The following is a 71,690-nucleotide window of genomic DNA, read 5'->3' on the forward strand; positions in this document are numbered from 1 at the left end:
TGTGAGCTTGGAAGTAGGGTCGGAGCCTCCGAGCTGAGATGACCAAAGCATAGGCGGTCTTCTCAAGCTTGGAGTATCGGGTCTCAGCATCCCTTAAGACCCGGCTGGTGTAATACACCGGTTTCTGAAGTTTCCCCTCCTCTCGGACCAGGACCGAGCTTACTGCTACAGGGGAGACAGCTAAATACAAGTAGGGGAGCTCACCCTGTTGAGGCTTCGTGAGTAGGGGAGGGGAAGCCAGCAGGTGCTTGAGCTCTTCAAAAGATTGCTGGCACTCGTCCGACCACAAAAAGTTCTTCGGCTTCTTGAGGGCTGCAAAGAATGGAAGGCAGCGCTCGGCCGAGCGGGAGATAAACCTCCCGAGGGCTGCCACTCGGCCCGTGAGCCGCTGTACCTCCTTGACCGTCCTGGGAGGCGTCATCCTTTGGAGGGCTCGGATCTTCTCTGGATTGGCCTCGATTCCTCGTTGTGTAATGATGAAGCCGAGGAATTTGCCGGAGGTGACCCCGAATGCACATTTAGCTGGGTTGAGCTTCATCTGGTACTTTCGGAGTGTGGAGAATGCTTCATTGAGGTCGGCTATGTGGTCTTGCGCCGCCTTGCTTTTCACCAGCATGTCATCCACGTAGACCTCCATGTTTCGGCCTATTTGGTCTTTGAAGATCCGGCTGACCAGCCTTTGATAAGTCGCCCCGGCATTTTTTAGACCGAATGGCATCACTTTGTAGCAGTAGGTTCCCCCGTCGGTGATGAAGGCTGTTTTTTCCTCGTCTTCTGGCGCCATGCGGATCTGGTTATATCCGAAAAAGGCGTCCATGAATGCCAGCAGCTCGTGACCCGAGGTGGAGTCCACGAGCTGGTCTATGCTGGGAAGTGGAAAGCTGTCCTTCGGGCAGGCTTTATTCAGGTCCGTGTAGTCCACGCACATACGCCACTTTCCGCTAGCTTTTTTGACGAGGACCACATTGGCGAGCCATTCCGGGTAGGATATCTCCCGGATGAAGCCGGCTTCAAGGAGCTTACCGACCTCCTCGGCTGCTGCTCGTTGTCGTTCAGGGGCGGCGCCTCGCTTCTTTTGTCGCACGGGCTTGCAGGTCGGCTTTACCTGAAGCCGGTGGACCATGACCTCCGGGTTTATTCCCGGCATGTCTATAGGCGACCAGGCGAAGACATCCATATTGTCCCGTAGGAAGTTGACGAGGCGACTCCTCCCGTTTTCGCCAAGGCCAGAGCCGATCTGCACGGTTAGCTCGGGAAAGTTCTCTCGCAAGGGAACTTGAATTAACAACTCACCAGGCTCTACCCGCTCTTTCTGGGGGTTGACCCGTGCCTCCATAGCTTCAGTTGAAGGCTGGTCAGTCGTTGGGGCGGGCACCTCGGCTGGTCGTCTTGCCTCGTAGGTCGCTAGGTAGCATCGCCTTGCCACCATTTGGTCCCCTCGGACCTCACCGACTCCCTGGCTGGTGGGGAATCGCATCAGCAGGTGGTGAGTTGAGACCGCTGCTCGGAGGGCGTTGAGTCCTGGCCTTCCAAGGATGGCGTTGTAAACCGAGGGCAGGCGTATCACAAGGAAGCTCATACCCATGGTACTTTCGCGAGGGGCGAGCCCGGCTGTGACCAGAAGGTCGATCTCGCCCTCTACTGGGACTGAATCCCCAGTGAATCCAACTAGCGGAGCATTCATCCTCCGTAGCTGTTCTTTTGTCATCCCCATTTTACAATAAGCATCAAAATACAAAACATTCGCCGAGCTTCCATTATCAACCAGGATGCGTTTTACATCAAATTTATTTATGATCATGGAGATGACCATGGCATCATCATGGGGAGTTTCGACTCCTTCTAGATCGTCACCTGAGAAGGAGATAGCTTCAGATGTGCGCGGGCGCTTCGAGGAGGCTCCTTCCCCTGAGGCTTCTCCAGCCGAGGTCCCTCCTCGGATAGTGTTGATGACGCCGGCGATGGGCCTGTTGGCATTGGAACCTTCAGGCTGTGCTGCTCCTTCGGCTGGCTTCTTCCCTTCGCGCCGGCCTTGCACAAACCGATCGAGCACCCCTCGGCGAATGAGTGCTTCGATCTCATTTCGGAGCTGATAACAATCCTCGGTATCATGGCCGTGATCCCGGTGAAAACGGCAATACTTCCGGAGATCACGCCGGATTCTGGTGTCTGACTTTGGAGGGGGGAGCCGGATGCAATCCCGATTCTCAATCTCCATGAGGATTTCAGCCCGAGGAGCATTAAGGGGAGTATACTTTTCATACCTCCCTTCAGGTGCACGGGCCTGCAGTGGGAACCTCGGGCGGAGTGACCTCTGCTGCGGCGGTCCTCTCAACCGGGGTGGACTCTTCGGGCGGGGCGGATTCTTAGCTCGTCGTGGAGACGAGCTTCTGGGTCGGCCGCGTTCCTCGCGGCGCCTCTTCTTGGGATTCTGCTCGGTCCCGCCCCGCTTGACGGCCACGGCTTCCTCAGCCTTGGCGTACTTCCGGGCCCGAGCGAACATTTCTGTAAGGTCCGCTGGGAAATTCTTCTCAATCGAGAAGAGGAATCTGTAGGACCGGGCTCCAGTCTTCAGCGCCGACATGGCGATTGACTGGTCAAGCTCCCGGACTTCCCATGTTGCGGCGGTGAACCGGTCCAGATATTCCCTTAAGGACTCTCCCTCCTTTTGTTTGATGTCGAGGAGGGAGTCGGATGTCCGCCGCTGAGGCTGGCTAGCGGCGAAGTTGCCGGCAAACTGTCTGCCGAGCTGCTCAAAGGAGGAGACAGTACTTGGCTTCAGCCCGGTGAACCAAAGCCGGGCTGGTCCTCGGAGTGTCGCCGGGAAAGCCTTGCACATCATGGCTTCCGAGGCTCCTTGTAGGGCCATTAAGACCCGGTAACTCTCTAGGTGGTCAAAGGGATCTGCCTTGCCGTTGTAAGGCTCCACTTGGGGCATCTTGAACCGGAGGGGAACCGGTTCATCTTCAATCTCCTGGGAGAAGGGCGACTTCGTATTGAACTCGAAGTCGCCGTTACATTCCGATTTTCTCCCGTGGAGTGCCTGGATTTGGCGCTCCAGCTTTTCGACCTTCTTGTCGAGTCCATCACTCTGGAGGATCGCTACAGCGGTTCCTCCGGGTGCAGGTTGCCCTGGAACCGACTCAGCTTCTGAAGGCTGTGGCCAGCCTCCGTGATCTCTGACTGGGTGCTCTCTCCAGAGGGAGGCCTGGACTTGAGGGTCCTGACCTCGAAGAGGAAGCCCGCTTGTAGGAGGCTCCGGTCGAACTGGAGCCGGGGGAGGCGGTGTTGCTGGGATGCCCCTGGGTTGCAAGCTTTGGACGGCGGTAGCCAACGCCTGCACTTGCTGCACCAGGGCATCAAATTGTTCCGGTTGAACTTGAGGTGCTGGCTCAACCGGGGGTGGTGAGTTCCGAACGGAACATTCTGGGCTTGGTGGAGGACGTCGAGAGGCGTTGGAAGCCCCTTTGCTTCTTAGCTTCATGGTAGCGAACTCGGGCCCTTCCTCTAGCGCCAACTGTTGCTGGAAATTGGACCCGGGGGCCGCCGCGAAGCCGGGGAAGGAGGAGCTCCGCTGCTACAGGGGGCGGACGGCGGTGCGCCGGCCGGCTGCGTCCTCCGCTGCGGGGGGGTGTGCAAGTCCTGCAAGGAAAACCGGTGGCCGGGCTCCCCGGCGCCGGCCCTCCGATGCCTAAGTCAGAGGGGGCAAGTATGTGGAGAGAGCAGGGAAGAGAGTATATGGAGAAGACAGCAAGAATATTTGGATAGGATAAAGAAGACGAAGAGGATGATGTCCTCAATTGTGTCTATGCTTCCCGGCGGGTTCAGTCCCGGGGATCTGTTTCCGTTTTTCGTTTCCCCCCCCCCCCTTGGTTCTCCCAGCTTCCCTTTTATAGGAGGGGATTACGTTACCTGGGAGGTAACCGGGGGATTTGTCCCTGTCTGTGATAATTGGGCACGATTTGGCCCATTTATGGCATAGTGGAGAACAGGGCCGAATCAGACCGGAATCAGGGAGTTGTCACGGTCGATCGGACCTGTTGGAGTGGTTGAACCGCCGGCCGTAGCGGGCCTGGGGTCTGTGGATGGTAAGTGCATTTATTACCGAATGAACCGGCGGTCAGGTAGAGCCATGCGCTCTGATGGTTCAGTGATCCGGAGATCGTCTTGGGCCGTGTTCATTAAATGACTGAGTGCATCGGAGGCTTGAGAGAGTCTCGTGCATTAATGGCAGGTCGTGCCGAATACCTGCGAAGATCTTATGCCTTGATGGCTTGGAGATAGTGGCAGGTCGCAAGCCGTAGGAGTTGTCAGTCCCTTGGACTTTAGGCGGAGGTTGAACATTTGGTTAAGGCATCGGCTCGGCAAGAGTGCCGAGTCGAGCTGGTCGCCCAATGGGGCGCCCTGTGGCGGGGTTGCTTCAAGTACTCCTGGTCGGCGCCCTTTAGGCGAGCACCTTCTAGCAGAGCGCCTTGGCGCTGTCTTTGGTCGGCACTTTCTAACCGAGCAGCTTTGGGTGGGGCACCTCTTGGCGCGCGCTCTGGTCGACGCCCTCTAGTCGAGCGCCTTCCTGGTCGGCATCCTTTGGCCGAGCGGCTTTCCGGTCGGCGCTCTTCGGCCGAGCGGCTTTCCGGTCGGCGCTCTTCGGCCGAGCGCCTCTGTGGATATATGACTTAGGGTTTTTTCCCCTAACAATACTGTATCTGGAAGCTGGGAACAAAAGTCAGCATGATGTCCTCCAGATTGGAGGTTCTTCCCCACTTGAGCAGGCGAACATTATAATGCTCGAAATCAAGATATTTTAAAGCTCTCCAAAGTCAGCGATCACGGGCGCGACTTCAGACTAAATTGTCAATTAAATAAAGACTTGCTTGTGCTTTTGTGGGATTTGATTAGAGCTAGGCGAGCTGTCTTTTATTTTTGTCCTAATGCTAGCATTTGATGCTTTGCAAGTGATTTATTAGTCGGGAACGGTGCATTATGGTTAGCTATAATCCTATCAATATACCCGTGACTAATTAATAGGAGGTTGGCTTATTGATACGCCATTGGCCATCCTTGGTTTAACTTCTCTTTGATGTGTGTGAGAGAGAGTAGATAGAGAGGTGTGACCACTACGGTAAATCAAATCCCAATTAAAATTTTATTATGAGAATAGTAATTACACCAATTAATGAAATCTTCTTAGTTGGTGTGTTTGGTTTGCGATCGAAATCAGAATGGATTGGAATGAAAATGGAATATCCATATCCCTTAATGCATTTGGTTCGTGATTAAAATTGGAATCGGAATCGAAATCGAATAAAATTTGAATACTAGAGAAGAGAAAGAATTAGATTTTGAAAAATTGGGATAATTCTTATTTTCTCCTTGGAATCGAAGTAGGAACGGGACTCTTCCTATTCTTATTCTCATCCCCATTCCATAGTCCAACTCCCCTCACCAAACATGCCCTTAAATTATTCTCAGCTATTTCTTTTACTAAACAACAATATCGATTATTCTAAGAAAATTGTTTAATGATCCAAGATTTTCTAATTATGTTCATAAATTAATCATAAATTTTTAAAACTTGTGCTTTTTTTTTGGCACATAAAACTTGTGCATTAAAAAGTCAAATCGTGTCTAGTTGTTGGTTGTGCTTGTCACTATTATTTATCGTTCTTGATTTTTTCAAAACTTATTTTTACAGGAATAGTGGATATTAATTTTCTATTTCATTAATTTATTTCAAAATTTTAATTATTTTAATCTAATTTTCAACTTTAGTAAATTCTCTACATTTCTTTGGTATCCAACATTGCCTTATTATTTTCAGAGGCTGAAATTGCAATTATAATAATGCAAAATGTCCCCACGCTCCAGGGCGGCTCGAGCCTAATATCTGCTTGCTAGTAGAACCCAATCTAGACTCGCCCTCATTTAAGATGTCTTCCTTAACAGCTTAAATTTGTATTATAGTGATTGAAGCTTGCTGTAGTTGCAAAATAGTTAAAGTTTTGGCTAGACTGGCTTGCTCCATCAAGTTCAAATTGCATCTTTCATACAAAAGAATAATTGATCTTTTTTCACGGCATCAATATTGGATAGCTTCTTGCAGACATATTAAAGCATTCTGAATTTTCTCGCTCATCCATCTAAACAGCTCTCAAATCAGCTGTTGCCCAATCTAACGATGGATTTGTGCAAAAGAAAATGAATCCTTCTTTGGAGTGAAAGATACAACCTCAGTCCTGCTCCATCCATCTTGCTGCACCCCCATAGAGTCAATCAGAAACAAACGCCGACTTCTTGTGAATGACCATAACAAACGCCAATCTCGTTTACCTCCCAACTAACGCTTTGTTTTCCATTCAGATCCTCTGCTTTTTTCTGTCACCCTCACCGTCCCACTGGTGTCCTTTTCATATCTATTGCTAACCAAGTGGACTGGCGCCGTGCCACCGCGGTCCCCATCTCCACCGTTCGTTCGATGCGATGAACCCATCAGAGTCAAACTTGTCCCCAGCTCCCGATGACCCACTTCGGCTTCATCTTGATATGTTTCCAAATTTAATGAAATGATCCCCATTGCCTGTCACCCACCCATCACTACCAAATTTTAAATTTTTAATGCCATCTCTCTCTCTCTCTCTCTCTCTCTCTCCCCTTCCCTCCTTCCCATGTCTCTCTACCAATGCGCGCCCACGAGAAGCACGTTGTCTTCTCTTTTTATTTTTATTTACATCTTTGCTGCCGGTGCTTTGGTCAAACCTATTGGGCCATGGATATCTTCTTCTCCTCTTCTACCCTTTCAGAAAACCTGCTCTCTCTTATCTTTTTAGGCCCGACAGAGGGTCGGAGTAGCCTCTCGTTTGGGCCGAGCTGAGAAAAGCGGCGACGATGAGTTCCCTTCTCCTCCTCCTATTCTTCCTCCTTATTCCGGGCTATTCCGCTCTCCCCTTGTGCACCGATTCCAGTGGGTTTCTTCCTTATTCTTCTTGCTCTTCTATCCTGCTATCTTTTCGTTATTCTCCACTGGGTTTGGAGTGGATGATTAACGGTTTGGTTCCGTTTTTGTTTTGTGTGGGGGGAAAGGGGCGCCGGTGACGCTGAAGAAGCCGCTGAGCTTCTGCTCTTACAATGGGAGCAGCTGCTGCAACGCCACGGATGACTCGGCGCTCGAGAAGCAGTTCAAGTCCCTGAACATCTCGGACTCGGCTTGCGCCGCGGTCGTCAAGTCCATCCTCTGCACGGTAAACTCGGAGTTCTAATTGGATGAAGGCGATTTCTTGACTTTTTGATTGAAATGAACTTGTAGCTAATTTGAATGACTTGTAGCTGCTTTCGTTTTTTGAATTGCTATTTTAAGATGGCTTGGAGTTGTATTAATGGCTGGGTTGATTAACATGGACCTCAGATGAAATAGATGTCTAAAGATTGGGATTCATTCATCAGCTGCATTAATTTATTCTTTGTCATTAAGACAAAGGTCGAGCATTGTTGGACTAAGTTTTTGTACCAACGGAGCATATGTCTTTGCTTTGATTGGTTGGAATTGAGGTGCTGGAGGAAATTTTAGATTATGCAATATTCTTATTATTGTTACTTATGAATCCTGTTTAAAGTTCATTTGTCTTAAATTTCCTTTTGGTAACGAGAGTAAGCAATACCATCACTAACAAATTTTACTGATCTATTTGAATCTACAAGGTCTTCACCTTGCCTACCCATGTCGGACTGTGGTTACATTATTATTGTATTTTCCATCTTACTGTGCTCATGTGTTACTTTCTTTTTCAATGCTGAAATTTGAGATTTTTCTTTATCAAGACAGTCTTTAGTCAGTTTTGTGAGACTCATGAGAAAGAACTCAGATCCGCAAAACATTTAGATCTTTGATGCTGTTATTACTTATATATAGCATTTGCTGACAGATGATGTAAGAAGGGTGAGCATAGTTAGCAGATTTGCCAAACGGTAAATCTAGTACGGTTCAACATTTCTTCAACAATAACATCTGAAACTTAGAAATCTATTTTAAATGCTTTCGAGGCTTATACATAAGAAAGCTAGAGTCCTCTTGCCAAGTTGATAATTTTGAGATTCATTCTGTATTGCATGAAAAGAAATGCAAAAGATGGAGCCAGCTACAAATTCATGTCTCTAATTTTTGCAGGAGGGACAAAAGGTGATATGGAGAATGATGGAGAAGGAAAATCTTAACAAGGTTTATATATATGAATTATAATTTTTTAATATTGTAAACTAAAACATACTAAAAGATGAAAAGGTAACTCATAAGTGATTTACCAATTCTTGATGTCATTCTTGATCTTGTTTGATGTTTATGTTGAAAAGTATAATGCTACTATGATGTTAATGCTTAAATAGACCCTGAAAGGTGGCTCCAACTATGATATATAAGATTGTCTGCTGCCTTAAGTACAATCAAAGGGATAATAGCTTGAGGATGCAAGATAGGTGGTATTTCACTTTTTGTGTGTGTGTGCGCACATGTGTGGGTCTGACTACAGATGCTCCAAGTTTTTTTAAAGAGTCCAAAAACTACAGAAGCCTACTTCTGATGTAACTAGGGTGGGGCTGACTCATTGTTTAAAGAGTCTAAGTTTCCACCATTATTTTAAATCTGAAGTAAAGATGTTTAATAAGTTTCTACATATTTGCATTTATCTGCTTGCTGATAGATGTTCAACACAGATTCTTTGAGCTGGACATGATATTCCCAGTAAAACTGAATTCATCTAGATCCATGGAAGATGTAGTTGTATATCAATTAGTTTTTAAGTTGTTAAGTTAATTTTGTCAATCTGACGTACTCTAATACGTCAGCAATTGTATACCAAACCAACGGTATTTAGTTCCGTGCATCTAATCAATTGGAAGATGTTTATATAGTGATCCCTTTTCTTTTGCAGAAATGCAATCCATTTTCAGCTGAGCTATTCAATATCAAACAAAATCTTCAAGGGGTTCCTGTTTTGTGCAACTCTACTGCTTCAACAAACTCTTCCCAGTCCAAGGAAGCTACAACAGATTTCTGTACACAGGTCTGGGATACTTGCAAAGATGTACCTATATGGAATTCTCCATTTGCTGGACTACCAGTTTCTTCATCCAAACTTACTGATATCTGGCAATCCAAAAATGACTTTTGTACGGCATTTGGAGGATCATCTGGTGATGAGTCAGTATGTTTTGATGGTAAATCAGTTTCATTTAACAGTACAACAAATTCAACCACTCCTAAAGGATTATGTCTTGAGAGAATTGGAAATGGGTCTTACATTGACATGGTAGCTCACCCTGATGGGTCTAATCGTATCTTCTTCGCTACCCAAGCTGGGAAGATATGGTTGGCAACTGTTCCAGAACAAGGATCTGGAGGAACATTGGAAATCGATGAACCAAACCCTTTTCTTGATTTGACCGATGAAGTTCATTTTGATACTCAGGTTGGACTAATGAGTCTGGCATTTCATCCAAACTTTACAACCAATGGGCGTTTTTTTGTTTCATACAATTGTGATAAAGTTCAATCAGCAAGCTGTTCTGGAAGATGTTCATGTAATTCTGATGTGGGCTGTGACCCCTCAAAGCTTGGTTCTGACAGTGGTGCCCAACCATGTCAATATCAAAGTGTTGTTGCAGAATATACTGCAAATGGTTCCTCATCAACACCTTCCACGGTAAACAATTATTCCCTGAGGGACCAAGGACTATTAATCTTTCACTGTTATTTATCATTCTTGTAGAAAAAAAATTAGTTTAGAGTTTCCTTTTTTTTCACGTTGTAGGCAACATCTGCCAACCCATCTGAAGTCAGAAGGATTTTTACCATGGGGCTTCCATTTACATCACATCATGGAGGGCAGATCCTTTTTGGACCTGTAGATGGATATTTGTACTTTATGATGGGAGATGGTGGGAATAAAGGTGATCCTTTCAATTTTGCTCAGAACAAAAAATCTTTGCTTGGAAAAATCATGCGGCTTGACGTAAATAACATACCAAGTAAGTCTCTGGACAAAAGTAATATGTGAAGCTTTCCTTTCTCACTCTTTTTATAGCATTTCTAACTGGATGGTTATTACCATGCAGTTAATGCCTTAGTCCCTAGGAGTAAAACCGAGTAAGGCTATGCATTCTTATGGTTTTACTGTTTTGTGTATTTATTATAAACTGCTAAATCAGTCACATATCATGGGGAATCTCCATCGTTGGTATTAGTTTGATCTTTGTGCATACATCAATTCATTTTCCTTTTTCATGGCTTTAATACTTAATCTATTAGTTATTTTTAGTAAATGGAATGGCATGATGAAATTTATGTCAGTCTTCAAGTCTCAAGCAACTCAGTGCCTAAATAACAGTTCTACTGCTAGAAATGGCATTGTTTTTTTTTTGAAAAAAAAAAAAAAAACAAGGAGTTGAATGACTACTTGAAGTAAATGAAAACAATTCCAGATAATGATAAAAGGAGATAAGAACATGACACCCTTATAGACTGACAGCCAAAGGTGGAATATGAGAAAAGTGAGAAGTTTCTACAAAATTACAGCCAAAGCTTTTACATGAGACTATTCATCTTTTTCAGCATATAGGGATGCTTGTTAAGCATGGGATAGTTAAAATCCTTACGGTGGCAGACGGGTATCTTCATCCAAACACTAAAGTAAAAGAAAGAATACCAAGGCTCTCTGCATAGTTAATGAATGAAATGGTGTATGACCATGTTGATTATAATTCTTTGCATACTGTTAGACATAACAGTATCTAGGATGTATTGATCTTGACGGAACAAGAACTCAAAAGTATCTGGCACACCTCTCTAATTTTTAAAATTTTCTCTAATCAGCATTCTTGATTCTTCAGAATGTCTTTAGATTTTTTTCCTGCTATGTTCACAATTGTACATTTGAGGTGCCTAAGAGATATGTTTTTACTCTTCCAAGGTTTATAGTTTGTTACTAACCTTGGCATGGTCTCACAAGTACGACATTTTCAGTCTCTAGAGTTGTTGATATGAGTGCCCCTAATACATATCAACTCACTTCTTGTCGCAACATTTCTACCAGTACGTTATGATGTGCAAATGTTAGTTAACATACCAAACTATCAAATTTGAGTTTTTCTGATATTGTCTTTCCATAATATTTTTTAAAAGTTAATTTCTGATTTCTAGTTGAAAGGAACTCATGTTTGCAATTGTATTAATTAAAAAACATAAAACACATGCAAGAGAGGGTTCATCTCTTATGTTATAATTATAAGAATTAAACATGTATCTTACAGACTCAAAATATGACATCTGTATAAACTATAAACTATAAAGCTATGGTTGATTTTGTCAATTGAACTTAGCCATTTGGCACTCTTCTCCTCACCTGAGAGGTGCCAAAGTTCACCTCTGGGTGGCGGCACTCTCCACCATGTCTAGCAAAATAAATAAATAATGAATAAATAAGTTTATGTAAAATAGTTATTCAAACACTCATGTTTTCCCATGCTGAGTTTTCTGCATGCCAGCAATATTTTCACTTGTAGGTTTGTGCATGTGCCTATGCTAATGTTGCCAAATGTAGCTTTTATGACAGATACTTTCCTGACACAAATACAGCCAGGGGTTTAAGCCTGGTACTAGGTCCCATCTCTGTTTGCTCCTTCAGTGGTACCGTACCGGGATGGGATGGTATCGTTGGGATGGATTTGAAATAGTCAATAACAATAAGAATGAAAAGGAAAAAATTAAAAAAAAAATGCATCCCTGTTTGTCCCAAGTGTTAGGATGCAACTGCGACAACTGGGACAGACCTGAACGGTTGGGATATCCCAGTTCAAGAGAGAACTGGTGTCCCACGTATCCCAATCCCATTTTTCTGTCAGAGCGGTACAATACTTAGTTACTGTCCCATTCCGGCAGGACCTAAATCCTTGGAGACAACCCTGTAAATGAAGTCGGAAACCTAGGATCTGATGTAATATTGAATCATCTATTTAAGCTGTGCCTAATGATGATGCCTTTTTCAATGCTTTACATGTGGTAAGAAATTTATTAGCTTCGTAGAGGTAAGATAGGTCAAGTTACGATTCTACACAGGTAAAAATTGCATGTAGTAGGAAGAAATTAGATTATTCAGCATGTTTGAGCTAACTGCTGGTTTTTCAGAAATTCAGCAATATGGCCATGAGGCATGATTATGAAAATTACTCTGATGAAAATGTCAGAAAACTGTTTTTCTGTTTTGGGAACATTTTCTACTGTAAGGTTTCTAATTTTTGCGACTATTCATGAGTGTAGGTCTTTAGGTTCTTTTCTCCTACAAACGTAGTTTATCTCTATAAATGTTTTAGCTTTCATTTAGTATCTTAATCACTTCTCTTGGACTTTAGAAACACAAATTTTGCCCCTCAAGTGGTCAATGAGTCATTGACACCTTGATATAGGTCAGGTGCAATTGTCCTAGTAGATCGACATCATGTTGTTGTGCTAGTGGTGTGCTTCTGTGCGAGTATTAGGAAAATTATATTTTTTAATAAAAAGAAATATTGTACACTTCCGAAAACACACTATCTTCTAGAATCTTTATGACCTAATGTAGTTCTGAAGCTTATGGTTAACAGTTACCTATGCTCCTATACCTTTGGCATTTAATTTTGCATGGAAGCATCATGTACACAAAAGAACGAAGTGATTCAGTTTGTTCTTTCATTGGTACAATGCATGACATGTCTGGCAGAGCAAGGCACAAGGCATGCGCCAACTTAAAAGCTTCTCCACGAGATGCATGTATCCCTCTTACAGTGTTTTTTATAAACCTCTTCGAGGTATGGACTTTGTTGCCCGATTTGGGAGGTTGCTGGAGCAAATGCTGGTGCAGGTGCAGGGAAGTGGATACTTTAGAAATACTTATAGTAAGGAAGGGCTTAAGAAGTAGGTGTGGGTTCAGGATTCTGGGAAGATTTTCAAGTGGTGCATTATCATAGATAGAAGATTTAAACTAGAAGGGTATGCATCAAGTCTAGAGCTGATCAAAACCCAGGCCGGGCCGGACTCTACAGCAGAAATTAGGCCTGATGGCTATGCCCAGACCCGGCCCGGCCCGACTGTCGGACCTAAATTTTTGTCCAGGCCCGACCCAACTTTATAAATCTGGTCCCAGGCCCGACTCGACAGGCCCGACCCGACAGGCCCGATCCGACAAGCCCGATTTTTTCTTTGTTTGAAATCTGAAAATGGGCCAGAATGACCCAATAGCTTAATGGGCTCTCTAAAACTAGATGTATTTTTCTACCTTTATATATAAAACACGGGCCAGGCCAGGCCGAGCCATTTTTAAAAGTTCCCAGGCACGGCTGGGCGGGCCAGAAGGCCCATGATCAGCTCTAATCAAGTCTAATGCCTTGATGAAAATGTGATATGAACTATGCATCTTTTGAACAACTATTGACTAACTAAGAAAACCTCTATGTATCATAGAAATACAGAAGTTAAGGCTATACTGTAGTTGTTAAATATACTTGACCACTGTAATCATTGCATTATGAATGAAGGATGCCTTTCTCAGGATTGCTATGAATAGTGATATCTTTAGAATGTTTCTTATCTCTTAAGAAGATCATATTTTTGAAATTACTTAATGTAACAAAGTATTATTCTCTTTTGATTTTTTTTTTCTTTTTTAAGGACTAAACATGATAGTTGGCCTTCTCACTCACCAAAATATCTTTTCACTTTATTGAGACTGACAGGTCATGTTAAAGGTCTTGCAATACCCCGTTGTTGTTGTTTCTAAAGTTTTTCGGACAACTATTTTTGCTTTATAATATTGAGGTACAATTTATAAAATGTTTTTGAATGTAGAACCTTTAATTGTAAAATTGTTGGTTAGATGCCCCTATTATTGAAGAAATACTGTAAACTGCTTACAGCTGAATAATTACTATCAGAATCGATTTGATTCCTTCTCCTTAACAGTTTGATATATGGTAAATATTTGATTTACCTAATAATTATTGTCCTCATATGCACATTCTTCTATTTGGTATATTAGCATTTCATCTACTCTCTAAGGTGGGAAACTGACGGAGACGTATTGAATTACTACTGTCCAAACTATCCTTTTTAACCTTAAATTTATAATTTTAGGTCAGAAGGAAATAAGTGACCGTGGATTATGGGGAAACTACTCTACTCCAAAGGACAATCCATCCGTCGATGATAGTGAATTGCAGCCTGAGATTTGGGCCTTGGGTCTAAGAAATCCATGGCGCTGTAGTTTTGATTCAGAAAGGCCTTCTTATTTTTTTTGTGCTGATGTCGGGGAGGTATCTTTTATACTACCTTTCTGCATGGTTTAATATTTTTTTTGTCGTATGCAATGTTATCATTATTTTAGCCATTTAAAATAGTGGTGTATGTGTTCTTATGATTTTTTTTTGACATACTAGGTTCTTATGTGGACATTAATAGAGAAGATCATGTGTAGGCAGTAATTCACAATAGGCAGAAAAACGAATGATTCTCTGACACAAAATTGTCTGTGGTAATAACAAAAGAGGTAAAAGAAAATGGTATTCCCAATGAGTAAAGAAAAAATAAAATAAAATAATGTTTCATCGCATCTTATAGAACATGTAGATTCTAGCATACTTAAATTCAAGCTGTAAAACATTGATGAGCAACTGCAAGATTTCGCTGTCTTATTGAAGTTAGGTCCTTATATGTGTTGAGGAAAGTATAACAAAGTACTAGGGGTAATATTGCAAATATATCATCCACAACCAAGGCACCAGCCTGGTATATTTATACATGTACACATGCAATAGGGTCATCAAGGTGGTGAGGATAGAAATAAAAATATAATGTGGTTGATGTTAGATATACGATAATTTTCATGCTCATCCATGTAAATTCCAGTATCTCAACCTTCAAAATAAAGCAGAGTAAATAGCAATCAGATATGAGCAAAAAGTATTGTATGCTGTGCTCATGTGAACCATGGACCTGCACAACACTTGTACCATTAGATATTGTGCTAACACAGCATGCATGCATGGGTACAATATATATTCTACGCCATGCAAAAAAACATACAACTGGCATGCTAGAGTATGCTCTTTTTACATGGCTACTACTCTGTACTGCTTCGTGAGAATGTCCTTCAACAGATTAACATACATTCCCACTAATTTATGTAAGTCTAGTATCACAAAAATCTTGAAAGTAATGACTAAAAATTTTTTAGGAGAGGTTTTTCAATTTTTTGAGGAGATTTTAGAAGAGGGAAAAGATAAGTAGAGTGGTAGATCATTTAACGTGGAAAATTTTACTAAAAGTAGACATATACAATTTGAAAATGTTAAAATTTTATTTACATTTCTAAAACACAACCATAGACCAAATAATCATTAGCTCCATTTCAAATAAACATGCAATATCACCAAATTTTCATGATTCTGTGGTACATCCAAATGTACTTTGATGTCCACATTCCACTTTCATAAATAATGATACAATTTGTGGTCCATATTCCACATTCATAAGGTAATGATGCAATTTGGCATAGACCTCTTTCTAGGTTCAACTTTTCCACTCATCATATCTTAGGTGTGGACCTTAGACTGTTTTCTCTGCAGAAACAACCATTGCTTAGGACCAATTGGTCATTCATAACATTATCATTTCCGTGGAGGGGCATGTTTTTAATACAAGGAATAAAGGAATGCACAGTTTGCTCTGTTATGAGATTACAAGCAGTCTTAAAAAAATTGCCTAAAATTTATGTTTCTCGTCCTATTTTATATATCTTTCATACACATTCTGTGTTATCTTAAAGGACATCCTTTGGTATTCAAGCATTATAGCTTACTGCATCGTTCGTCTACATTATTATACTTAATCGTTTGATATGAAATATGATGGTGCTTCCTTGTCAATATATTTCTTAGATGTAAAATATATATATATGCATCTCCATGTCCAAAGTTGTTTTGCTAAATTATTAGAACCTTCTTCAATAAGTAATGTACATTAAATTCTTTAATCAGTCTAATGAATGCAATTTATATAATCATAGGACACATACGAAGAAGTAGATCTTATCACAAAGGGTGGAAACTATGGATGGCGTGTTTATGAGGGACCCGATCTTTTCCATCCGACATCGACTCCTGGAGGAAATACATCACTTAGCTCTATAAATCCCATCTTCCCTATTATGGGATATACTCACTCAGATATAATTACAAGTGTGGGATCTGCATCGATCATCGGAGGTTATGTCTCCAGATCCATGACAGACCCGTGTATGTATGGAAGGTGAGAGGTGATTTTGAACACATAATACTAGCCTTATTTGGGTTAGTTGACCCACTGTTCTGCCTATGGAATTTCAGGTACTTGTATGCAGACTTGTATGCAATAATCATGTGGGCAGGTACAGAGGTCCCTGAAAGTAGTGGGAATTACAGCAGCGCCAAGCTTCCTTTCAGCTGTGCCAAGGATTCTCCTATTCCCTGTGACTCTGTTGCTGGAAGTCCCCTTCCATCACTGGGCTATATATATTCATTTGGTGCGGATAACAACAAAGATATTTTCTTTTTGACCACAAAGGGAGTCTATAGGGTTGTTCGGCCAAGCCGATGTAATTATGTCTGCTCGAAGGAGACTACAACTGATACTGGGACTCCATCCCCTGGTCCTTCCTCATCTGCATCACGATTGGAGAATCTGCCAGGAAAAACTGTGATGTTTGTGCTTTCACTCTTCTTGCTGCTTCTCAGTTTTAGCTTTTAAGGGACCAGCGAAGGCAGGCTTTCTGCGAACCATCTCATGTAGATGCTATGTATGTGGCTTTTAAATAGCTATGAGATAGGTAGGGCGTACAGGCGAAATTATGTTTTATATATGAACAAATATCACATAGTTTCAGATGACTTCTTGTGGATGGTTTTGCCATTGTAACTCAATGCATTTGTTCATGATAATCTATATGGAACGTTAGCTTCATTTAATCTAAATTCCAGCATGATATGATGAGCTTTTGGGCACCGATAGGGAAGTATGAATTTTTTTTTTTTCCTAATCTTGCTAATCTGCACAGTTTTTTTTGCCTCTCTCTCTCTTTCCAGTAGACGCAAGCATGCACAGGTTGCTAGTGAGTAATAAGCACAGAAGTGCCTGACACTGAGGCCTAAATGGTACTTCCATCATCCTTTGCATCGGAGCACAACTGTTAGAAGCTTATCCATATTGTGAATCTTTTGTGGATCCGAATTTATTGTCTTTCAATATTAAACTTCGCTGGTCTTGCTATCTGCATATACTCATGACACTGCTCACACACACACACACACACACACACACACACACACACACACACACACAGAGGAAGGCCATGAAAAGAATCCAGTTGCCTAGGCTGTAGCACCAATCCATGCCCATCAGTCTTTGGCATCATGGCATGGGGATGTCTCTTGTTCTCTTCAGCTGTATCCAGATCCCAACCAACTTGGGCGCCTTGCTTCATTTTGGCACAGCTCCAGTCTCCACCAGGATTTTTTTTTTAAAAAAAAAAAATTCTGAGTAAAAGAGAGGGAAGCCCATCCTTTTATTATATAAAAAAAAAAAATCAAAAGAATTACACTCAAGAGGCTCCAATAGACTTGACCAAAAAAGCAGAGGGAGAAAGATAGACACACACACAGGCTCCAGTGGAACTGGGAAAGTTTTAACTTGTGCCAAAGATGGTTATGAGTCAAGTATTATTATACACATGCATGGCTCATGCTAACAAAATCAAGCAATGAAGCACAATTTTATTGATTCCAGCAAAAAAAAAAAGCTTTTATCTAGACTCTGATCCCTCCATTGCCGGCCTTTCATGCTTACGCCCCATTGCTCACACCCACCTAATTTGCATCCATACAACCTACTACCTGACCTGGTAATCCTAAACTCAAAACTATTGTTTTTAAAATCTTGCAATTCTCCAAGCTAATTACAACTTATAATATTAATGCCAGGATTAAATTGATTGAAGTTGTACAACAGTCACTTGTCAAAAATTTTAAAATACCGTTCAGGCCGTACGGTAGGTTCCCCAACTTCTGGTCCCCCACGCTTCCAAACCACTGAATCGTCAAGTTACTACTTTCCATGTTGAACCAGTCCATCTCAGTTCTCGAATCATTAAATCCTGGAGGAATGCCAGAGAAATCTAGCTAACTTACAAACCTAACCCAAATCGGCGCCTTCAATTCACAGTAAGTCTGCCATAAAAGCTCACTAAATGTCCCTGCCCCCCTTCCATCTTCAGTCCTCCCATCTCTATTAAACCGTGGCTCCTCCCAAGATTTCCTCCATCCCTCCACGGCATATTATTTATGCTTTCAATGGCACCAAGTTTTTATTTTAGTATGGAAACATTACCAAGTAATTTTAATCACAAACCGTGACTCGTTTGGTATGTGAGAAGAGAAAAAAAAAAAAATCAAAAAAAAAAAAATAAAGAAAAACTTCTGCGCAAGATTTTCAAAGAAAAAAAATTATATAAATAAAATTTTTATATTTTATAAAAAAATTATAAAAATATAGAAAAACTTTTTTTTACGGTTTAAAAATTATTTTTTTAAAAAAAACTACCTTTAAGCTATCAAAATAAGACATTCTATTTATTAAATATATAACAGTTATTTCATATAATTTTTTTAGAAAAATAAATGCCTGCTTTTATATGTACTATTTTTTTACTAAAATTATTTTTTAGACATCATATTTTTAAAAATTAATTTTTTATAAAAAATATTTTATTAAAAAAAAAAAAAGTTTCTACGAACCAACCCATCCCTGATATGGACTGACCAAGTAAAATTATTGTCTCCCAAGCCAATCCAACCCATCCCCACTCCATATGAAAATATTAAAACATCAGCGACAAAAGAAAGAAAAGTAGGAGTGTTATTTTTGGGTACAAAGACCGTTTTTTTTTTCGAAAAAAAACAACGAAACAAACAAAAGAAAACGTCTCATTACTGACTTGCCAAGAAACCCCTCGTTCTTCCCCTCCCCCTCCCCCTCCCTGAGAGGAAGAAGAATTGAGAGAAGTTAAAATAAGTCGAGAGTTTCTTTTGAGAAGAGATAGGGAGGGGGAGAGAGAGAGAGAGAGAGATGATAAAGAGATTAAACTCGGTGCGAGTGCGGGTAGCGAGCATGGAGAGGAAGTGGATCGTGCCTCTGGCGATCGGCTCCACCGTCTCCCTCCTCCTCCTCTTCCTGACGACTCTCTCCTCCCCCGACGCCCCGCTCGCCCTCCTCCCACTCTCCCTCCTCCCTTCCTCCTTCCTCTCCTCCCCCTCCGCTTCCAACCCCTTTGCCGCCTTCTACGCCCCCGTCTTCGTCGAGTCCAAGCTCCACCCCGCCCCACCCTCCGCCCTACCCCCGCCGCCCCGCCTCGCCTACCTCGTCTCCGGCTCCGTCGGCGACGGCAACTCCCTCAAGCGCACCCTCCTTGCCCTCTACCATCCCACCAACCGCTACGTCGTCCACCTCGACCTCGAGGCCCCCCTCGACGAGCGCCAGGACCTCCACGACTTCATCGCGCGCCACCCGGTCTTCTCCGCCGTCGGTAATGTTAAGATGATCACAAAAGCCAATCTTGTCACCTACCGCGGTCCCACCATGGTCGCCAACACCCTCCACGCCGCCGCCGTCCTCCTCAGGGAGGGCGGCGATTGGGACTGGTTCATTAATCTCAGCGCCACCGATTACCCCCTCGTCACGCAAGACGGTAATCAATTATTGCTTTTGCTTTTCTTTCGACTCCAATTTGATGAATTTGAAGGAAAAATCTCATCTTTTGGTGGAAAAATCTCCCCTTTATTTGTTTGGGATTCTTAGATCTGCTGCACACCTTCTCCTACCTGCCGCGGGATCTCAACTTTATCGATCATACCAGCAACATTGGGTGGAAGGAGTACGCGAACTACGCTCTTTTATCTAGTTTTTGAACTCGGTGCTCTTAGAATCGGGGAAAGGTTTGGATTTTTAGGATTCTTTTGATAGTGTCTTAACTGCAGGTTTCATAGAGCGAAGCCGATTATTATTGATCCGGGGTTGTACATGTTGAAGAAAGCTGATGTCTTTTGGATTCCACAGAGGAGGAGCGTGCCGACTGCATTCAAGCTGTTCACAGGTAAGGGATTTTTCTGTTGCTCTTTTAGTAAATCCGGAATGTTTGTTTTATTGGTCAATTAATGAGGTTAACTTATATCAGTTATCTCAGATGAACAGTTTTGATCTGGCTGGCATCCTCTGCCAAGCTTAAAACTTTCGCTGAACAGATTGCTATGGAAATGTGAAATATATATATAGTTTCTATTGCTATGTGTATTTAGAAGTCTGGCACAGAAAGAGAGTTTCGAAATCCCTGACCACCTAGATATTCTTGATTCAACTAAGAGAATTCTAAGCTATATTAGAGCAAGTTTTTAGCCTTTTCAGAATGCTTTTATAGATCTCCAATATATGATGCTGTGCAGCCTAGAATTTGGTATCTGTGGGGTATATGCAACCGTAATCATGACATTTTCCCGAATTCAAGTGGCGCATGCATTTTAATATTGGTTTTGTGATATTTAAGAAGCTAGTTCTGATAGCAATGTATGTCTAACTTCTAGGTTCTCCTTTGCTTAGTTGGTAATTGGATCAATCCATCATTTCTTGATGGTTTTTTTTCTCCCTTCTCGTTAAATATATTATGGAATTTAGCTCTTCTTATCCAGCAGCTATTTGCAACTTTTTGCAGTTATAATTAAACCCAACTTATAGAGGAGGGAAAACAAATCTCGACTTTCACTAATGATGATATCATATTAATCTACATCAAAGCCCTTTCTTGTTTTGCCTAAGTGTAAACATGATGAAGAGGTTGATCTCTTCCTTAACATTGCTTAATATTTCATATGTGAGACAAATGAGGTTTATCACGTATAGTAGCTTCATAGCATGCTAGATTTTGTTATACATATTATATTTCTTTCCAATTTGACCTCACAGAAGTCGCATTCATAAATCAGCTTCTCCAATACATAGTCCATGCCAACAGTGATTGGCCATCACCTAAGCTTTGATACTTAACATGATGCTAGAATTGGAGGAAAATGGGGGATACATGTTAAAAGACCCCAAGGATTATGGGTCATGATCTCTTGGAATGAGCCTAGTAGGGATCCTTACAAGGTAACACTCGCAAAGCTTTTTTTTCCTTGGTCAAGGAAGATAATTTTATTGGCAAAAAATTTTCCCCCTTCCTTCTATGACATGTCTATCTATAGGCATATCCACGAGAGACATCTATGTCTATATGTGCACAAATTTTAAAGGGAAAAAGAGTAACATTGAGTTCTTAAATGTAACCAACTATTTGACTATGTAAAAATCTTAGTTTAAGTTTCTAGCATTTTCCATCGGAAAAAAAAAAAATCTAGCATGGGAATTTATGCAACCATTAACTGTAGGAAGTTATTAGAAAGGCATAAAACCTTGGAAGGCTTCACAGGAATATTCTTCATTCTGTGGCAAGCTTGAAATGCCATTAATTTATCAATTGGACTTATAAGGTTAAATTTCCCCATCATGTGTATCATGTTCCTATGTTAATAAAACTGTCATATGACACATATTTTGCGTTATGTCATGGTTTCGCACTTTCACCAAAATGTTGAATAAATACTCACGTTTTATGTAATCGAAGTGGTGGTCGATTTTGAAAGATAGCACATACACACTAAGTCCCATGATGCTGCATCCAATCAATTGTACACTTAGGTGTTGATGAAATTAAAGTCAAGGCATTGCTTGCAATTTTTCACCACCATGGTTAGTTGGATTATAAGATAAACATCATAGAGTTTAGAGGGCAAGATAAAGCAAGTATTTTTTGTGCTTACAATACATATAATGTCAAGCACAAAACAAAATAATTTCCTATACATATATAACTCCTGTGGAATTTCATGTAAAAGAATAAGATTGTTTATAGCAACGTGATGTTGAACCAATTATGATGTTAGAGGGCTAAGTGCAACAAAATGCTCAGGACAAAATTGGCACCAAGATAGGTCTTTTTTTATAGTAATCTTGCCTTTTTTTTTATATCAACTAGGAAGCTCCCATTGATCAACAATATGAGATTTACCCAAGGAAATAACTCGACAACTTAAAACTTATATGATATATCAAAAATGATCTATTTGGAAATTTTTATTGCTCACTTAATGTAAAATATCCAAATTATGGAATCACAAATGGCAAGGTACCTTCACCTTGCATTAATCCCCCAAAATTTGAAGTCATCCATGGCTTGTTAATTCAGATAAATGTGAGATACTGTTCTACAGGGCAAAGTTTGAGAAACCGTAAACTTTTTTCTCACAACCAACTTCCTTAGGCTTGGTATGTATTGGGGCATGGTCCAAGCAAAATTTGCATTTTGAAACTACTGATTTATCAAGTTTATCAACACACTTCGAGAAATTAGTTAAAATGAGAATCTAGAGGGGCTCCACAATAAGGAGCCATATCACATGCTTAAAACACCTTTGAAGAGCTCATGCTCTTTGAATATCACTCTTCTGTTTGGAGTTATAGCTATGCCAGGTTGAAGTTAACTAGTTATTTCAAAGATGAATTGTACTGTAAGTACTCCTTGTTTTTGTTATTCCTATTTTTAGGTTTGTCAAATTAGTCATTTTGCTGCCTGCTTATATAACTTCTTTGTACATAGGAGATTGTTTTCCTTATCATTGTCAGGATAATTCTGATAATCTCTGAAGCTAATGATTGTGCTTGTGACGGAGGACTGTCCATTAATAAGGAATATAGGTGCAGTTATGTTAGGTGCAAATATAGAAATTAGGAAAAAAATTTATGTGGATTCTAGAATTGTATTTGGACTCTATAATTTTATTTTTATGTGGACTCTAGGATTTATCTTATTAGGGTTTTGGGATGTCTATATAAATCCATGGCTATGTTAATGAAGAATTCAATTTGCATTATTGAGAAATCATGGAATATGGAGTTACCTTCTCCCTTTGTCTTATCCTCCTCTTCTTCTTCTTCTTCTCCTCTCTCTATCTCTTTCTTCTTCCATCATACGTCAGCTTGCAATTGTTAAATGTAGCAAAGTTTGGTCAAACTCAAAAATGCTATACCTAAGTCTTGCTACAAGTTGTGTTTTTAATATTTGTATCAGTTTGTTGCTTGCAAGTATTATATATTGTGTTAGGAGCATCTCATGATCAATCTCTTCTTAACTCTTGCTTATTAATTACTAATTGACTCACCTAAGAGTGTTATATTGTGTTTAGCATCCTTGGGCTTTCTTCATCAGAACCCTTTATTACAAGGAAGTGATTATAAAGCAGTTTTTCTTTTCTCTAAATTTGGTTTAGCATTTCTTGACCATTTTGCATGAATTCTGAATTACTTGCCTTATCTAGAAAAATATTAGACCCATAACTCCTCATCATGCCGAGATTTCTAAAACTAGCTCTAGAAATTTATTAACTTATGAGAAACTAATTTCTAACTGTGGGCTGATATTTTCTTTGATGTTTTCTACTACCTTTTCACTAGCAGCGCGTTTTTCCTTTCAATATTCATGATGCATATCCATCGCATCAGATCAATAGTTTGGTTTAACATCCCATTTATTGCTCCAAGAAGCTCAGTTTTCCTGTGTCCTGTCAAGTTGTACTGTCATAGATTATTTCAATGATATCTCAAGTGGAGATGTCCAACCCACCACCCCCCCCCCCCCCCCCAACAAAAAAAAAAGAAGAAAAAACCACACACATGCAACCATAAAAAAAGAAAAAGAGAGATGTCTTATGGGTATTTGGCATAATGATGCTTGAAAGAAAATTTCGAGTATGACGTTAACCCTTATTAGATGCAATAACTTAAGTTTCCAGCACAGAATTCAAAATTTCCCTAAATAGACTGTTTAATTTTTGAATTTGAATCTCTCTCTCTCTCTCTGTGTGTGTTTGTGTGTGTGCGCGCTAAATTCTATTTCTGCAGCAAATCTGATGATTCCTAGTTTCAATGAGACATTAGTAGTTGCTCAAATAGCTTTTCATTTGTCTCAAGGCAGCCTGGCAAATCTTAAGAGTGCTCTACCCTCTCTGTGCGGCTATCTTTACTATAGTGATGATACAAAGTGTTATCATCTTTGTCCCAACAAATTCTTGAGAACACCAGGGTTGAAGCCAAATCCTTGACTTTATGATGTTATACCTTTTCAGCTGCCCATTATAGGAGGCCTTAAGAAGAGCTTGTTCACCTTTTGACTTCCTATATTTCAAGCGTAAGTATCATGAAATTGCTCCCAATCCTTGATTGAGAATGAGGCCTCAGCGTTTTAATCTTCTTCCAAACTCTTTGATCAATGTAGTCAGTCTTTAAGCTCCTGTTTCCTAATAGAGCAAAGATCAATATTCCATTTTATGATGGTTCTATCTCCATTAAGCATCATATTATTAACTTAGAAATTTTGTTTACTGGAGGATTCCTTTTAGTTGAATTGCTGTTTCTGAAAACTTCTGGGATTACAAGATAAGTGGGCTTCTTGATCTCTCATCTTTCTCTTGATTTTACCTCTTGTCAACTAATTCCAGCCTATGTGGGATATATATGCAGATACGGTAGCCGGGCATCTATACAGCCCCTTAATTTATTGCTTAATTAAATTACCGATAACTAGTGGTAGGATCAATGAATTATGAGTAATTGGTTGCTTGGAATTAGTATGTTGGGAAGTCTTAGATCTTCATGAAACATTATGTGTGACCAAGTTTGTCCATATTTTGAGGTGCCAGTTAAGTTGGACATGTAAAGAGATTTTATGTCATTCTGAATGCCATTATATTAGAAAATTGGTGCCAAAAAACTGCTGGTACTAGTGGAGGCTATCTGAACGTGTTTAAGAAACGAGCAGGAGAAAAAAGAGATGCATACACTGTTTTAGGTCCGCAATGGATTTAGTTGTTCTGCTATGAAGAGTGGGTAGAGAAATAAGTGTCTGGTCTGGCACTTACCTAAAAATATTGTTCATTATTACTGATAAATAATATGTTCACTTGCAAAACCACCATCTGTACCAAAAAATTGTCAATTCATGAAGTAAATCTTCTGTTTGGTCCCATTGCAGGTTCTGCGTGGATGGCACTTTCCCGTTCCTTCATCGACTACTGCATATGGGGCTGGGATAACCTTCCACGAACTGTTCTCATGTACTATGCCAACTTCCTCTCCTCCCCAGAAGGTTACTTCCACACAGTCATCTGCAATGCACAGGAATTCCGCAACACCACTGTCAACCACGACCTTCATTTCATATCATGGGACAACCCGCCGAAGCAACACCCTCACTATCTCACCATGAAGCACATGAAAGGCATGATTGACAGTAATGCTCCATTTGCTCGCAAGTTCCCTAAGGGTGATCCTGTACTCGACAAGATAGATGCCGATCTGTTGTCTCGCGGCCCTGGGATGCTTGTGCCAGGAGGTTGGTGTGTGGGGAGCAGAGAGAATGGGAGCGATCCATGCCTAGTTGTGGGTAACACCACGATTCTTCGACCCGGTCCTGGTGCTGTCAGGCTAGAGCATCTTATGGTGTCACTCTTATCAGAGGAGAAATTCCGCTCCAGACAGTGCAAGTAGCATATAAGCTCAGCCAAGGGACGGTCCATAAATTTGTAGCTCACACCATTACAGAAGTAGTATATTGGTACATTTGAGCAGTTTCATAACATAGTGCTGCCACATGTAAAAAAGAGAAGATAGGTGGGAAGTGCTGACTTCTGGCCTATCATGGACATAAAGGAATATGAGCTGGAAGTTTTGTGCTGTAATAATTAGTATCTATTCTTGGAGCTCAACTTGTATGATTTTTCTCTGAATTTACATGTGGCACAATGGAAATTATTCAAGTTTCCTAATTTTGGACTAAAATGTACCCTTTAATTTTTAAAATCGCCAAAACTTTGATCTTTATGTTTTTTTTTGGGAGATAAAGAATTTGCATTTGTTGCATTTCTTCCCTTGATTATATGCAGTGGAGTATGTTTAATGAATTAATACAGCTATAGCACGCTATCCACCTGGTTATAATTCTTCCTCACAATACATGGGGGCTCAAGGTGAATGGTGGAACTCACTTTGTCTAGCCTGATAGCTAAGTGGTCAGCTATTTTCAGGTGAACAGCTAATTCTGTAGTCACAATTGAAAAGAAATTCACCAGGTGCTGGTAACAGAGTCATCAGAAAATCCAGGTTTTCCTGGACTTTCATCTGATGTTACTCTCCTGATTTTGACTGCATGCCGACTGATTCAGATTCAGGATGGTGAGAATTTAGCCAGTCTGATTGGATTTATTAGTTTAAGGTCTTTAAATTGGATTCATTGTCATATTTAGTTTAACTGGTTAGGATTAGCTGTCGGATATTTATTTTCTGAGGCTGCAATGCTGTTTAGTGTTTCAGATGTCACATTGTTTAGCTACAAGATAATCAACAATTGCTCCATTTTCTCATGTAGACCAAATTTCATAGTTAATATCTGCAATCATTTTTCAGAAATTTCAGATCAGAAGCCAACAGGTTACAGAAACAGAGAGTGTGATAGGAGACTCTGAGCAACTGCAAAAAAAAAAAAAAATTAGTGAATAGCAATTCATCTCACTTCTACTTGAAAAAAAAACGGTCTCTGCCAACCAATAATCAGCAGCTCTGTTTAGCGTTCTGTCCAGTTGGTGTGGTGTAGTTTTGCACTGAGTGAACGTCCATGACGTCCCACATATTACTACAAAAGTATCTCCACTAAAACACACGCAAAAAAAAAAAAAACAAAGCAACAAAGTTTGTAGATTGTATGATGAAAGGATGTTGGGCAGGTTATTTGCCCCAAATCACTTCTTAGATCACGGCACCCGAAACTATGCATAAACAAAGTGGCCAAAGTAAACCATTGTCCATCACAGGTGTTAGTTGATATTACTTAAGAATCTGTTACAGTATAAACAGCTCCAACATCAAGCAAAGGGCAACGATGAAATTGGCCTCAAAATTTAAAAAATAAGAAAATTTTCATCTACAAAAACAAGCAAACTTACTTTCCTCTTTTGAGTGCATGGATTTAGCACGCATGCAAGAAGTTCTACTGTTCTAACACTTTGACAGAGCCATACTTTACACAACCATCTGGCAACCGAGGCCACCCATTTCTGATGAGAGAGCACATTGCGTTGGGTGTTGTACAGAAAAACTGTTCTCGAGTACTTTTCATCTCAAAATTGCCCAACACAGCAACATCTTCCGCTCTCAGTTATGATAAGAATGCTGCAGACTAGCTACACCCACAATGCATAGCTATTTCAGAAAAGACCGTACAGAGAATTAGCACATCTGAAGTAAAGCACATATCTAACATGCATCATGCAATCAGTTACTACTAACTCAAGTCACATAAAGATCAAATAGCTGATGATCCATAACTCTCAATAAGACTAGAAATGACCAACAAAATATTTTTTCACCAAAACAACATTGTCCAAATTACCGCTGCTTCTCATGTTCCCGCAGTTCAAGAATGTGAGATGACCCATTCAAATCAACTGCCTCAGACCATTCAAGAAAGGACAAACAGAAAGTAAAGTAGTCAGAAAAACCTAAGACTCTTAAACATGAAGTACTTAAATAGTTACAAGATGCCCTACTTTCTTTTCATAAGTAAATATATATCCTCAACTAAATTTGAATTGTTATGCCTCCGCATGAAAGGGAAAGGCAGCAAATTGAAATCCCACAAATTTTGTTATAGATCAGCATTGAGGTGTATTGTACACCAGATGTGCAGGCTAGGATACAATCAAAACAGAACTTCCTCCAAATCATCACCAAGTACTAAAAAACCCAGGATGACAGTATGAAGAAGCTGACTTCCCATCTCATCATTAAGACTTCCTCTCAAGAACAGCCTTGGACAGCTTATCATTGAATCTGCCTGCTCATCTCATGACATGGTTGCAGCCTCAAGAAACCCATTCATGAGCCACCAAAAATTAGGATTATCATATGCCTTACAACAAGCCCCGCAGCCTTCTGTTTGGGATACTGCATTACAATATAAATCAATTCTTCCATAGAAATGGCTGTCAGAGGATGCAACTGTTGTTTGAGTACCTAAAAGTTATCCATGTCCTCATCTTTCATCAAAGTGCTAGGCCCATCCTCAAAACCAGTTCCTGGGGCAAGCTCATTCAGGTCTAGGAATCGTCTTCTTTGTACACCATCCCCATCTTGCCCAGGGCTATCTGTCTTTTTAGCTGCCTGGTGCTGCTCTTTGTCTACAGCCTCTATGTACTCCTGATTAATTTTCTGATCTGTCGTTTCTTCATGATCTTCCTCATCCTGAGAATCTTGACTTGCTGTCGAAACTTCCAGATCATTAGTGGCATCTGAATGTGTTTCTGATGCATTGGACTTGGCTGGCTTTCCTGAGTCCGTGTCCGTATCTGATAGCTCATATTGTCGGTAGTTAATACGCGGGCGGGTGGCCCTCTTGCTACGTCTCAGGCCTGACTGGAGTTCATCAACAGATCTCAATTTTGTTCCCCGCCTACTTCGACTTGGAAATTTTTTATATTGGTTCTGCTCCTCCAAATCTTCACTAGTACTCAAAGAATATTCCTCTTCTTCCTCATCTTCTTCTGCATTTTCTTCCTCCCAACGGTACTCTTCATCTTCCTCTGAACCGCTTGAGATCTTCTTCTGCTTCCGGCTTCTAAGATATTCCTCATCATAAACTGCTTCTCCAACTATGTCATCATCGCTGTCAATGTTTGCATCAATATCTGAAACAGCTTCCACAAAGTCATCTGAATACCTCTGAGGCCTTTTCCTCCGCCTATTGCTAGAATTCAGTAGCGCAACAGTAAGCCTTCAGACATTCAATTTAGGTGCACTCAAGAAATTTCATGGCAGATATGGATAGTAAAGATACCTGCGGTCAAGAAGCTCGGCTTGGTGCTCTGCATCAGTTTCTTCATAATCATTCAACTTTGGAGACTCTGCATCATAAGGGGCTTGATCAATTTGTGAAGGACCATTCAGTCTACCATTAGTAGATACCTCAGGCTTCGCATTGACTGATTTTCTAACAGCATACTCTGGCGAGGGCTGTCTTTTCCTAATACAGAAAAATATAAGTTCGTGATTCCCATCAAACAAGGAACAATATGCAATATGAAATGTGGTAGATACATACTTGGTTATTTTTATAGCCTCGTTAATTGACCGGTCATAGTCATCTGCCAAATTGTTTCACATGAAACTAAAGTTAATTTAAGTTACAGATAAACAGCAACAAAAGTGAATTCTTAATACTAGAACATATTCTATGATGCAATAGAATCTAATACCAAAAATTGCATAACATGATGACTGTTTCCTTAGTGCCCAAATTATATTTCTAATTCATACAATCACAAACATCATCTATTTCATATAAACACAAGTAGCCCAACATCCATTATATAATTAATGCAGAAATAGTTCGGATCGCTGGCCAGATAACAGACCTTCAAAGAGAAGAATTGATACCTCAAATTCAAAATGAGGCAATCATGTTTAATCCCCTTAAATCAATTTCTCATCATATACCGTGTTATAACAAAAACAGCATAACAATAAATGTTTTTCATGTAAAAGAATCCAATTCACAAATATTACAAGCAGGAAAAAAGCACACTTTATATTCAGGGCTAAAAAAACTTGGTTTCAGTTTCAGACCAGCTGAACAAGTTTCAGTTTCATTAATTTTGTAAGGTCTGGTTTGAGTCTCAGAGATTCAGCCAAAAATGTAAAACATAAAAAAAAGGCTAAAAAGATTAAAATAGTGTAAAATATAATTAAACAAATCAAGAGAATATATTAAACATCATTTCAGAGAGTTTTGTATCTTTAGGACCATTTAGTGTATCATTTCAATTGCTTCAGCACAAAACTTCCAAACAACAATAAAAAAATTAAAATAGAAGTTGCTATAATGCATATTTTGCATTATCTAGAGTATCATTTAGCTGTGCAATGACTATCTAATAGACACTTAAATGCCAATTAACGCATAAGCGTATGAGGTATGAAGAACAAGCGATGTTTATAAATAAACAAAGAAAAAACAATAATGTCAACATTTTTCATAAAAAAATATAGGAAAAAAAATTCAAAAGTTCAGTTATAGATTCATGAGATTTCCATACAACGGGGTTTGAACTATTAAAAGAAGATGTCTGTGTATTTGAGCTCAAAATTCCTTAGATCCAAGCTCAAATTTCCCAATTACTATTCAAGAGACAAAAGTTACCCCACAAACCCCTTCTTTATCCTGTCAATCTCTCAAAACCCACAAAGTATCACTCAAATCATGAAAAAAAAAGCTCTTTCTTGATTTTCTTGCAACCAAATACTCATATGATTGCAATTTTCTCAAAACTAGAAATTACCACTCTAAACTAAATAAAATAATTTTAAGATTTAAATAGCCCACTAAAATCTAGCACATTTATATCTATGCAGATCAATTATGGCCCTAAGGACAGCAGTCATAAGTCTGAAATCAACCTATGTTCTAAATAACTTCCGAGTGCAAACGAAACATCTTGGTTCTTGGTTTTAAAATTTCTATTGAAACTAAACCAAGGTGTCCATATTCTGAAACAACAAACTCTTTTGTAAGAATTCTTAATCTACTTAAAAAATTCTCTCTTTTGGACAGAATCTACAATGACTGGTCAAAAAGTCTTCTAGACTATTGAAAACATATTTAGCAGAATCAGCAAAAGAACAATCATCTAGTTATGCAATATTTTGTGACAGTGCATGGAATATCTCTGTTTTGTATAATACAAATGGTCTAGTGTCGCAAGACGTTTCTGTGTGAAGCTCATGCTATGAGGTACAAATCAAAGCTTATGCAAATCTTGATTCCTTGTCTTATACAACATGGAGGATATTTTTTTAGAGCAAAAGATTGTTGGAAGCAAGGTCTGTTGTGCTGGTACTAGGCCCCGTACCGATTGCCCGGCAGCATGGATCAGTACGGCCCTGCATCGTACCGTGCCGGCCCAGTACCGACACAGTAGAGGCAAGGGAGAGGGAGAACGAGAGAGAGGAAAAGAGAAAGAGCAGAAGAGGGAGGGAGAGGGAGAGGGAGAGGGAGAGGAAGGAAGAGAGAGGCCGGCCTCTCTTCATTCCTCTCCCTCTCCATCCCTTCCTCGCTCTCTCTCTCTCTTCCTCTTTTTCCTTCTTCTCTCCCTCCGGTGAGGGCATCTCAATTTTAATGCCACACGGTCCCGGTCCACTGCCAATACGACTCAGGACGTCCCGAACCAGGCAGTTCAGGATAGTTCTGCAGACCTCGGTTATAAGAGTAAGAATGTAGCGACATGGAAAAATGAAATATGGAAAAGAAATAAGCCAAAAGGAAAAAACTACAAAATCACTGAATGAAAGAGAATATATTTCTACATCATGTATTCTATTTTTTTTATAAACTAACATTCAAGGTCACATGTAAAATTACATACTAAGAGAACATTTTGTTACAATTTTCTAACTTCTTAACCTTACCAAATGTATAGGTGACAGGTTTTCTATCACGAAGCGATCGACCTGAGGAAAGCCCATCTGCAGTCAAAAAGCTATCAAGAAGGAGGGCTTCTCTCTGTTGCTTTTTCAACAGCCTCTCTTTCCTCTGCATGAACAATGAAATTCTCAGTATAATTTAGACTTGTACATTGCCTGCAAATTGCAATAGTACTTAGTCTATACATGCCATCTTTTGTAACAAAAGTAAATGCACAAATACAGCAGCAGATAAGTTGTATACTTTGTGTAATTTCTCAATCTCCGGTAGAAAGTCAATCTTTAACTTCTTCCCGAGTGAGGCTTCTGTCCTATTTTTACTTGAAAAAAGTTTCTCCTGGAAAAAAGAAGAAAAAATAAACAAGGAGAAAAGGTTAAAGGTAAAGAAACAGAACACAAAATAATCCAGAACTCTGTTATGGCACTGGACATGGAGAAGAAAGCAGCAGGGAACAAATGCAGGTAATCAGAAATAATAACCACATGTGGAGGAAAAAGGAGGCAAAGTTATTTTTATTTTTTGAAGAACCATGGTGAAAAATAAAGGATGGACTATCAACATAAATAGACGATTGAAGATCACGAGTTGTAAGCTGCCATGACTGAGAGCACAACAGCAAATTACATATTCTAGATGCAGAATCATCTCATTTGAATGGCCAACACATGAATGAAGTTGACAATTCTCACTTAAACATGGGTTGTAATATTAGAAATAATGTTAGAAAAATATAATCATAATCAAAGGGTAAAAGAAATTTAAAATAGCCATGACAGTTTGAATAAATCTTCAATTGCCTTGTTTCTGTAAGCCTGTATTAGCCATCAACAGAGAACTTTATAAAAACTAAAGGGAAAAGGTTTGGCACTAGTGAATGATTCAGCAAGGGAAAAACTGAAACTTAGGGAAAGGCAAAAAAAGCTCTATAAGTTCACGCACATACTAATTACAAGGGAAACACAATGACAACAATAACAGAAATCAGCAATATGAATAACAAATCACATCCAAGTGATGAAGAATTTATGATTGGGCCAATAATAGTTTTGAGGTTTTAGAACAGCTCCCAAGATTTTTCGGCCAAAGAATTATTTGTAAATATTGGAATTTATTTGAAAAATAGAGAACTTGGGCCTTTAGTCAGACAATCCAAATATATCTTTTCACAAAAGTGATGCAGGAGCAAGGTGCCCAATCCTTAGGGCGTGCGCATGAAGTTTGAGTTTGATTTTTGGTTCATTTTGTCAATCGAGTCCTTAATTGAGTTGTAGTTTGCTAAATTGAGTCTTTTAATTGAGTCCATGTAATTAATTGCCAAGTGGCATCAAGAGGTCCACATCATATAGTGTGAAAAGAGGACTTGGTCCACTCCTACTTCGATTAGGAGTCTTACTTGGTCCCTTGACTTGGTCAAATCCTACTTTGGTTCAGAGTCCTTTAGCCCTTAGTATTTGAGTTTAATCATGAGTTAATCTGAGTTTTGTCATAAGATTAATTTCCTATTTTGTTCTAACGTCCCACCTATTTAAAGGGTAGACGTTGAAGAATAAAGGCAGAATTAATTTTGGTTTTCAATTGCTCTTGAGATTGAGAGGCATGAGGCTTCTTTTTCCTCCTTTAGTGAGACTCCAAAAGTTTCTTTCTTCCTTGTTGAGACGCCAGAAAATCATTGGGTTTAGGATAGAAGTGAGACTCTTCTATTCAGCCCATAGTTATCATATACTACCCAAACCGCAGCACCTTCCATTGATCCTTCTTACATCCGCCCACCTTCACGCACTAGCCCTAATTCTTTGACGCCCTAATCACCACAAAGTTCTTTAGGTTTCATATCTAAATCGCAGGCCTAATCCCTTCCTCCCACGTCCTAACCCAAATTAGCTTTGGGTCCAACCAATTTCAGCCATCATCCACCAAAAATCCAGCAACCTTCCCACCCCGACTACGTCAAAAAGCTTTCATATGCTCCCACAATTACACCAGATACAAGAGAACATGTGGAAACCTTCAACAAAAATCCATCCAATTCTGACGAGGCACCGTGAAAGTTGGACAAATTGGCAAGCACTCAAGCATCTAATATGAAACTAATGGCCCTTCACATTTCATCTGCATCATGAAGTGCTCAGGTTTGACATAGCTTTACATGGTCCATTAAACAGAAACATCATTATCAAACAGGTAGCTTGACTGCATAAATGAAATGTGGAGTGTGACACTGTCATCAATTACAAAGCCACAAAGCAAATTAAACTTTACCTATTCAAAAGATAATGAGAATTTTCTTTAATCAGCTCCAAAAAGTACGTGTTTTCATCAAATTTGGATACATCATTCTATAACATCACTATATAGAATTGTATCGCTACAAAATAGTGCATGCACAACTAAGCACCAAAGCAGAGACATCAGATAAAAATTCAGCAGTAATACAAATAAAGAACTTACAGAAACTTCTTGGAATTCATCTAAGTTGGTTGCAACTGTTTCCCAGTGGAAAGATGCAGGTGGAAGGGGTGCAACTCCCTTCCCCTTCGCCTTCTTTATTTCAACTTGTCTAATTTCACGATACAATCGATGACCAATAATAGGATCATCTTCATACCTACATTTAAGACGGTTGAAGAAATCAAAATGTTCTTGATCATATTATATGCAACATGAGAATATTCTCAGAAGATGTAGATAATGATATACACTATTTAAAACATAACCATGAAGGTTTAGTCAGCTTACCAGTATGAAACCCCATGTGAATTGCCTCCGGTCCGTTCTTTGCGAAATGCTGAAAGCTGAATGCCATGTTTTAGAGAATCGTCTATATAATTTCGAATGTCTTCTTGCTGCAAAATGCATAAGTGGAAATCAACTATTCCAGCATTGTGTGAACAAAACTGAGTGGCAACAATAATCAACATTAATAAGCATGTCTACAAGATAGTTAAAGCAAACTCGGTGAGTAATTTTAAGAATAAAAAGTGATGCTGATTAACTAACATATGTTCTTGGTATTTATTATGAACATAATTTAATTTTAAGAATAAAAAGTGATGCCGATTAACATAAATTCTTGATTTTTTATAAGCATAATTTCAACCACCAAATGGTTCTTATTATAAGTCTAGTCCCTGAGATACTTAAACAAAATTACAGCACATGGAGTGTTTTGTAATTATTAGAAGGCTTATCATCAGACCAGAAAGATTATGAGTTGAACTTTAGACTGGAAAGAAGAAACTGATTTCCTTGGGTTTATTGACTAAATCAGACTACAATGTCTTACTTCAGTATGCTTTCATTGCCATCAATTAGAGCCAAATGAATTGAAAGCAGATTTTCAAATGGAAGAAAGAGGTGGAAAAACAACAATAGAGGCAAACAAAGAGCTGAATGACATCAAGAGCCTGCAATTCAATACAAGAGTTACATATCCAAAGTTATGTTTTAATAAACAATTAAACAAATCTTTATCAACCAACAAATGGGATAAGAAATAGGTGCCTTAAAAAGGATCTGAAACTCACTTGATACATGATGTGTATTGTTTGATCCTATTCTTATGTCTCATGTCAGTAGAATTGCATCATTCACTAGGAGACATATTCGCTGATACAATACAGAGGTGCAACTTAGCCTGGGTTAACCAAAGGGAGACCAAGGCAATCTGTAATTCAGGTTAGGTTGGCCTGTATATTGCTCAGCCAGGTGGGGTCTGGGTTGGCAAATATCAACTTGATTTGATGTCAAGGCGGGTTTATGTTGAAGGCTCAAGCAACCTAGCCCTATTATAAACCATTTTCCTCTTAACCTGACTTAACCTGAATTTAGCCAGTATTTCTTCCAAAACACCCTAACCAAAAACAAGCTGACACAAGACAAGTTAACCCGAACAGACCCAACTACACCTGACCTAACCAGACTTAAACCTGCGTTATGTCAGATTAGAAATTGTGAAATTGGTCTGGGTTCACGTTTGATTCGGTAGGTCCGGAGTTGGAAAGAAATCGGATTGGATATAGTTTAGTACTTAACCCTTTTAACCCTCCCAAGTTGCTTCCCTGGTACAGTATGACATCCGCAAAACAAGTTGCTTTAGACAAGAATTTTGTTGCTTTACTTTCTAACTGCAAGTTGGTTTGCCTAAGGAATCAATAATATGATTTCAAATTGCTAATATTTGATTTTGTACATTAAGGCATTAAGGTGAATATTTTTGCTCCGATAAGAGCTAACAGGCTTCGCTAAAAATAATCAGAAACAAAGAGCACTGAATCTTAAAGATTTCATGCCAGAGATCAGCATATAAATGTTTCAATTGCTCCTAAAAATTTAATGAATTTATCCATGCAAAACGACATGGGGCAACAGTTTATAATCTTTCATGAACTCATAATGAGGTCCAAAATTGACATTGTATTCATAAAATTGGGATCACTTACAGTTTTCCCATATTAAGAGATAATGACAACATGATCTTTTGTTTCAAGAGTGAGATGAAACATGAGGTTGGCCAAAACTATGCTCAACATTAACAGCAATGTCTTTCTACATATTTGTGCTTCCACCAAAAAATTCCCTGATATTAAATGTCAAACAATCATGATGACATATCTTAAGATGTGGTTTTCCGTTTTCATTTGCCGAGTCAATTGATCATGTTCATGGTGTTTTAGAGCATATTTTAATCTTACCAATACATTAAAATTCAAATTATGTTAGTGCCCAACTTAAATAGGCAATAGAAACAAAGTATTGACCTGATTAAACAAAATTTCCCATCAAACAAACTTTCTCATCAATAAAACAAGCATAACAGATACCAGAATACAAATAATCCAATGGTAGGGTAAAAAGAATAAAATGAAGATATTAGTAATTTGAACAATGAGATGTAGGGAGTCTCTAGAAATTATAGCACAAACAAAATTGATAACAGTGAAGAACAACATGAGAGGTCTCTTGGCTGTTTAAACTAAATTAACACATCTACAAACTAAGGCACCAGCAAACTGCCTAACTACCTTGACATCCTTGATACTACCTTTGTCCACATCATTGATCCAGCTCCAAATTACTAAGAGTATATCTTTAAATTCCACAAAAGACTAATGTAGTAAAAACAATCAGCCTGGGATATCTTGGCCAGTTTTTTATTTTTTGACTACTATTCACCAAAATTCTCCTCCATACTTCTAGGTCAGCATTCAACTAATTCATAAATCATCAACCATAGCAAAAACCATGGCACCTCCTCATACAAATTATCAAATAATTTATCGATAACATATAAAGTGAAAGGGCTTTGTATAACTATATCACAACTCTAAGCTACTTGTCCTGTCATAGTTAATCCAACCACTTGAAACTACCTCCTTCATACACTTCCTTAATGATTATAAAATGCCCATTTCGTACATCCTTGGTAGCCAAAAACTAAGGATTCGTTTGGTTCGCGGAAAAAAAAATTCACAAGAATATTTTTTTTCTAGAAAGCTGATGCCTAGATATATGATGTCTGAAAAAATGGTTTTTGCATGTTTGGTTGACCATAAAAAAAATGGCATATTCCACAGTGGCTTATGTTTGCTTGCGCATCTAATTTTCTGAAAAAGTTGTGTGAAATACCTGTTATGCCCTTAATAAAGAGAAAGATCTTACCCCGCTCTATCTAAAAGCTTAAGGGCATATTTGGAAAAAAAATATCCCAATTCCCAATCGGTGAAAATTGGACTTTTTCATGTCCCACATGGATTTTTCTCTCCCATGAAATGTGGGAATTGTATTCCCATAGGAAAGCTACTTTCCCATCTCGCTCTTTTAAAAACTCTAACTAAACATAAGGCCCTTCTCCATTTTTTCCATTGACCACACTTTCCTCCCTCCTCTTCCCATGAACCAAATGAGTCCTAAGAGTAGAAGTGGATGGACACAAGAGCAAGAAAGATAGTTGTCCTAAAAACTTGAATATAAGAATCTAGAAACAGAAATAAGGATCCAGCAAATGATGAAAAATATAACAATATAGGTAATGGGAAAGGTGAATAGATGATTCATTGAAGAGACATTTGGAAGTGTTTGGAAATAAATGCAGGACTGGAAAAAAAGATAGAGAAACAATTGTGAAATCTTACGCAATACATTCATGCTACTTCGAGTTTTTATCCATCCCTTCATCAGAAAAATAATCCATCAGATTACTCTATTAAATTTTACGTTCAGCAAAAACTATGAGTGGATTCTTTCTGTTCCCTCTATCTTGATCAATAGCCTGAGAATGATATAACCTCCATGCTTGATCTTTCTAGATTGGAGTTAAACAAGAGTCTAGCTGTTTTGTCTTACAAACTGTTCCATCACCCTTTACAAGAATGTCATAATGCGCCTACTGAGTTCCATTGTGCCTAATACGTTCAGTTCCATGGCAACTACGATTTTGGGATGCAACTTCAATTTATATTTAGGACTGGATTACTTTATCCAAATCTTTCAAATTTAATCTTATAGAAGAAATCATTATGTAAGTAAGATAGCATCATCAGATCTATCTTCAAATTATTTTCTATAGCTCAGAAGCATCTTAGCTACTCCTCATGCCTTGCCTTTTGCATATCGCATTATGGTACTTCTAAGTTTATTTCTCTATCAGAATTTACCAACTTCTCAAGATACCCCCCATCTTTCCATAGTTTCAGTATCTTCTACCAAACTTGAGATCTCAATACTCTTAATTCACCGGTTTTGGTCTACCTATCTACTTCTTTTACTCATCCATTTTAGCTACAAATAGATCTCTTTCTTAATCTTCTCTTGGGCCAATCCAGTCAATATATCATCATAAGCTACATGCTAAGGTTTTCTTTCCCTCCTTAGCAGTTACAGAGTATGTTCTGAGGTCTTCCACATCCATGAACCTCCCTTTCCTTCAGTGCCTTTTATTTATGGCACTGGCCTCCAAATTTTCCTAAAAAAAACTTTAAGAATCATACTAATACAACATACGATTGGTGCAGTTTCAAATTCATCGTTCCTTTATCAGGAACTTGTCATGCAAGGAAGCTGTCCTTTTTGCCCTTTAAATTTCATCACCATTTTCTAGGTGTCTTGTGGTCTCATCCATTTTTTGCATTTGCTAAATAATTATTGTTCCATGTGGTTTTATCACAGCCCTTCAAGCACATTGTATTGAAGAGGGTGATGTAGGCTTACCGCACCAACTTATTCTAACAATGATGACATCTTTTTTGGTGGTTCATCAATTATATATAACCTTGGCCACTAGAGTGTGTATATGCACATGATTTTGTTGCTTCTATCAATTTAGAAGAGTAAAATGCTACTCCCTGTAAAAAAGGTGGTGACCATCATTTATCCTTGATATACAATGCTTTTAGCTGGCTCAAGAGATAAATTTAGGTATTCTCTGTTGTATTGATGTTCAAAAAATTTTGTTTGACGCATCTCAAAATGGAGAAGACAAGATAAATTTCCTGGTTACCGAATGACATTATTTCTATCATGTTATGTGTAAAAATTATATGCATGGGCAAAGTCTTTACTCGAAACATCTCCTGCACCAATTCTTAGGAGGTCAACTTCGTGTTGATGGCCCACTGTAAGAATTTGCTCTACTTATGTGGAAGCCTATTAAATTTTGGGTTGAGCTATCATTTTTAATGAACAAGGTTTGAATAATGATGATGTGGATATCCGTGCAAAAGTATCATATTACTGAGATAACATGGTCCATATTACTAATCACAAGAATAGATAGAAATTTCCCTATCACTTAAACTTCAATTATTCTGGTTGATACCAATGAAAGATGGCTTTTTCCTTCTTTTTTCTTTTGGAGCTTTAAACACCATCAGTTGCATATGTTTCTTAACAATTAGCATTACATGTATTTCTAATTGCATCAAAATGAGATCCCGCGCATTAAGATTTGATTTACTTTAAACCCTTATATCTCTTATGATAGCTACCACATAGAAATTATCAGGATAAAATAGATTAGAGTGGGAGTAATGTGGATATGAATGCATATAGACTCAGACTGTAATAGGAAATCACCATTGGTCAGTTTGTGAAAATTAAGGTATTAAACAAAATATATGAAAAACACAACATAGTTTAATAAGGTTTGGATGGTTATGTATTAATGGTACATTCATGCAAGATTAAATGATTAAGCATATCAATGAAATCAAATTTTGGACTACTTAAGGCAGACCAAACAGTCGACTAGACTCTCTTGATATTGGAAATCCCTTCAAAACAAACTTAGCTACAGATTACAGAATGCTAGCCTGCAGGAATATCACCATAATATGAACCGTCATTTACTAAAAAAACAGAAAGAATAGTTCATAAGAAATAGTAGATCCCATCACTCAAGTGATCAGCAGGCCAGCAGTACCTTTCAGATCCCATCACTCAACTGATCTGTTGGCCAGGAGTACCTTTCCTAAAAGAAAATGGTGTTTCAGAGCCCTTTTTGCCTCCAGGATAAGTCATCCATATCTTTATCTGAAACACTATTCTTTGAACCAATAATCTTCATTCCTATGATAGTTTCCCTTTGGAAAAATTAGAAAGGGGAAAAATCCTAAAAAACCTGTGCTAACTTCCTGGGCCACAGCTGGTGTCTTTTTTGAATGGATGGTAAGCCATAGATCTCTCAACAATGGTATGGCAAGAGAATCAAGTCTACATCCATCTCTCAACAGATGGTTAACTACAAATTGATCATTAAAAGGACACATTCATCTGTTCGAGCGGTTCTTCAATCAAATTCATGATGGCTCTTCTTTTTTCATATCGATCCTACAACACAAAAGGAAATCTTACATAAATCCATGACTCTCTTGACTCCACTTTTGTCAGAGAGTCAACTCCTTTTTTTTATATTCCAACTTTACCCATAGTTCTTATTGTTCTTTTCCATTTTATTCTTTTTAAATGGTGAAGTCTAATAAACACACTCATTCTCTTAGTCTGCAGCCCATCTCCGTTAGGAACATCTAGTTCAACTATAGACAGGCCAACCAAGTGGCATAACAAATATTGACCATTTGCCCTTTAATTGAAGTATCATAACTATACATCACATTTGAAGGGATCATGCTAATAATATTCCACATTATTCACATAAATAGAAAAAGATGATGCTAACCCATGATCAAAACAGACTAGGAGAAACTTCTTGCTGCTAAACATATCATATGAGATGGCATCATAGGTTTTTTTTTGATGCAATGAGAAGACATCATAGTCAGGCACAAATAAGTCACGCATATTGCACATACCAAACGCTAGTAATCCTCGCTGATAAAAGATAAATCTGGAATGCAGATATTAACATTTGCCATCAAATTTCCAGCATCTCTGACTTTTGACAACTTTAAATAGAATTCTTTAGGAAAATTGTATGTGTATGTCCTAAGGACAGAAATTTTTTTTTTTTTCATATTAGTGATTAGTTCTTCCGTGGTCCCCTTAACCTCGAGGATCAAGGCATTGCCATCTCCATCAATCCTTCAGTTACAGCTGATATCTCATATGAATAGTATTCCACATCAACTAGTTTAGATCCCAAGCCTCTGCCAAATTTCTTTCCACAACTAGAAATACAAGACTGTGCAACTGATCCTCTTTTATTTGTATGGCCAAATAAAAGCTTAATCAACTGCTGTTGAATCTTCCTCTTTATATATTAAACTCAGAAAACCAAAAGTTAGATGCAAAATTTTCATTACTAGGGTTCAAATTAATTATTTAAAAGCAAAAAGTTTAAAATCTAGTAAAGATCTAAACATGTCAGGGTGATATTAAAAGCCATTAGAAAGAAAATATAAAAGGAATGCAAGAGGCAAGGAAAAAATCAAAAGACTTTGAAAATCAAATTAATGAAATAGCACATGAGTATGTGAATTAACCAAAGAAGTTGCCGGAGCAGTGATATTTCTCCAACGAAAAAAAAATGGTCTAATGAAATAAGAAGTTATTTTTAGATAGAAATTTTAGAAAATCTAGAAATGTCTAGATAATTTTACAACTACAACGAACAGCTATATGGAAAGCTAAGATAGTCACATTAAATTATCTTGTTTCCAAACAGATGAAGAGTTTTATATTCATATTCACAACTTACTATATGTATGTGATTTGGTTCACATAACAAACTTTAGTTGCATATTACAATAATGTAAATATAAAACCAAGCTAGTTAATGCAAGGAAAAGGCATGACTCAGAGACTTCAAGAACCAATACAGACATAAAAGAATTAGAAAACTATGTATATAGGCTGATTTATATTTTTGTTGAAATACAAGATTAAGAACTAAGAGGATATTGGAGAACTATAAGTAAGTAAGAGACACCTCAACACGGATGTCACAGAGTGCCTTCAGAATCACTACACGGGTCCTAGGATCAAGATTCTTGTATGTTTCAACCTCGACCCTGAAAAGTGAAGATTTCAGAAAAATATGAGTTTGATATATACATTTCGATATACTTGGCTCCAGACGTTTGAATCACTCACCCATGTGATGCAATAATTGGTATCTCGCCATCAGCAACCTGCAATTCTAGGTTTCCATTAGTTTTTATATATTAAGGAATAATCACTTTTTATAATAATTTCATGAGACCAAATCATGTATGCTACATACCCAGTGCCACCAATCTCTTAACTTCCTGCACAATACTGTAACCCAGGTTGCACGCCCCAAAGCCATACGGGTAACAGGAGGGATAGCCTATAAATGTTCAAAAAAAGGAAAGATAGCCACAAGATTTCATGTTAAAGCTTGCACATAACATATACTCTAACCCCATATTTATCAGGTTGTGCTCATATATTTGACAGCAAGCTATAGAAGTGGCAGAGCAAATTTTTTAATGCATCAGAAAGTTAACCAGAACCAAATCTAGAAACTGCACTAAATCACAGATCACTGACTGTGTCATTCGTACATATTAAAATCATAATGTAGGAGTCAGAAAATAGATTAATCTTGCATCAACTGTAGAGAAAAATAGATGGAGTACACACAATATATAGCATACAAGCAATTGAATATGCCAACATGATTTGCACTATATAGTAGCCCACATTTTCAATGAGTTATTCCTCTTTTTTTTAATCCCATAAACAAGAAATCAAACAACATCATAAGTATAGGTTTTGCTTTCATAGAATTTTCAAAATCTTACAACCAAAAGTACAAGGAAAACTATGGAATCAGTAAAACATGCACTTTCCCCAAAAAAAGAAGGAAAGAAAAGAAAAACAACCACATAATCATAATTTGGATTGTAAAAATGTCCAATTAACAGAAGATCCATAATTGTGTAGTTGATACTAGGCAATAATGGAGAACAGAAAGAAACTTTGTAAGACCTATTAAAGGTTTTATTTTTGGAGTCAGGGAAATGCATAATGATAGTTACAAATACGTAAAACTAAAGTTTTTTTTTTTTATAACACCGCACTGTCAGCTTTGACCATCTTTCAACTTATGGAGAATGAATAATAATTCATCCACCTAAAAATTCTTACTCTACTGGATTCCCCATAGGGTTAATTTCCCTTTCTCAGTGTCCAACATTTTGATGCCTACAGCATTATAACCATGTTGTCCTATGATATCTTCACTCAAAGTGTCAAATGTTGCTTTGGCAAGAGAACATGTCAAAGACACTATTTGATTATCCATGATGCTTCACCTATATAACCTATATAAAACGTGTCTTCATCTATGTCTATCTTTTATGCAATTGATCCAAGATAGAAGAAGAAGAAGACCGTGTCTAATTTCTATTTCACCAAACACAGACATGATTTTCATTTTATGATTGATATCCTTAGGCCATAATCAATAAAGTTAGCCAAATTGAGTATACAGCCTAAATAAATTTTAGCTTGAAAGTGGTGTTACCTTTTAATATCTTAGAGCTTCTGAACAAAACAAGAACGACAATGATAAACTCTGGACACATGATTTAGTAATGGCACAGTCCAAATGCACTGTCCAAGCTAGTGCACAAGACATTCCTAACCACCCCATGCACATAAACATTGCCATATAATAGGATATATGATACTACTAACCACATTCTATGGTTAGCATGTCGTCCACTCATTTACTATACAAGTTAGTATTATGTAACTTAAAAGACAAAATCTAGAGTTTACTAAAACTAAAAGACAAGGGTAGGATGAATTTCACAAGAACACCTAGTAATTGTTAACAAATAGATGAAAACTTGTACAGTTGACAAAAGAACAACTAGAGTTAAGACTTACCAGATGAAAACTTGTACAATTGACAAAAGAACAACTAGAGGTAAGAAATAATTCATGATTAGAAGAACTTCAAGGCTTCTAAAGATCTTAATAACAAATGAGCAAAGCAGCAACATATATATATATATATATATATATATATATATATATATATATATATATATATATATATATATATATATATATATATATATATATATATATATATATGCATATATGCATCAATCACCACTTGAAGGCATCCATCACGTATATAGATACTAGGACACATGTAAACGGTGACACATAAGTTTTATAATGCAGTTTGAAACATGGCAAGGCAACCTTGACCTTTAGCTTCTTTGAAAAAACTCTTTTCTTTTGGTTTGCAGATTCACATCTCATCAAGTAAGAACACAATATAAAGATGTGTTGCATTAACTTATTAAAATACAGAAACAGGCTACGAATCTGCACATAAAATTTTCTTAACTATCTTCTATATTAAGAACTCATACCGCCATAGATATGTCTGGGTTCAATCCAATGACCATTGGTTGCAGAAAAAAATTTATATAAAAGAGGAAGATAAATCACATCAAAAGCTTCTCTTTCTACAATGTCACACAGATATCAATTAAAAACAACTGGTAAGGTCGCTTGAAAAACCTAACTCTAGTCCAGAAAGATACAGACTTGCAAAGAAGCAAAATCAGAACTTTCCACATTTTTCCCTTGAGAAAAAACAGTTCTTGAAACAACAAGATGTAAAGAAACTAAAAGCTACAAACTTTCCAACTAAACTGAAAACAACCAACCTTTAGCAGGGGCATATGTACGTCATCCAGGGTGCTGTTAGGCGTGATCAACGCCGTCTCGAGCTCTTCTGCCGAAAACTCGATGGCGATGTTCAGAAGCGGCCTGAAAACCTAACACCCAAAGAACAAGAACCGCAGGGCGGCACTAAGAAAACCAATACCACAAAAAGAAAGATCAGGGCGCAGCAAGGAAACTTTGGGGCTCCGGGGGCGCTCACGTGAAGGAAGTTGAGGACGGAGGCGAGCTCCCACATGGAGCGGAGCACCCAGCGCGGGCCCTGGGAGGGGGATGGGGGGTTGACGAGTGGGGTGATGATCCGATTGCATTGCTGCCGGTCCTCCTTCTCGCGGCGGGTGACCGGCCGGCGCTCGGCGGCGGGGACCGCCGGTTTGGGGCCGGAGGCAGGACGTGTGGTGCAAGCCCTGGGCAAGCGAGTCTTGCGGGATGGTTGCTCGGGCCGCCACCGCTCCTCGGAGGAGGATCCGTTCCCGGGGGGCGGCGCCTCGGGGGTTTCGTCGGGCATCAGGGAATCCGGCGGGAGCGGCGGGCGGGAAGGGGGGTTAGGGCGGAGATCGGGCGGCGACGAGGCTTTTGGTGGGGTTGAAGAGAAGGAATCGAGGGGATAGAGGGGGGTAGGGGAGGGGGGCGAAAAGGGGAGGGCGACGGCATGGCGGAGAAGCAGAGCCAATATTAGAGGGGAAAGGGGCGAGGGGTTGGGGGGTGGGGGAGAGCGGGTTGGGGTCGGGGGTGGAGGGGTAATTTGGGAATTTCATGAAGGGCTTTCTTTGCCGCTATTTATTTAATGCTGGGGAGTTGGGGTGTCGTAATTATTCGTTAAGCATTAGACTGTTGATCGTAGAGATGTCAGGACTAAAGCCGGCAACGTCGTGGCAGATTACAGCAGTCTAGAGTCCAAGGCCTCTAATCTTGCTTTATTGGAGTGGATTGGGTAATTTGGGATGGAACTTTGGGACATGTTGCAGAGGTGGACAATGGAAGCATGTTATCAACCTTCTTCAAATTAATTATATTTGTATTATTTTTCTTTTACCAGAGATTAGGCGAATTAATCTTGGTGTATAAAATTATCAATAAAACATGCAATGGTTAAGGATTTGGACATCCAATCTACAATCTATGTACCATATAAATTCATGAAGATATTATAGGAGATAGATTGGGGATGCTATCAGTAGTTGTTGTAGGTGGTGACACCTTTTTGCTGCTGTTTTTTTTGTTATTATTATTTTTATCTCTCTTATACTTGTTTTTCCATGTGTATATTAATAGTTTTTTGTTTTTACTAATAATTCTTTAATTCTAGTATTTAATTATAATAATCCTTTTGAACTATGACATGTTCTCTATTTCTTTCTAAATTTAAAGCCCTCGTCCCAAGGAAAATGTTTCTATTTGTTGAGCCCGTGGTTATCATTGGAAAAGGGATAAGTATTATGTCACATGCATTCTTATGTTTGTTATGGAAAAAAAAAGATTTGATGCTATAAAATGATTGATCTTTCTCTTCAAAAGTTCTGTAGATGGTGGGACCTAATCTCTTTACACATGTTAGCTCATAAGATTACTATAGGATCTTGTGAGATTTCTATAATTATTTTATATAATTAAACCTAATGTTGCCCGGCTATGCAGCCCAAAAGACGGTGAATTGGATTTTTCGAAAACTTTAAGTAAATACAACAAAATTAAATACTTGATAGAAGAAAATAAATTTCAGCAAATGACTAATAAGTAAATATGCAAAAGATTAAATACAAGTAATTTATAGTAATTCGGTGCCAACCCTGCACCTATGTCAACTCTACAAGACTTCATTCTTAAAAATTTCACTATAATCTATCACCAAGATTACAGCATAATTGTTTTCTAGGTTTACAACCAAACCCACTTGATTTTTTTTAGACAATCAACCAAAACTATCAACCAATTGTTTTCAGGTTCACAATCAACCAAGTTAATTTTTTTTCGAAAAATCAACCAAAATCTACACTGACTGGTTTTCGGGTTCACAATCAACTCAATCGATTTTTCAGGCAATCAACCAAAATATTCATGATCTAATTTCAGGTTTGGATAAATCTTTTTTCCAAGCTTTAATCTTTTAAACTTGTTACAACAAAGAATAGAAAGAATTTAAGCACAATATAATGCAGCTCCTAAACTATGAATACACAAACAATAAATGGAGCTTGACTACATTGGTTGGCTTTGATTGCTTTTGAAGACGCTTCACCAAATCTCTATTGTTGAAAATGTGATCTTTCAGCTAGCAATGAAAGCTCTTGAATGATATTCTCTTTGAAGCTCTCTCTTTTGCTTTCTCTTTCTTGCTTTGATGGTTTTTTTTCTTATAGTGCTTGCTTTAGTGTTCCCATGCATTTATACTCTTTGGAGATGATTAAAACACTTTTCTAGCTGTTAGACAGGTAATAAAAATATTGTGAGATGAAAATAGCCGTTCTGATTCATAGAAAAATTAGTTGTTACTATTGTCATAAACAAAGAGGTAGACTCACCATTTTTTGAAATCGACTCGAGATTGTAAGAATCGACTCGTGACCTTCATAAGTCCTTTCGAACTTACTTCTGTTTTTGTTGCGCTCTATCTTTTGTCTGCGATACTTGTAGAGTCGGCTCTCTAAGTTCAAGGGTTCAACTCGTCACATAACTAGGGTCGACCATTGCTTTCAGGGGTCGACTCTTCAACGGACTAAGTTTCACTGCTTTGTCTTTCCATTGTGGCCATTCTAGGGTCGACTCTAGTCAAACTAGAGTCGGCTCGTATATTTCATGGGTCGATTCGCTAATACGATAATTTTTCAGCTCTCTGTCTTTTCATTGTTGTCATTTGGGGTCGACTCTTACTAAGCTGGAGTCAGCTCGCATATTTCACGGATTTACTCATCATTACGTTGAATTTAATGACTTTTTGCCTATTTTCAGAGACTGATCTAAGGTCGACTCGCGATCTACTGGAGTCGGCTCGCGAACGTATATCAGATAGTAATAGTGTGCCAAGGTTGACTCATTGCAAGCTTGGGATTGACTTTTGAGGTAGCTCGGAATAAAATTCTCTATCTTGTATGTGAACTTCCAAGGATAAAATTCTCTGTCCAACAAAATCAACATCTGAATATCCAGTTAGATTTATTGAATATTATTTTGTGTACCATAAACCTATGTTCTGTGTTCCATTTAAATATCTTAATATTCTTTTAACTGTAGTTAAGTGCAATTTTTTAGGATTAGACCGATATCTAGCACATAAGCAAATACTAAACATAATATCAGGTCTACTTGCAGTTAAATATAATAAAGATCCTATCATGCCACTATAAAGTTTTAAATCAATGCTTTTATTCTGTTCATCTTTATCTAATTTACGAGAGGGGTTCATAGGGATACCGATATGTTCTACATTTTTCGTGCCAAATTTCTTCAAGATTTCTCTTGTACACTTGCTTTGGCTAATGAAGATCACATCTCTTGTTAGCATGATTTGGAAACCAAGAAACAATATAAGTTTATCCATCATGCTTATCTCGAATTCTTTCTGCATGAACGTAGTAAAATCTTGACATAAAACTTCATTAGTACCACCAAAAATAATATTATCCACATAAATTTGCACAATTAAGGTGCCATTATCTCTTCCTTTTATAAACAAAGTTTTATTCATATTTTCTCTTGAAAAATTATTTTCTAAAAGAAATTTGTTTAATCTTTCATACCATACTCTAGGAGCTTGCTTTAAACCATAAAAAGTCTTGTTTAATTTAAATACATGATTTGAAAATTTATGACTTTCAAGACCAGGTAGTTGTTCCACATAAACTTTCTCAGCAATAAAATTATTTAGAAATGCACTTTTAACATCCATTTGAAATAATTTAAAGTTCATATAGCAAGCAAATACAAGTAGTAATCTGATAACTTATAGTCTTGCTATATGTACAAAAATCTCATCAAAATCAATATCTTCTTTTTGGTTATATCCTTTAACAACCAATGTGGCTCAGTTTCTTATTACAATTCCATCTTAATTTGGTTTATTTCTATAAATCTATTTTGTTCAAACATTATTTCTTTTAAATTGGTTTAGTTCTTCTTGCATAACATTTAACCAATTATGATCTTGTTTAGCTTCTTCAATTGATTTGGATTCTATTTGAGTAACAAAACCTAAATAATTACTAGTATTTTTAATAGATGATCTAGTTCTTACCCCATATGTAGGATCACCAATAATAAATTCTTTAAGGTAACTATGAACATACCTCCATTCTCTAGGTAAGTCATGTCTACTTTGAGATTATTGTTGTTGTCGATCCTCTTCTTTTTGATTATTACCATCATCTTTTTCTTCTTGGTCCATTGCATATTGTGTAAATATGTTCTTCAAGATGAGGTCCTTCATTTTTTTGCTCAATAAATCTGTATCATCATCAAAATTCTTTTTTTTATTAAAGAAAGGTCATTAGTTTCATCAACTATAACATGAATGAACTTTTCAACTATTAAGATTCTTTTCTTGAATACTCTATATGCTTTGCTAGATAAAAAGTATCCAACAAAGATAGCTTCATCTGATTTGGCATCAACTATTTTTAGATTGTCTTTTCCATTATTAAGTACAACATATTTACACTCAAAAATATAAAAATATCTAATTTTATGTTTTCTGTTTTTCCAAAAATTATAGGATATTTTCTCCAACAAAGATCTTATAAAAATTCTGTTTAAAATGTGATAAGCTGTGTTGATTGGCTCAGCCCAAAAGTATTTTGGTAGATGGCTTTCACACAGCATAGTCCTAGCCATTTCTTCAAGTGTTCTATTTTTTTTTTTTTACCACCCTATTTTATTGAGGTGTCCTAAGTGCAGAAAAATAATGTTCAATTTCATTTTTGTTACATAATTTTTCAAACTCATAATTTTCAAATTCAGTAACATGATCACTTCTTATTTTACAAACTTAGTAAACCCTTTTCATTTGAAATTATTTTAAAAAATTTTGAGAATCTAGAAAAAGCATCATTTTTATGTGAAAGGAATAATACCCATGTAAACCTTGAAAAATCATCAATAATAACAAAACCAAATTGCTTGCCACCAAAACTTGAAGTTCTTAGTGGTCCAAGTAAATCTATATGCAACAGTTCTAAAGGTATAAATTTGAAACCATATTTTTAGATTTAAATAAAACTTTAGTCTATATTTCTATTTAGCATGCATCACAGATTTTATCTTTTTCAAAACTTAATTTAGATAGTCCTATAACTAAATCTTTTCTAGCTAGTTTTGAAATTAGGTCCATGCTAACATTAGCTAATCTACGATGCCATAACTAACTAGTCTTGCTAATTTTGGCACTAATGGCTACCAAGCATTGCATATTTTTCATGGATAAATGGTCAAGATTGATCAAGTATACATTATCATGCTTATGCCATGTGAACTTAATGTCATTATCATTAGGACTAGAAACAATACATATAGAGGATTCAAATGTAACTTTAAAACTTTTTCACATAATTGGCTAATACTTAAAAGATTATGCTTAAGACCATCTATTAGCAAAACATTTTCAATAAATGTAGAATGAGTGATACTAATTTTATCAATTACAATAATCTTTTCTTGGTTGTTGTCGCCAAAAGTGGCCATCCCTCTTTTTTTAAAAAAAATAAATAAATTGTGATTCATCCCCTATTATGTGTCTAAAGCACCCACTATCCAAGTACCATTTTCTATTTGCTCCATGAGCTGCTAGGCACACCTCATCCTCATGGGCCATGAGGCATAGGTTTGTTGTTTCTTGATCTTCTTCCCCTAAACTAGATTTGTCGTTGTTACTCCATTTAGTGACCATTGCATTTTAGCCTGCTTTAAAGTGCCTTAGTTCTTGCATTTATAGCATACAAGCGGCTGCTCTTTTTTCTTTTCTTTGCTTTGCTCCCCTTTATCCAAAGGCCTTCTTTCTTGTTATGTTCTTCTTATAAATCTTCTGAATTCTCATTATCAAAGCCATTTCCTCGTCCCATTCTGTACTATGAGATTCCTCGCTCTCATCTTCTTCTTGAGCATTTGATTTGAGAGCGATGGTTCTTCTTTTCTTTGATTCTTCTTCTTCAAGGTTTTGTTTGATAAATAGCTCGTGAGTGATCGGCGAACCCATCAGTTCTTCTAGAAGAAAGGCATTAAGGTCCTTTGCTTCTTAGATAGCTATGATTTTGGCCTTCCACGTCCTTAGTAAAGACCTGAGAATCTTTCTCACCTAGTCACTCTTAGAATATGACTTACCAAGACTTTTAAGACTATTAATGATATTTGTAAATCGAGTAAATATATCAGAAATAGACTCACTAAAGTCCATTTTAAATAGCTCATAATTATGCAAGCAAATTGATTTTAGATTCTTTAACCTGGTTAGTGCATTTATGTGTTACTTCCAGCCTATTCTAAATTTCTTTAGCAGAAAGACAAGTAGATATTCGATTAAATTTATTAGCACCTAAAAAATAATACAAAATATTCATGGCCTTAGCATTCAATTGTGCCATCTTCTTATCTAGCTCGCCCTATTTTCCTTTGGGTTTGAAAAAAGACACACCATCAATAATCTTTGTAGGTGTGTGCAATTTATTAACTATGACACTTCACATGTTATAGTCAAGTACTTAAATAAAAATGTGTATGTATACTTTTCAATAAGTATAATTTAAGCCATTGAAAAGTAGAAGTCTATTTGTGGATTGAACCTTAGCCAGAGAGGTACCAACAAGAGCTGTCATAGAACTTCAACTCTTGATGATTAGGTCAATGAGTGGCTTAAGTACCAGAATTTAATACCATTTATTGCCTAGTTATATAGCCCAAGAAAGGGGGTGAATTGAATTTTTCAAAAAATTTAAATAAATGCAGAGGAATTAAATGCTTGATAGAAGAATATAAATTTTAACAAATGACTAATAAGTAAACATACAAGAGATTAAATGCAAGTAAGATAATCAACACAAAGACAAAAATTTTATAGTAGTTCGGTGCCAGCTTTGCACCTATGTCCACTCTCCAAGACTTTCTTCTTGAAAATTTTACTATAATCTATCATCTATATTACAACATAATTGTTTTTCGAGTTTACAACCAAATCCAGTTGATTTTTTCATGCAATCAACCAAAATCTTCAATCGATTGTTTTCTGAGTTCATAATCAACCTAGTTGCTTTTCCCACAAAATCAACCAAAACCTACCGCGATTATTTTTTAAATTCACAATCAACCCAATTAAATTTTCAGGAAATCAACTAAAACATTCACAATCCAATTTCAGGTTTGGATAAATTTTTTTCTCAAGTTTCAATTTCTGAAACTTGTTACAACAAAGAATAGAAAGAATTTAAGCATAATATAGTGCAGCTCTTAAACGATGAATACACAAACAATAAATGGAGCTTGACTATATTGATTGGCTTTGATTGCTCTTGAAGACACTTGATCAACCATATGATGTTGAAGATATGATCTTTTAGTTAGCAATAAAAGCTCTTGAATGATATTCTCTTTGAAACTCTTTCTTTTGCTTTCTCTTTTTTGCTCTGATGGATTTTTCTTTATAGTGCTTGAGGTCTTCTTTTCTTTTGGTGTTCTCATGTATTTATATTCTTTGGAAATGGTTGTAGCACTTTTCTAATCGTTAGACAGGTAATAGAATTGTTGTGAGATGAAAATAGCCGTTCTAATTCACAAAAAACTAGTCATTACTGTTGTTAGGCATAGAGGGGTTGACTCACCATTTTCTAAGGTCGACTCATGATCTTCATGAGTTGTCTCAAACTTATTTCTATCTTTGTTGCACTCTATCTTTCGTCTATGACACTTGTGAAGTTGGCTCTTTCAGTTCAGGGTCGACTCATTACTTTCAGGCATCGACTCTTCAATGGACTAAGTTTCACTACTTTTTGTTTTTTTACTGTGGCCGTTCTGGGGTCGACTCATCTGTTTCTAGGATCGACTCTAGCTTGACTTGAGTCTACTCGTGAATTCCATTGATCGACTCGTCAATACGATAATTTTTTCATCTCTTTGTTTTTTCTCAGTGGCCATTCAAGGATTAACACGCTTTTGTCTAAGGTCGACTCTTGCTAAGCTGGAGTCAGCTCGTATACTTCATGAGTTGACTTGTCATTATGTTAAATTTTACGGCTTTTTGTTTGTCTGATCTGGGGTCGACTCGCGATCTACTGGAGTAGAATTGTGAAAGTATATCAGACAGCAACAATATGCCGGGGTCGACTCGTTGCAAGCCTAGAGTCGACTCTTAAGGTAGCTTGGGATAAAATTCTCTGTCTTATATGTGAGCTTTCAATAAATGTTTTTGTGGCCTTTCTGAGGTTCAACTTCTTGATGTGATAGATCTGAAGGCTTCCTTCTTTGCTTTCTAAAATTAATTAATTAAACTCAGAGCAATAGACTAGTCAACATTTGACTCAATTATTTTGCATCATCAAAATCAACCCTTTAGGGCCAACACCTAAGGATAGAAACAAATGCCTCCTAACCTACTTGAAACAAACCAAATCCAACAATAACTTGGACTTGATGATATTCTTTACTAGGATCTCCAAATGAAGACATGAGAGTACTAATAATTTAGGCTAGGCCTCGATATGCAAGGTATAATAAGAATATAACTCATTAAAAATGTGGTGAGAGAGGAGTATCTTTGTTTGAGAAATACAAAACGACATTTTTCGAAGAGGAAAGAAAGAAAAAAAAAAGCATGTACGAATAAATTGATGATCTTCTCCTCAGCTGACATTTTTTTTTCCAAGCACCTTAAAGAGTAAATTTGTTGTACATCTTTTTCCGCACACCTCTTTACAGAGCTTGTGCTAGCTGAACCTTTAACATACAGCAGCAAGTCCATTAAGAAACCATCCAGGATGAGATAAAAGTAACTAGATTTTCCTACATCGACTCGTTACCAACTGCTTTATATTCCAAGCACGGAGTGTGACTTCTTAGCTTTTGAACGAAGAGACTAGAGGAAGTATGATATATCACAATTCTCAAGAGATACGGCAGATGCAGTAGCGGCATTTCATTTAACTCGCATGCAGCTGGAAAACTTTTATTAGCTAATAGGAAATCCGAGGAACAGAACATGGGAAAGATAGTGGTGCAGAAAAATAATGTGGCTAAGAAAATATGGTACCCAGGTAAGCTAATAAATTAATTAGTCCATGGATGTTGGGCAATTCTATAAATCAGATTCTCAAGCATGATAATATTATACGCAGACTAGTAGTTGCACTGTACCTTGTTCTTGATTAAGATAACAGATCTGGGAAACAAGGATTAGCAACCAAACAAATTCATGCTTCAACCCAGTGGATCAATTCACTTTGCAGGTTGAATTAGTTGGAACCAATTGTGTGCAACAAAATTCTATGCATCTGAATTGTGTGAGTTGGATTGGCTTTTTCATTTTATCTAATTTCGATCAGCATCATGAGATCGTCGTCGCTGATCAAATCATGACTCATTCATAGATTCTCCACTCCTATAGTTGGCTGTCATCCTAATGCTAGCCCTACAATCTTCCCATTCAGGCTTGGCACCAGCATGGAGTCTTTTAGATCTCAGCATGCTTTGGTAACCACAATGGAATCCAATACCTCTAGTGGAAGCAGTGGTTCTGTATCCACATTCTGGTTTCCAAAGCTGACATGGGCTACCATGGAGGAATAAATCGGTATCATATCGAGAAAAGATATCATTTGCATCTTCTTCTTCTTCTTCTTCTTCTTCTTGGGATAAGGATTTGGGTCTTAAGTCCTAACCCACTTTATTATTATAATAAGAAGGAAGGAGTACATGCAAATCTTGAGCTTGTGACTCTTAGGCCTTTGGAGCCAAATAACAGGGTAGAAACTCAAAGAGGAAAGAAGGGGGACATAACAGCACAGGTTTCCAACAGTATTGCATGAGAGTCAAGGAATAAGAGAGGGAAGAGAGGACATGAGAGTTGAAATGGATTTCAAGTAGGTGGATTTAGCAACTGAGTCTAGTCCTTCAGCAGAAATAGTGCTTGCTGAATTACCAAGTTGGGGCAAACGCTTCAAGATGAATTCACTTGTTTCTTTTCTTTCCACGAACACTAAAGAATGTTGAGAACAAACAATCCCATGCAAGAAGCAGAATTCCGTTTTGTAGAGATGACCTCCAAGATGAGTTTCGACTGGGGAAGGTATAGCAGGAAAGGTAGACCAAACAATCATTTGCAGCTTCTTCAATAGACAAAAAAAATGTTATAGTTTTGAATAGCACTTCACCCTCAGCATTGAGTGGAACCAGTGGCAAAAAATGATTTATTCAGTTTACCCAACAAATTTAACCACCTTGCAGTAACTAAGAACGGTGGTTTTCTGAGAAGAGACAAGCAGTAGTTCTACAATAAGAAACTTTTTTTTTTCTTTAGTACTAACGGATGAGCCAGCATAACATTGAAATGGCTAGTTACTTCAGTTGGTGTTTTATCATGTGCTGAGGCCTGGGGAAGGTAAGGAAGCTCAGATTTGTGCATAGAGGTGAGGAGAGGATCTCAATGGAAATATCTCTTGATAGGAATAGACGGATAAATGTGAAATGCCTACACATCTAAATGGAAGAAGTCTTGATAGTTATGGTAGATATTTTCAAGCACAGTAAATAACATTTCCTAAACATATGAAAGCCAAAATGAATAACATTTAATAACCTAAAACTGCTGATCAACAAATAGAGAATTCTGAAAGATCCTATTATCAAACTAATGGAAGATATTGCCTAAACAAATAAATCAGTGAGACTAGCTGTTCCAATAAAATGTGTGGCCATGCAATATGCCTTGTTCTCAGAGCTGCTTAAAATGCAAACAATTAGTTATCATCTCAGACATTGAAAATGTCATGCAAAATCACAGGGGCAAAAGCATGAAGATTAAGGCAGCAATTTACCTTAAGGTATTGGTATTGAATCTTGCTAGCATATCACACTAATGCAGATTTATCTAAAGAAATTTGAGGACAACAATAATTCCTTAGCTATGTCACAAAGTATAGTAGCACAGTTCTAGTCAGATATGTTCCCCGATACACTGAAACACAGAAATTCTATGTCCATAGAGCACATGAAAGGAAGTAACTCAATCTTCCTTCGATGCTAGAAAATGGAGACTACCCCAACTTTTTTCTGTTCATGACCCTATCAACAGACCAGCTCCAAACTGGAAATAAAATCACATTTGGAACATACTTGGTAACTTAGTTGATCTGAAAATAAATAGCCTACAATAACAGACAGGATTCATCCTGGTAATCTGCTCTTATTTCCCATAAAAGAGGATTTGCTACAATTATGTCACTCTTTCAAATGCACCACCAACCTGCATATGAAGCCATTCTGTCACTGAACCCTGCCCATACTCCCTTGCTGGCTGCGTGTTGAATGCCAAGCTAGAAGTTGTATCATATGTTTGAGCACCAAACTGGTAAATAAAAGCAACGTGTCAGCCTAATCTCATGATTCAACCCCAAAAAAATATTGTATATCAAAATGGATTTCATATGCGTTTAAGCTAAATGGACAACATGACATGAATTTTGTTATATGTAATGGTTCGGTGATATGTCAGTAATTTTGCCCCTAAATTTGAAATATAAAAATTCTGGGCACTGGTATGGTAGACATGGGCTCTGAAACACAATCTTCGTACACTAGAAACTTGCATGCACACCACCATGCCCTGTCCATGTCCCATGCAAAAATATTGCAGGATGTGGACTAAGTGCATAACCCAGACTAAAGTTAATGCAGCCAAGTGTATGAATTGGATAACCAGCCATGATGCAGGCCTGTAACAGAGATCCATCTGACTCAAATCTCGTGTACACCCTTAGCTAAAGAGTCACAGTCCTACAAGACTGTACCCAGATTATTCAAAGAGAAAGGCTCCATCATTTATGACCAGCAAGGTATGGAATCAAAACAAGCATATTTATTCAGATCCATTTCTTAAAGAAAATACTTGAGACTTGATATTGTTAGTGATAAATCAAGGTACCAATACTAAGGCCTTAATAACATAACCAAGAAAAAGTGAAAAGTGCTGTTAGATATTTGCCTGATGAAAGCATAGGTAATTGTTGAGGCAATTTCTACAGCCCAACAATTTTCCTAATATGATAATCAAACAGCCAGAAAGATATATTCTTGTCGCATATATAGACAGTAAATGAATTTGCTCGATATGCATTTACATCAACTTACATCTTTAAGGGGGAACCCTTCAATGCCAGCATTGATGCGGGAATTAACGGCTTCTAGCTTCATTGATAGGAACTGCGAAATCCAATATTGTAACTACTTTAAAAATAGTGGAAAGTGTACAGGACTCAAGAATGTCAAATGCCCGAGAAATGCGTACCTCAACCTGACGCTGTAATGCCTGGATGTAATTAATTATCTCATCAAGGACTGATGCTTTACCAATTACCTGCTAGCAGGAGCAATTCCATAAGCACAAGTTTATATTAGCAAAAGCTAACTCTAACACAGAGAGAAAACTAAGTCATATATATGTTGTAATCAGGAAGAACTTCTGCAAAATAATCACATATAATACCCAGCAACATATATACTTGAGCAGCATAATATGGAATTGTGGCATTAATAAGCACCTTATTACATCCAGGGACTAGATCTTGGAGAATCTTCATTCTTTCGCTTATTTTTTCTCTCCTTGCCTGTGACAATCAACAGATTCAATCAGTAAAACAGCCTGTTGTGATTTCATGGCACCTAACACCCAAGATCCTATGTTTTTCATCATGAGTCCAATGTTTGACAAAATATGCATGAACAAATAAAAATGAATGGTGTGTGAGTTGTATCATCTCAATGCTATTTCCATAATCCCTTTTAAGAGGAGATTAAAATGTCTTTGAATAGGTATGCTAGTCAAAACGTAGAACTTGAGCAAAAAGAAAAGAAACAAAAGTTTATAAGCTTATAACTATTAGACACATGCTTACTCTCTCAGCGAGGCTGTGGCTGTCAGTTGCTTGACCCCTTCTTGCTCTCACATGGATGTAATCTTGTTTGGCGGACTCAGTGGGTGGAGGATTTTGATCCATGGTCTTGTTGCATATACCTGAACTTGCCTCAGCCTCCATTTTTAAATTGCTACTTTCATTAGTAGATTTGATGACCTTGAGACATTTAACTTCAGAATCAGTCTGAACCAGAAAAACAATCAAATTAACATCAAAAAGACTGAGATGTCCAAACTTACAACTCAACCCAAATCACCCATTATCCCAAAAATATACTCAGCCCTAGGTAACACATCTTTTAATGCTCATTTTCCTAATAGCTGTAGTCTCCAAGTATTCCAAATGTATAGCATAGTCCTCAAATCGCTAAGAATAAATAATTGAAGGAGCCCAAACAACAAGAGAATTTAAATCACAAATTTAGGAGGCATTGGGATGAGAAAAGTCTATATATTAGATGGATAAACCTGGCTAGATTCGTGGTCTACTATTGTTTAGATACAGTACATATTAAGTTCGTTGATGCAACCAATCATGAAAACATCATACAATAATTGTTTCACTTAGTAACAAGGTTTCCAAAGGCACATATGAGGATAAGTTATTTGGCTTGTCCTTGAAAACTAGACCAATCATAGATTATCAATCTGACCCATGTCATAAAACTGCTTGCAATAATGGGTCTCAGGTAGAAATATTTATTCATCAGCTTGACTTCAGGTCTGTTTTTTGGACTTGACCATATTTAGGTCAGGTTTAGGTTGAGGGTTTCTCCACGTGACTAAAATCTGAATTTTCTAGCCCATACATACCCACCAAGCTGCTCAAACCTGCCCAAATAATCAGACTCAAGGGTAGATGATTTTCATAATCAGGTAGTGTTCAAGTTCATTTGTTCTTACCTGATTATAATCAGGTTGCATTCAGTTGAAGGTTTTTTGGACCTGATACAGACCTGACCATGACCAACTCTACCAGTCATGATGCAAGAAATGAATCACAATCATTTATTGCATGTTACTTAATTCTCATAATTGAGGACATTTATATCAAAATCTTGGCCCATTGATACTGATGAGGAGTATGGCTTAAGCTTAACTAGCTCATATGTATTGCTTGTATATCAAGAGACACTAACATCTGGATTACTGATCAGTAATGTAGAACTTGTAACTAGCATAATATGTAATTAACTGTGCCTATCAGAAGCCCAGAAACAAAATAAGAATGAGCATTTGCATCCATAAATAAGTCCTTCTCTACCATTATTCCTATCAAAGGCATTCATGAACATAATAATAAGTTCAGGAGAATGTTCGCACCAGAGAAATTAATGTAGAGATGTTGAGAAATTGTGGCAGAAATCAAAAAGGCACTCCTTAATCTAAGCAAGCATAGCCCAAGGTGAATATGTAGAGCAACTTTTGTTTGTCGTTGTGTAGCATATCAAAGCCCTTCCAACAAGAAGATAGGTCTATATATACCATTATCAATAGTAGAAGACATTATGAGATACTATACTATTACTTTCCAAGATATTTCACAAAGATTTCCATTGTTCAATAATGATCAAGATAAGATATTTATGGTGGTCAACTAATTCAATAAGCTAGCATGTTCAATACCATGTAAGAAGACTATCACTAAGAGGAAGAATCCAAGCTATTATCTTAAAATGTTTGGGAAAAATTTAGTCTTCTGGGGGATGAGTTATACCAGGTTAAAGCAGAGCAGCACCTTCCACTAGCAGAGATATGAGCAAAGAGAGGTTTTAGAAAGGAAACTGCTTCATCTTTGAGGTAGTTATCCTTGCTAATAAAAACCTATGACAATATTGGCATTATCAACAACATGAAAATAATAAGGTCATTTATATGTTAGCTCAAAAAGTGTCTTTTGAAGTAATGTTTGGTCAACTAGAACAAGTGTCTTATAGGTGAAGGTCAAATGACACAGAGGAGAGCCAGTATAAGCTCAAAAGTTTCCACAGAAAATCAGCAAGTGCATCTGGAGCTTGAGATGCAACAACAATGTCATGGTAAAAGTATAAAGTTCAGCACAACTGAAGTCCAAATTCAAGACTGTAAAATGGTTTTGTTTCATCAAGATGAAATGCAATCAAGGAGAAACAAGAAGCTGAAGCCAATACACCATGAGCCCATCAAAATTCTAAAGAAGGTTAAGGAGAAAGTTTTAGTTTAATATACCAGAACATCAATGTAGAGGATTTCATGTTGTGGGAATTTTCTGCAAGGTGGTTGAACGTTTAATATACCCACCATAAGCCAATCCACCATAGCAAGTTGCATGTTTTCCATTTGCGTATGACTAATGGGAGAAGCAAGAAAAATCTCAGGTTCAGAACTGTGGACTGAAAAGAAAGGAAAAAGAAAGGAACAATAAAAGGAACTAAATTCCTAAATCCAGGGATCAACAAGAGCACTAGACAATTAAATAGAAGGTCTAGAATGGGTTTCAGGTGCATAAAACAGCTGATCTTTCAATAGACTGAACCATATCCTCGTTTGACCTAACGGTGGCAAAAGACAACAAACCTGATAAAGAAACCCAACCTAACCCTATGTGCGCTGAGTTTTGGCCAGGGTTCTTTTCAGTTCGAATCAGATAGGTCACAATTTTTTTTTTTAACTCGGATTTTAAATGATTCATGCACAAGTTGGAGCTTTATCCAACTCAGGTATTTTGACTTGGATTCTAAATGGGAAGAGGAATATTGGAAGAAAAGAAAGAATGAGATGACATCTACTTCTACAAGAGAACAAAATAAAGAATGGCATATATGAATGCCTAAATTTTCCCTTTTAGCAATGTGACACCAGCATTTGCAAATATATAGAGTGGGTGAAATGCCAATAAGTAGACAAACAAGCTAAGGCAGCTCAACTCTGTCTCATTTTCCCTCATTATTAATCAGATTAAAGAGCCCTACCTCTTGCTATGGGTGTACACAAGCTAGGAAGGTAGAACAAATCCCTAATCTTAGTTGCTTTAAAGCTTGGACTTGCAGGTCGGGCATGGGAATGTCATCACAAGCCCTTTGTACCTTGGTAGTACCTATAGAACGACAAAAACAGTAATTAAGAAAGACAAAACATTATGACTCCTGGCATACTTCTAAAAGATTGAGCTTGGCATTTGAATTGACATTCAGGTGGCCACCTATCTTTGAGGGAGTTGGAAGCCGTCATATATAGATCTTTGATAGAATCTTTATAAACCTTTCCATGCAAGTCCACTGCAAGATTGTTGTTTCAGAGATTTGTATTACTTTGAAACTTGGGTTGCTCAGAGGCATATAATTAGAAAAGTTTGTAGGAGCCTTAGCACTCCTAGAACATCTATGCATGCTGAAATGTTTATTGATCAATAGACACTTCAATAATTGCTATGAACATTGATTTTAAATGAATGATATAAAAAAGGTTCATCAGCAATGAATTAATTAGATATGTTGGTAAGTCAAGCTTAATCAAGTTAAACCCGACCAGGCCAAGATATTCTCAAGCTTGGATCACTTACTAAAAAAGTTAGCCTTATTTAACCAAAAACGAGTTACTAAAGGTTCACTTAATTAACAGTCTTACTTTCCTAAGTGATGTTCAGGCTCGAGAAGAAGCAATTCCTGATAAGATCATCACTATAAAAGTAGGTGAAGCTTGGTAAAAGCCTGGTCCAGCCCAAGCCAGACAACATGCATCCTTACTTCCATTTCTCTTTCTATTCCAAATACGAGAATCCTTTTTATTATAAATCATTTAAACATTTCTAGACTGCTTTAGAAGTTTCAAATTCCCAGTATGTTAACTTTTTTCTCGATTTAAGAATGTACTCTCCTCTTTTACAACCTCTCCTTCACTTTAACATCCCAAGAACCACTCTCCTGATGCATTCTGGATCCCATCATATTTCAAACCTAATAGGAAAAGGGGGGGAGGAAAAAGAGAAAACATGCAAGGTTGAAAGTGATTTGAGTTGTCAAGGAGCCCATTATCAGAACAAAGCTTTAAAAACCACGACCTATCAAATGGTTCGCAGCTTATGTCAGATTTTGCTAGAAATGCCGGTGCTATATTAACACTTGTCTACTAAGACAAGCTTCAGTGGAGTTGTATGACTTCTCTGTAGTGCATGTTGCAGCTTCCATTATTAAGACCTAGTGACACCAAACAATTTCCTCTCCTGCAAAAGGTAGGAATAGTTATTGGCTCAATTTCACATCAAAACAGATTGTAACACAAGCAGCCAACCATTCGCTGGGGCATCATTCATTAATAGTGTGAGTGGTTTTGGCCCCTTGTTGATGCATGCTATTATTTCTTTTCATTCTCTTAGTTGACATGATTGATCAAATGAAATCATAATTTAAAGGTCTGAGGAGGATGCCTTACAAGAATGCTCAGTTCCAACTTAAAAAAAACCCAACCCTTTTGTGGTTTAGCAGCTGCCTACCATCAGAAGTAATATAAAAAAAGGTTTTCTCTAATTAGAGGATCATCTCTACTAAGTGTCGTGTCTAGGCTCTCACCCTGAGTTGGCTTACCAAGATGAGTTACTTTGTTAAAAGCATATTACTTGCACGAGATTTAGAACTTCCATGAGTAGCCCCCGTCTGCAATTAGGGGTTTAAATATCAGTCTATAGTTTGGCTTATAAATGCTATATAGGACCTTAATAGCATAACACGAACCTTCATATCTTTAGGTATTCACAGATAACACATATCGGATAATCTAGCTAGCGCCAAGACATTTATGCTGTATAATTCATAAGACAGTTATAGAGTGCATTTACTGCTTCCTATTTACGAAAAAAAAAAAGGAGTAGCACAAAATATGAAGGAAAAAAAAAAAACAGATGTCAAATTGATTAGAGATGTTCATTTTTTTTCATTTTACAGAAAACCCAATTAGATTGGTTAAATTAGCCATAGGATGATATATCAGTGGATTCTTCACAAGAACAGTGAATACCAAATAAAGAGCATGAACGATTATGTCTTCAAATAAAGGCACCTCCAAAGCCTAGGAATCATTTACGTCCAGAATAAAAGTGTCATAGCTGTCAACCAAAAAAAATTGCTGGTTTGTACAGGGAGAAGACTAGTGCAGCCTGATTCAAATTAAAGTTAAGGTACCACATCACTGGATGTCACTATCCAACAAGAAAACCAAGAAAGGTAATATGTCCTAATCAGCAGCTAGGAAATAATTAAATAAATAAGCAATCTATCACTATCCAACACAGATCAATCAACCATAACCACAGCATATCATAAATATGTTCAATTTTGAAAAAGGAAAAGAAAAAACGACTCATAACCTTCTAAAAATCCAATCTTTTGATACTCTGCCCCGAAATTACACACAAAAAATCCCCTAAATAACCACTCCGGACATCGATTTCTTAAAAACCACACACGGATCACAGAATCAATTCAAGTTATTTGACTCTATAGAATTCCTAACATCCAGAACACTTCAATTACTCCAAGAACTAACAGAATTATATAATTACCAACTCATTGCCACTGCTGGTCGAGGCGAGCTTGGACGACTCATCCTCGGAAGCCGAATCCCTCCGGTTCCTCCTCCCCCGGCTCCCGCCGCTCTGCTCGGTAACCGTGGACTCATCCAGCGACACATCCCGGTTCCCGACGGCGGCGACCTCCGGTCCGGGAACCATCCGCCCAACTCTCGGCCCTGACTGTGGCGCTCCGACCGTCGGGAACTGCCACATCTCCGGCAGCGGCACCTGCGACACGAGCAAAGGCGGATCCATTGCTACAATCCCCTGAACCCTCTCGATCTCGCTTCACATAGCCCGAAATCCCCCTCTATCAGATCATCCGATGGTGAAGTAAAACTCAGATCCGTGCCTCCAAGAAGCTGACGGTGCTCGCAAACTCGAGAAAGGGGGAAATGAAGGAAAGATTGGGGCCCTATTTAGTTTCTGTTTGTTATTGGTACGAGCTGGATGGGTTTTCGTTTGGTTCCCTTTGTTGGTGCGTTAAATTGGGTGAATATATGAAGGACGTTCCTAATTTACCATATAGAGAGAGATATATTTTATAGAGGGTTGGCAGGAAGTTTATTGGGGACTGTTGGGGGAAAATCCAAGTCGTGCCAACCAGGAAGGCGCTCGACCAGGGAGCGCCGACCAAGAAGGCGCTCGACCAGGGAGCGCCGACCAAGAAGACGCCCACACTAAAGGCGCCCGACCCCACAACGCTCAAATTGGAGGCACTCCGCTGAGCAACCAGCTCGGCTCGACCAAGTGCCGAGCCCATGCCTTGTCCAAATATTCGACCCCAGCCTAATCCCTTAGAGAATCTGACAACTAGATACTTGGCTCCACCGTACTCTGTTGCCGTCGTCAAGCCATTAAGGCACGTGACCTCCGCAGGCTTTCGGCATGCCCTATCATTAATGCGCGTGACCCCTACGAGCCTCCAATGCACTCAACCATTAAATGAACACAGCTCAAGATGATCTCCGGATCACTAGACTATCAAAGCGTATGGCTCTCCCTGATCACCGGTTCACTCGGCAATTAATGCACTTGCTATCTACGAACCCCAGGCCCACCACGGCCGGCGGTTCAACCACTCCAACAGGTCCGATCAACCATGACAATTCGCTGACTCCGGTCTGATCCGGCCTTATTCTCCACAACGCCATTAATGAGCATGATCGTGCCCAATTATCACGAAAAAGACAATTTACCCTGTGACCTCTCAGGTAACATAATATTCTTCTATAAAAGGGAACCTGGGGGAAAGAAAAGGAAAGGAACAAACATTCTCCTCTTTTACTCTACTCATATACTAGCCCCCCTCTGACTTAAGCATCGGAGGGCCGGCGCCGGAGATCCCGGCCACCGGCTTCTTGCAGGACTCTCCAGGAGGACGTCTCCAGCTGACGCGCCGCCACCTACTGTTCCGGCAGCGGAGCTCCTCCCCTCTCGGCCCACGGTCGCCCCCGGGTCCAATTTCCAGCAACAGTTGGCGCTAGAAGAAGGGCCCGAGTCGCGGCCATGAAACTGAGAAGTAAAGGAGTTTCCAATGCCTCTCGACGTCCTCCACTCAGTCCCGGACACTCCATCCAGAACTCGCCACCTCCGGCCGAGTCAACTCCTCAAGTTCGGCCGGAGCAGTTTGATGCCCTGGTGCAACAAGTCCAGGCCTTGGCCACCGCTGTCCAAAGCTTGCAACCTAGGGGCATCCCGACGGCACCGCTCCCTCCAGCCCCAGTTCAGCCGGTGCCTCCTACAAACGGACTTCCCCTTCGAGGTCAGGACTCTCAAGTTCAGGCCTCCCTCTGGAGAGAGCATCCGGTTAGGGGTCCTGGTGGCTGGCCACAACCATCAGAGGCTGAATCGGTCCCAGGGCAACCTGCACCGGAGCGGACCACCGCGGCGATCCCCCAGAATGATGAGCTCGACAAGAAGGTCGAGAAGCTGGAGCGCCAGATTCAGGCACTCCACGGAAGGAGGTCGGGACGTGATGGTGACTTCGAATTCACCACGAAGTCCCCTTTCTCCCAACAGATTGAAGATGAGCCGGTCCTGCCACGATTTAAGATGCCCCAGGTGGAGCATTACAACGGCAGGACCGACCCCCTTGACCACCTGGAAAGCTATCGGGCCCTAATGGCCCTACAGGGAGCCTCGGAGGCCATGCTGTGCAAAGCCTTCCCAGCAACACTCCGAGGACCAGCCCGGCTTTGGTTTACCGGGCTGAATCCAAACACTGTTTCCTCCTTCGAGCAGCTTGGCAGACAGTTTGCCAGCAACTTCGCTGCCAGCCAACCCCAGCGTCGGACATCGGACTCCCTCCTTGATATAAAACAGAAGGAGGGGGAGTCCCTTAGGGAATATTTGGACCTATTTACCGCCGCGACATGGGAGGTCCGGGAGCTTGACCAGTCAATTGCCATGTCAGCACTAAAGACTGGAGCCCGGTCTTACAGGTTCCTCTTCTCCATCGAGAAGAACTTCCCTGCGGACCTCACCGAAATGCTGGTTCGGGCACGGAAGTATGCGAAAGCCGAGGAAGCTGTTGCCATTAGACGGAGCGGGCCGAGCAGACTTCCAAGAAGCAGAAAAGATGCCGCGGGGAGCGTGGCCATCCTAGGAGCCCGTCCCCGCGTCGGGCCAAGAATCCGCCCCGTCTGAAGAGTCCACCCCGATTACGGGGACCACCTCAGCAGAGGTCACCGCTTCGCCCGAGGTTTCCGCCACGGGCCCGCATACCCGAAGGGAGGTATGAAAACTACACTCCCCTTACTGCTCCTCGGACCGAAATCCTCATGGAGATTGAGGGCCGGGATTATTTCCGGCCCCCACCCTCGAGACGAGATCCCGGAGCCCGGCGCGATCCCCGGAAGTACTGCCGTTTCCATCGGGATCATGGCCACGATATGGAGGACTGCTTTCAGCTCCGGGACGAGATCGAAGCACTCATTCGCCGAGGGGTGCTCGATCGGTTTGTACGAGGCCGACGTGAAGAAAAAAGGCCAGCGGAAAGAGCCGCACAATCTGAAGATCCAAACGCCAACAGGCCCATCGCCGGCACCATCAACACCATCCGAGGCGGGGCCTCGGTCGGAGAAGCTCCAGGGGGAGGGACCTCCTCGAAGCGCCTACGCGCCTCGGAAACCATCTCATTCTCAGATGAAGACTTGGAGGGAATCGAAACTCCCCACGATGATGCTGTGGTCATCTCTATGATCATGAATAGATTTGATGTAAAACACATCTTAATCGATAATGGAAGCTCGGCGAACGTTTTGTATTTTGATGCCTATTGTAAAATGGGGATGACAGAAAAGCAACTACGGAGGATGGATACTCCGTTGGTCGGATTTACTGGAGACTCGGTCCCCGTAGAGGGCGAGGTCGATCTCCTAGTCACGGTCGGGCTCGCCCCCCAGGAAAGTACCGTGAGGATGGGCTTCCTTGTGATACACCTGCCCTCGGCTTATAATGCCATTCTTGGAAGACCAGGGCTCAACGCCCTTCGAGCCGTGGTTTCAACTCGCCACCTGCTTATGCGATTTCCCACCAGCCAAGGAGTTAGCGAAGTCCGTGGGGACCAGGCGGTAGCGAGACGATGCTACATGGCGACCCATGAGGCGAAGCGACCGGCCGAGGTGTCGGTCCCAACAACAGACCAGCCTTCGGCTGAAACCCTGGAGGCATGGGTCGGCCCTCAGAAGAATCGGGTAGAGCCCGGTGAGCTACTAATCCAAGTTCCTTTGCACGAAAACTTTTCCGAGCTAACTGTGCAGATCGGTTCCGGCCTCAATGATCGCGAAAGGGATCGCCTCGTCAATTTCTTGCGGAGCAACATGGACGTCTTCGCCTGGTCGCCCACGGATATGCCAGAGATAGATCCGGAGGTCATGGTCCACCGACTCCAAGTAAAGCTGTCCTGCAAGCCCGTGCGACAAAAGAAGCGAGGTGCCGCTCCTGAACGACAACGAGCAGCAGCCGAGGAAGTTGATAAACTTCTCAAGGCTGGCTTCATCCGGGAGATATCCTATCCAGAGTGGCTCGCCAATGTGGTCCTCGTTAAAAAGGCTAATGGAAAATGGCGCATTTGCGTGGACTACACCGACTTGAATAAGGCCTGCCCAAAGGACAGCTTCCCACTTCCCAGTATCAACCAGCTCGTGGACTCCACCTCGGGACACGAGCTGTTGGCATTCATGGACGCCTTCTCCGGATACAACCAGATCCGAATGGCGGCAGAAGATGAAGAAAAGACAGTCTTCATCACCGACGGGGGTACCTATTGCTACAAAGTAATGTCATTCGGCTTAAAGAATGCCGGAGCAACTTATCAGAGGCTGGTCAGCCGGATCTTCAAAAACCAAATAGGCCGAAACATGGAGGTCTATATTGATGATATGTTGGTGAAAAGCAAGGTGACGCAAGATCATATGACCGACCTCGGTGAAGCATTCTCCACACTCCGAAGGTACCAAATGAAGCTCAATCCGGCCAAATATGCATTCGGAGTCACCTCGGGCAAATTCCTTGGCTTCGTAATTACGTAGCGGGGAATCGAAGCCAATCCTGAAAAGATCCGAGCACTCCAAGAGATGATGCCTCCGAGGACAGTCAAGGAGGTACAACAGCTCACGGGCCGAGTCGCAGCCCTCGGGAGATTCATCTTCCGATCAGCCGAGCGCTGCCTTCCATTTTTTGTAACTCTTAAGAAGCCAAAGAACTTTCTATGGTCGGCCGAGTGCCAGCAATCTTTCGAAGAGCTCAAGCACCTTCTTGCGTCCCCTCCCCTGCTCACAAAGCCTCGGCAGGGTGAACTCCTCTACCTTTACTTAGCTGTTTCTCCTGTAGCAGTAAGCTCGGTTCTGGTTTGGGAGGAAGGCAAGCTCCAGAAACCAGTATATTACACCAGCCGGGTCTTGAGGGATGCTGAGACCCGATACTCCAAGCTGGAGAAGACTGTTTATGCCTTGGTCATCTCAGCTCGGAGGCTTCGGCCCTATTTTCAAGCCCATACTATGGCCGTGCTGACTGACCAGCCAGTAAAGCAGATCCTGCAAAGATCAGACCGCGCAGGCCGGATCACCAAGTGGGCCGTCGAGCTCGAGGAATTTGACCTCGAGTACCGACCCAGACCGGTGATCAAGGCGCAGGCACTCGCCGACTTTATAGTCGAGTGCACTATACCGAACGAGGCCAAGCCCGAACCTGAGCCTGCGCCAACAGAGCAAACCCCGAGTTTGGCGTGGGCTCTGCACGTCGATGGTTCTTCAAACTCGGGGGGCAGCGGAGCGGGTCTCATCCTCACCAGCCCGGATGGGGTGGTTGCCGAACAAGCTCTACGCCTCGAGTTTTCTGCTTCCAACAACATGGCGGAATACGAAGCACTCGTCGCCGGGCTCAAGTTAGCCAGAGAGCTAGGAGTGAAAGACCTGAGGGTCTTCAGCGATTCTCAGCTCATCGTCAACCAAATCCTGGGTGACTTCGAAGCCAGAGACCCCACAATACAGGAATATCTCCAGAAGGTACGGGATCTCACCTCGACCTTGAATTCTTTCCACATCCAACATGTTGCCAGGTCAGAGAATCTTAGAGCCAACCAGCTGTCAAAGCTGGCATCCTCTCGCATGAGCGAGCTCTCCAAAACGGCGGCACTGAAGTATCTCCAAAAACCCAGCACGGAGGAGCTCGAGCAGGCCCTTTGCATTGAGTTCGAGCCAAGCTGGATGGACGAGCTCATCAGCTATCTGCAAGACGAAGTCCTCCCCGGTGATGAACGTGAGGCTCGTCGAGTGAAGCGTTCCGCCGCCTGGTACACATTGCACGAGAGAAAGCTTTATCGAAGCTCTTTTACCTCTCCCCTCCTCAGATGTCTCCGCCCGACAGAGGATGATTATGCAATGCGTGAAGTACATGAGGGGATTTGTGGAAATCATCTGGGGGGACGAGCACTGGCGCATAAGATTTTGCGCCAAGGATACTACTGGCCGACACTCCAGAAGGATGCCTTGGACTTCGTCCGAAGATGCGACCGATGCCAGAGAAACGCCAATGTCCAGCGCCGACCCTCAGCTCCGTTAACCTCCATCAGCTCCTCTTGGCCTTTTGCCCAGTGGGGGATCGACATCTTGGGACCATTCCCTCTGGTGACCGGGCAAAGGAAATTCCTAGTCGTCTCCATCGACTATTTTACTAAGTGGGTGGAAGCCGAGCCACTCGCCCGGATCACCGAGCAGAAGATGCGAGATTTTGTCTGGAAGTCAATAATCTGCAGATTTGGACTCTCCCGCGTCCTCATATCGGACAACGGCCGCCAGTTCGACAATCTCCGCTTTAGAGAATTCTGCTCCGAGCTTGGCATCGACCACCGCTTCACCTTGGTCGCACACCCTCAGACGAACGGAGAAACCGAGGTAACAAATCGTACTATTTTGCAGGGGCTCAAAGCCAGGCTCGACAAATCCAAAGGACAGTGGGTCGAAGACTTATACAATGTCCTGTGGGCTTACTGGACCACATTTCGTGTCCCCACCGGCGAAACTCCTTTCAATTTAACATATGGAACGGAAGTCGTCATCCCGTTGGAGATCGGACTCCCTTCTCCGCGGGTAGAACACTATAATGCCAGCTCCAACTCCTCACAGCTCAGAAATAACCTTGACCTAATCGAGGAGACAAGGGAGGCCGCCCGAGTTCGCATGGCGAGGTACCAGCAAAAGACAGCGCAGTACTACAACGCTAGAGTCAAAGTTAAATCCTTCAAAGCAGGGGACCTCGTCCTTAGAAGAGCCGAGGCCTCCCGACCAACCGAGCAAGGAAAACTGGCTCCGAACTGGGAGGGACCTTACCGAGTTACACGCGCCCGGCGGCCCGGAACGTACAAGCTGGAGTCTCTCGATGGAACCCCCATTCCACGAAGCTGGAGTTCCAAAAATCTCCTCGTGTACTACCAGTAGAACCCCAAGGGATTTCCCATTTTAATCATAAATCTCACTTTTTTACAACAGCTTATGTGCAATTGTTCAAATGCGCCAATTCTCCTAATGATTGTCTCATGGTACCAGACTTCGCCCAGCTCGTCAATCAGCATAGAGCGAAGCCGGACGCCTTAACGAAACCTTGGAGCATCAACATCGAGCTCGGCTCGATCTCCATCAAACATCGAGCTCGGCTCGATCTACATCAAATACCTCGACTACGGTCGGGATGCCCCGATATTTCGAGATGATGGAGCACCTTCGTGGTCTCCCTGAAGATGTTCGAGAGTTCGGGATGCGGTCTCCATCAAACATCGAGCTCGGCTCGATCTCCATCAAACATCGAGCTCGACTCGATCTCCATCAAACATCGAGCTCGGCTCGATCTCCATCAAATACCTCGACTACGGTCGGGATGCCCCGATATTTCGGGATGATGGAGCACCTTCGTGGTCTCCCCAAAGATGTTCGTGAGTTCGGAATGCGGTCTCCATCAAACATCGAGCTCGGCTCGATCTCCATCAAACATCGAACTCGGCTCGATCTCTATCAAACATCGAGCTCGGCTCGATCTCCTTCAAATACCTCGACTACGGTCGGGATGCCCCGATATTTCGGGATGATGGAGCACCTTCGTGGTCTCCCCGAAGATGTTCGTGAGTTTGGGATGCGGTCTCCATCAAACATCGAGCTCGGCTTGATCTCCATCAAACATCGAGCTCGGCTCGATCTCCATCAAACATCGAGCTCGGCTCGATCTCCATCAAATACCTCGACTACAGTCGGGATGCCCCGATATTTCGGAATGATGGAGCACCTTCGTGGTCTCCCTGAAGATGTTCGTGAGTTCGGGATGCGGTCTCCATCAAACATCGAGCTCGGCTCGATCTCCATCAAACATCGAGCTCGGCTCGATCTCCTTCAAATACCTCGACTACGGTCGGGATGCCCCGATATTTCGGGATGATGGAGCACCTTTGTGGTCTCCCCGAAGATGTTCGTGAGTTCGGGATGCGGTCTCCATCAAACATCGAGCTCGGCTCGATCTCCATCAAACATCGAGCTCGGCTCGATCTCCATCAAACATCGAGCTCGGCTCGATCTCCATCAAACATCGAGCTCGGCTCGATCTCCATCAAATACCTCGACTACGGTCGGGATGCCCCGATATTTCGGGATGATGGAGCACCTTCGTGGTCTCCCTAAAGATGTTCGTAAGTTCGGGATGCGGTCTCCATCAA

The 71,690-nt window shown here is 39.8% G+C and overlaps 4 protein-coding genes across 5 annotated transcripts; 2 read left to right on the plus strand and 2 right to left on the minus strand.

Annotated features, from left to right (window-relative positions):
- Positions 1–6,708: 6,708 nt before the first annotated feature.
- On the plus strand, positions 6,709–17,016 carry LOC103720676 (HIPL1 protein). The gene is made up of 7 exons (XM_008810503.4): positions 6,709–6,958; positions 7,078–7,235; positions 8,919–9,689; positions 9,798–10,014; positions 14,150–14,328; positions 16,080–16,321; positions 16,399–17,016. Exons 1-7 carry the CDS (start codon positions 6,883–6,885, stop codon positions 16,796–16,798), a joined length of 2,043 nt encoding a protein of 680 aa, XP_008808725.2. The 5' UTR covers positions 6,709–6,882; the 3' UTR covers positions 16,799–17,016.
- Positions 17,017–19,013: 1,997 nt separating this feature from the next.
- On the plus strand, positions 19,014–26,065 carry LOC103720674 (beta-glucuronosyltransferase GlcAT14B-like). The gene is made up of 4 exons (XM_008810500.4): positions 19,014–19,790; positions 19,901–19,976; positions 20,080–20,195; positions 25,218–26,065. Exons 1-4 carry the CDS (start codon positions 19,172–19,174, stop codon positions 25,730–25,732), a joined length of 1,326 nt encoding a protein of 441 aa, XP_008808722.1. The 5' UTR covers positions 19,014–19,171; the 3' UTR covers positions 25,733–26,065.
- A 1,489-nt stretch (positions 26,066–27,554) lies between these two features.
- Positions 27,555–45,522, minus strand: LOC103720682 (DDT domain-containing protein DDR4-like). The gene is made up of 12 exons (XM_039120077.1): positions 45,043–45,522; positions 44,825–44,935; positions 42,391–42,477; positions 42,261–42,298; positions 42,097–42,178; positions 34,452–34,558; positions 34,164–34,320; positions 31,959–32,051; positions 31,700–31,823; positions 29,337–29,379; positions 29,073–29,258; positions 27,555–28,982 (listed from the first exon to the last, which is right to left on the minus strand). The coding sequence occupies exons 1-12, from the start codon at positions 45,346–45,348 to the stop codon at positions 28,253–28,255; spliced, it is 2,064 nt and encodes a 687-aa protein (XP_038976005.1). The 5' UTR covers positions 45,349–45,522; the 3' UTR covers positions 27,555–28,252.
- A 10,339-nt stretch (positions 45,523–55,861) lies between these two features.
- On the minus strand, positions 55,862–63,964 carry LOC103720673 (transcription factor BHLH089-like). 2 transcript variants are annotated; one of them, XM_008810499.4, is made up of 6 exons: positions 63,479–63,964; positions 57,923–58,099; positions 57,569–57,634; positions 57,316–57,384; positions 57,159–57,230; positions 55,862–56,376 (listed from the first exon to the last, which is right to left on the minus strand). In XM_008810499.4, the coding sequence occupies exons 1-6, from the start codon at positions 63,740–63,742 to the stop codon at positions 56,245–56,247; spliced, it is 780 nt and encodes a 259-aa protein (XP_008808721.2). In that variant the 5' UTR covers positions 63,743–63,964; the 3' UTR covers positions 55,862–56,244. The 2 variants fall into 2 exon arrangements, with proteins under 2 accessions (XP_008808721.2, XP_008808720.2); XM_008810498.4 differs by having other exon boundaries at positions 57,923–58,126; positions 63,479–63,960.
- Between the last annotated feature and the right edge of the window lie 7,726 nt (positions 63,965–71,690).

The sequence above is a fragment of the Phoenix dactylifera genome, unplaced genomic scaffold (assembly GCF_009389715.1).
Source record: "Phoenix dactylifera cultivar Barhee BC4 unplaced genomic scaffold, palm_55x_up_171113_PBpolish2nd_filt_p 000706F, whole genome shotgun sequence".
In the NCBI taxonomy this organism is placed as follows: domain Eukaryota; kingdom Viridiplantae; phylum Streptophyta; class Magnoliopsida; order Arecales; family Arecaceae; genus Phoenix; species Phoenix dactylifera.

What these genes read in the sequence shown, in the direction of transcription:
- LOC103720676 (XM_008810503.4), top strand. Translation starts at nt 6,883, where the DNA reads ATGAGTTCCCTTCTCCTCCTCCTATTCTTCCTCCTTATTCCGGGCTAT. An exon ending in TCAAGTCCATCCTCTGCACG is followed by an intron (nt 7,236 to 8,918) that starts GTAAACTCGGAG and finishes TTTCTTTTGCAG; the next exon opens with AAATGCAATCCATTTTCAGC. An exon ending in CCTCATCAACACCTTCCACG is followed by an intron (nt 9,690 to 9,797) that starts GTAAACAATTAT and finishes TTCACGTTGTAG; the next exon opens with GCAACATCTGCCAACCCATC.
- LOC103720674 (XM_008810500.4), top strand. Translation starts at nt 19,172, where the DNA reads ATGATAAAGAGATTAAACTCGGTGCGAGTGCGGGTAGCGAGCATGGAG. An exon ending in CCCCCTCGTCACGCAAGACG is followed by an intron (nt 19,791 to 19,900) that starts GTAATCAATTAT and finishes TGGGATTCTTAG; the next exon opens with ATCTGCTGCACACCTTCTCC. An exon ending in AGCAACATTGGGTGGAAGGA is followed by an intron (nt 19,977 to 20,079) that starts GTACGCGAACTA and finishes TCTTAACTGCAG; the next exon opens with GTTTCATAGAGCGAAGCCGA.
- LOC103720682 (XM_039120077.1), bottom strand. Translation starts at nt 45,348, where the DNA reads ATGCCCGACGAAACCCCCGAGGCGCCGCCCCCCGGGAACGGATCCTCC. An exon ending in AGATTGAGAAATTACACAAA is followed by an intron (nt 31,824 to 31,958) that starts GTATACAACTTA and finishes TTGTTCATGCAG; the next exon opens with AGGAAAGAGAGGCTGTTGAA. An exon ending in GCCGAGCTTCTTGACCGCAG is followed by an intron (nt 28,983 to 29,072) that starts GTATCTTTACTA and finishes ACTGAATTCTAG; the next exon opens with CAATAGGCGGAGGAAAAGGC.
- LOC103720673 (XM_008810498.4), bottom strand. Translation starts at nt 63,742, where the DNA reads ATGGATCCGCCTTTGCTCGTGTCGCAGGTGCCGCTGCCGGAGATGTGG. An exon ending in CATTACAGCGTCAGGTTGAG is followed by an intron (nt 57,231 to 57,315) that starts GTACGCATTTCT and finishes TGGATTTCGCAG; the next exon opens with TTCCTATCAATGAAGCTAGA. An exon ending in AAGGGTTCCCCCTTAAAGAT is followed by an intron (nt 56,377 to 57,158) that starts GTAAGTTGATGT and finishes TTTATTTACCAG; the next exon opens with TTTGGTGCTCAAACATATGA.